We start from the raw sequence: 72,089 nt of genomic DNA, 5'->3' as shown, positions 1-72,089 counted from the left end.
ATTTCTTAAATGTTTCCTCCCCACCACTATCATGATCCCAATTCTATCTTACAAATCTGGCTAGACCGGAGGATGTACACTGGTACAGATAGGAACTGAAAACACAGGGAATCCAGGATAGATGAACCCTTCAGGACCAGTGGTGGGAGTGGCAATACTGGGAGGGTGGAGGGAAGGTGGGGGTAGAAAGAGAGAACCAATTACAATGATCTACATATAACCCCCTCCCTGGGGGATGTACAACTGAAAAGTGGGTGAAGAGAGACGTTGAACAGTGTAAGACATGACTAATAATAATTTATAAATTATTAAGTGTTCATGAGAAAGGGGGGCAGGGAGGGAGGGTAAAAAATGAGCTCATACCAAGGACTCAAGTAGAAAGCAATGTTTTGAGAATGATGAGGGCAACAAATGTACAAATGTGCTGACACAATGGATGTATGAATGGATTGTGATAAAAGTAGTATGAGCCCCCAATAAAATAATTACCCCCAAAAAAGAACTGAACAATAGAATGGAAGAAAATGAAAATTGAATCTATGAACTTGAAGACAACCATGCAGACTTCAGCAAATGAGAGAAACAAACAAAAAAGTTAAATAATCTGAAGTAAACCTGAGGATGATGTGAGAAACCATGAACAGAAGTAATGAATGTCTTGTTTGGAATACTGGAACGGGAAGAAACAAACAAATCTACATATAAATTAGTAAGAGAATTTGTGAGGAAATTTTCCCCAATACTATAAAGGAGGAGATAATATCCATTCAGGAGACAGAGAGAACTCCAAGGGGGTTAGACCCGGGGGGTGGGGGTAGGGGACATGTATAGGAGGGCATCAGGACATATGATAGTCAAAATATTCAACTTCAAGGAAAAGGAGAGAATCTTGAGAGCAACTAGAGAGGGAAAAAGTCACCTTCAGAGGTAATCAGATTGGAATAAGCTCAGAGCTCTCAGCAGAAAATATGCAGGAAATAAGAAAATGGAGCAACATAGATCAAACTTTCAAAGTAAAAACCTGCCAACCAAAATCCTGTATCCAGCAAAGCGATATATCACATATAAAGAAGAAATAAAGGTATTCCCAAACAAGGAAATAGTTAGAGAATTCATAAAAACAAAACCAGCATTGCCGAAAACACTAACCATATCTCTATGGTCAGAAAATCAACAGCACAAAAACATTATGAGATCGCCACAGTCCGTGCTACTATCCAGAAGTCAACACACTAAAACAACACCCAAAACAGTAGATCTAGACGGGAAACAAGGACATGAATAGATTCCTCCCTCCCAAACACAGATAATACAATATGATAGTAACTCACCTGCATTTGGAATTAATACCAATGAAAATCAATGGGCTAAATACCCCAGTCAAAAGACAGAGTAGCAGACTGGATTAGGAAACAAGATCCATCAATCTGCTGCCTTCAAGAAACACACCTCAAACTCACAGACAAAAACAGACTGAGAGTCAAAAGATGGAGAAAAATTTACTAAACCAATGACAATGAAAGGAAGACCTCACACAAATAGAAAACTACAAGCCAATATCTCTCATGAACATAGATTCTCAACAAAATCCTGGCCAGTAGAATTCAACAACATATCAAAATAATAATAATACTTCATGCCCAAATGGGATTCATACCACCATATAAACAAAATATAGAAGAACCAGATGATCATATTGATGGATGTAGAAAAAGCATTTGACAATATCCAACACCCATTCCTAATAAAAACAATAATTAAATATAAGGAAATTCTTCAATATACTAAAGTCCATATCTTAATATCCAACAGCCAGTATCATACTGGATGGAGAAAAGCTGAAATCATTGCAATTGAAAATGGGAACCAGACAAAGATGCCCATTATCCCCACTTTTATTCAGCATTGTGCTAGATCCTAGCCAGAATCAAAAGGCAACAAGAGATTAAGGGAGTGCAATTGGGCAAAGAGAAATTAAGCTCTAGTTATTTGCAGATGGTATGATTTTATAGAGAGAGAAAAACCCAAGGTCTCCACAAAACCCTGTTGGAAATAATTGGAGCTTGTTTCAAATAAGCACCCATCTAAGTGAGATGTCAGTAAACTCACCTGGAAGAAGCACACGATCATCGATGATCCAAGGATTATCAATTATATAAACCAGATCTGAAGAAGGGAGTGCTGTCAGAGCTGAAATTTGTGACATTCTGGTGTTCACAAAGCTATGGCTGACAGTGGGAGCCCAAAATACATGTTCAGGTTCTCCACAGGGAATAAGCCTCCAGTGGCCCCCCTCTGACTATCACTGAGAGATAGGAATAACCTGGTTATCAGGCAGCTGGTATTGGAAAGACGATTATAGTAAATTAAAATGATAAATAGGGCTTGAATGGTTAAAATCTTGTTATTTGAGCTCCCTTTAGATACACTTTGACTTTTATCTAGTTTTTAATATTTTCTGGGTTTTGCTGTTGTTTTCTAGATTAGGTCTTATCTCTGCTGTATTTTGTTATTGTGGTACCTTTCTTGATTCTCTGTTATGTATCTTTCTGTGTTTGGGGGTTTATCAAACCCAGATTGGGTGAATCTGTAGAGGTAATAACTGGAGTAAGAGTTCTTGGGGTGTATTGATGGGGAGGAAAGAGGTAATGGGGAGCTGACATCACGTAGTATGAAAAGGAAGAAATTGATTATATGCAGTAATTGCACAATGCTGCTTGATCTGATAGAGCTATTGGTATGATGTCTGGATTATGCCCTAATAAAAAGATCTGGGAAAAACATAAATTTTAAAAAATCAATTTTCATTTACATCAGGGCTATCACATTTTTAACAAAACTCAAGTGAATATTCCCAAATTAATTAAGTTTTCCCACAAGTTTACAGGAATGCTGCTGCTCCACATAACACAATACTTTTTAGCGTTTTAATGAAGGTCGGGAAGACCTCAAAGATGAATTCAAGGCAAGTCACCTCAGAAGGCTTTGGAGACTCTCTTTCTGGGTTTCAAAGGAATCCTCTTTATATTTTCTCAAGGATGATCACAGAGACTTCTCAGGAAGACATCTGAAGAGAATGGAAAGCTGCGCTGGGGAGGAGGAAGAAGGACAGGAAAATGTACCACGGCGTGTGTTCTGTTACGGCGCCATACCTGCTCCTCCTGGAGGGTAGCAAGGACTGTCTGACGAGCTCCTCATTGGGAAAGACCCATCCACCTGACACAGCCTTATCTGCCTTCCACACTGCTCTGTGTTCCCAAGCTCAGAGGACATTTAAAACGAACATGATTTGCATCCCTTGAACATGACAAAACTCCCATTTGACATGACATAAATTGAAGAGTGAGAATTCTTTGGGAAATGAATAGAAAGATGAAAACACTTCAGAAGCATATAGGCATAGATAAAGATATGACATGAAATAGTAGCTTCATATTTTGATAGTTTTGTTTAATTAAGGTTTCTTTTTTTAATCCTTTTATTGGGGGCTCATACAACTTATCACATTCCATACATACATTCATTGTGTCAAGCACATTCATACATATGTTTCCATAATCATTTTTAACAAGTTTCTATTATACAATGCTTTTATACTTACCCTTGTGTGTGCGTATTAAACCTACAAGATAAAAATGATATGATTCTGCTCATTGCTGAACCATAGGTATTCACACCAACGTGGGAATACCTTGGAACTGTGGTTGATCTCTCCCCTGAAAACTAATTGTTGTGAGAAAAAAAGAAAGGCAATCCAACAAAAATGTAATTTGATTCTTTTAAATTGTAATTTATTGAAAGATGCTCCTGACCAGTGGTTGACAGTAACTGAAATCTCTATGGTGAAAAACTGAGAAATTTTCTAGCAACTGTTGGAACACACGGCCATTTGTGTATACACCAAGAGGACATCTGTCAGACACTCTAATTTCCTGGCCCAGTGGTACTGAGAATATCAACAACTTACTGCCAGATAGATTTGGATATCAGGGACAGGTCAGAGGTCCTTTTGAAGAGATTCATATGCTTTAAGTTTCTTCCTCCCCCCCCCCCCTTAACATGATGTTTTAAATAACTTAGATAAAAGTGGGAGGCCTTCAGAACAGTGGTTTGAATGTTCTTAATGGTCTAGATGTATTCTCACTTCTTCTCAGGAATAAAGCAGAGTTCTCAACTTCAGCATCATTGCTGTGTGAGACTGGATAAGTCTGTATAGGGGCTGTCCTATACACTGTAGGATATTTAGTAGCATTTCTACATGTCAGTAGCCACCCCTACCTACCCCAATTATGACAATGAAAAATGCCTCCAGATGTTGCCACGTCCCACAGTGAGACAAAATTACCCCTCATTAACCACTGAAAGGATCTGCTGGGGCTTCGTTTTTGTTTTCAATCATTGTTTTACCCTTTTTTGCTCTAGAGTCAGAAATACAAGGATCAGTTATCTCAGCTCAACCATAGGATCCTTCACCTGGGTGAGGAGGCCTTTGTCCACAAGGCTCAAAATGAGAAAAATCAAGTACCCGTTCAGTTGCTGACACTGAAGATGGATCGGGCTGGTCACCAGGTGAAAGAGCAGGTGAGTGGGCAGTGCAGAGTGGGAATATGAGAGCAACAACTTAAAGATATGGAGACATACACTGCCCCACACATAGCCAGGAAGCCTGGGGGAAAAGAACATGGAATATCATAGTTTTTTATAAATCTGCTTTATTTAGAAGAGTAGCATAAAGGAATTAAATCTTAAAAAGAGAGTAAATTCCTACAACCTTTCTGAAAAGACAAGTTGAAAATATAGATAGCAAGAGCCTCAAGAATCTCATTATAAGAAGTGAAACTTCACTGTTTGCAAATAATATGATTTTATATATTGAGAATCCTAAAGGGTCCACAAGAGACTAGCTGGAAGTCATAGAGGAGTTTAGTAGAGTAGCAGTATACAAGAGTAACAATTGACTTCTTCTATACCAGGGATGGGGATACAGAAAAAGATACCAAGGAATCAGTACCCTTTGCAAAAGCTGAAATACCTGGGAATAAACTTAACCAAAAACCAAGACTTGTACGAAGAAAACTATAGAACATTACTATAAGAAGCCAACCGGGATCTACACAAATGGAAGCATATTCCGTGTTTGTGGATCAGAAGACTCAGTATTGTGAGAATGTTGATACTATCTAAAACAATCTACAAATAAAATGCATTGCCGATCCAAATTCTAACATCATTCTTCAAAGAAATGGAAACACTGATTATTAACTCCATATAAAAAGGGAAGAAACCCAGGATAAGCAAAGAACTCCCCAAGAAAAAGAACAAAGCAGGTGATCTCACATTACTTGACCCCAAAACCTACTTATACAGCCACAGTTGTCAAAACAGTCTGATACTGGTATACTGATACATGCTCCCTGTCACTAGCCACCCAGGAAATGCGAGTCAAAATGACCATAAGATCCCACCTAATGCCCATAACTAGCCCAATTAAAAAAAACCAGAATGTGAAAGGGAGGATAGGGCGGAGGTAGGGGGAGGAATGAGGAGCTGATGCCAAGGGCTCAAGTAGAAAGAAAATATTTTGAAAATGATGATGGCAACAAATGAACAAATGTGCTTGACACAATGGAAGGATTACAATAAGTTGTACAAGTCCCCAATAAAATGATTTTTCAAAAGAAACAGAACAACAAATGTTGGAGAGTGTGTGGTGAGATAGGAACTCTTATCCCCTGCTGGTGGACTGGTAAATATGTACAGGCACTCTGGAAGGCAGTATGGCGATACCTAAAACAGATGGCAACTGAACTACCATATGATCCAGCAATACCATTGCTGGTATGTACCCCAAAGAAATAAGAAGCAGATCACGGACAGATGTTTCCCTCCCCTATGGTCATCACAGCAGAGTTCATAGTAGCAAAAAGCTGGTGGGTGGGCAGGAAGAAGCTGGAAACAGCCTACATTACCATCAGTACAAGAGTGGATAAAAACTCTGGTACATACAAACAATGGAATACATCCCTAAAAACAGCAATGAAACACCTCAAGTTGTAGAGGCATCTGGAAGATATTATGCTGAGTGAAGCTAGTCAAGCACAGAAGGATAAACACTGTGTGAGTCCACGATAATAGGAACATGCAGCAGAACGGGCACAAGTTCAAGTGTGCAGGCCATCCAGTCGTCTGGCTGGGGACCAGGCAGGCCGCTAAAGAGCCACACATCATCTGCTCAAAGTAAGTATCATGTAGGTCACTTGGCCGAAGGTCACCTCATGAGAGCTGGAATCAGATGGATGGGGTGGGGTTGATGCTGGTCCCTGAGAGGTAGCCATGTGGATTTGGGGTGAGGTCTCCCAGAGAGGGAATCAGCCCTGTCAGAGGAATGGGCTTACTGATGCGAGGGGCAGCACAGGAAAGAAGAAAGGCAATGGTCAAATTTGGGGGAACATAGGTGCATGCCTGTTGAGGGGAGAAGAGGGAGGGCTGACATTGTGGGGGGAGGGGTGTCCAGTGAGGTTGCTCTTGGGAGGACCTGATGCAGAGGGGTTAAGTGGAGAGCAAATGCTTTGAGAGTGATTAGGGCAAAGAATGTATGGATGTGCTTTATACAATTGATGTATGTATATGTATGGATTGTGATAAGAGTTGTATGAGCCCCTAATAAATTGTTTAAAAAATAATAATAAATTTTTTTAAAGTTGTATGAGCCCCTAATAAAATGATTTTTTAAAATACTGTAAAAAAAGAAACCAAACTTGACCAACAGTTACCATGGGTGAAGGGGAAAGATCTGTTGCTTTGGGAGCATTGAGTTTCTGTCACTGTGGTCGATAGTTTGAAAAAGGATAACAATGATAGTTGTACAACATGAAGAATATTATTGAGCCTCTTCTCGCTCTGAATTATACAACTAGAAGTTGTGCAATTGGAAAATATTTCTGTATATTTGTGCCACAGTTAGAAAAAAATAAGTACATGAATTACAATGAGTACAAGGAAGAAGAAAAAGGTTTTGAATTAAATATTGTAACAATTGGACAACTTTTCTTGATCTGATTGAATTGTATGACGTGGGTGAAGTGCTAATACAACTGTTTTAAAAGATGTGATGCAAAACAATAATATGGATTATTCGGGAGAACATGATGCTGAGTGAAATTAGTCAATCACAAGAGACAGATATTGTATGAGACCACTACTGCAAACGGTTTTCATATTGAAAAATAAATAACGAGATAGAAAGAAACTCCATGTGGTTACAGATCAGATCAGGTTTTCTGGGATGTTAGAATTACAGAGTCAGATCATGACCAAGAAAGCCCCATGGAGCACTTCGACTCTGACAAATACATGTGTTGCCGTGAGTTAGAACTAACTCCACAGCATCAGTTTTCGTTATTAACTGCTGTCTCTTGTTCCCATTCAGGATGACGCTTAGGGTTGCCCGTAGGCATGCCCTGTACCCAAGATTAAAGTTTCATGCAGAATAATTTCACTGCCCTTAAAATTCTCTGCTCCACCTGTTTGTTCCTCTATTGTTCCTTGAACTCCTGCTAGTCGCTGACCTTGTTTCTGTCTCTTTAATTTTGCTTTATAATTGGAATCATGCATTATGTAGCTTTTTCAGACTGGTTTCTTGTACTTAATAAGTACTTAAGTTTCCTCCATATTTTTTTCATGGCTTGATGGCTCATTTATTTTTTTTGCTAGATAATATTTCCATGATACAGATATGCTCGTTTGTTTAGCCATTGACCTGTTGAAGGACCTCTTGATTACTTCCAGTTTGGGGCAATAATTAATAAAATTACGATAAATATTTGTATGCAAGCTTTTATGTGGATACAGATTTTCAACTCATTTGAGTAAATACCTAGGAACACAACTGCTAAAACATATGACAGGCCTTTGGAATAGTGGTTACATTACCAGATAAGTATTGGACTGCTGACAGCGAGATTGACAGTTCAAATCCACCAGATGATCCGAGGGAAAAAGATAAGCCTATCTATTCCCATAAAGAAATCCAGTCAGAAACTCTATAGAGGGACGCTGTGAGTCAAATTGGCTTGATGGCATTGTTTTTGTTTTTTTGTAAGCCTATGTAAGAAACTGCCACTGTCGGATTCCTATGCAAAACACTACGCCCTGCGCCACACCTATACTCCTGACAGAGCTTGTTAGCATCCCATGTTCAGACAGAGGCTCGTAGCTAGTAACTTGTAGATGTGTACATTTCGCCCAAATACCATTTTAAATGTCTTGAAGTTAGTTCTTTTAAAACATAATTTTTTGATTGGTAACCTCCTTTTGTCAGGAAATACATGAAAAACAACTTAATACCACAGAAAAGCAAGTGGATAAAGTGGAAATGATCTTAAAGAATATGGAAATGCTTCTACAAGAAAAAGTAGATGAGCAGAAGGACCAGGTGAGTGATAAGTTCTTGTCATTTCCTCACAAACATCTTATATCTGCACACTTCTACCTCCTGGGTATTCACACAGCTGGTGTAGTAAGAGACTGTCTGGTCACAGACTCCGAGAGGCCATGTTCATTAGTTACCCCTCAGACTGAGCCTCTGTCAACACCTTATACTTGAACATAAAGTAATTTTCCACAGGATTCATAATTAATAGCAGTCAATAAAAGATTCTATTATATATATATATATAACTAGCTTGTTTATTGACTTATTTTCTTTTGGGTATCATTTTAAGGTTTCTTTTTTGAGATGGCCACATAACCTCAGGAAGGTTATGGATTTATTCATGCATCCATCATTCAGCACATTGCCTACTGAGCACCTACTGTGTAGGAAAGCATTTTTCTAGGTAGACCTGAGATAAATAAGCCCTCATGGAACTTAAATTCTAGAGCTGATGAGAGCTAATAATAAGATTGTAGTTGGCCAAGGGCTTTGAAGAAAACACATTTTCCTGGACTGTAGAGTCAGGGTGTTAGGGGAGACTATACTGCACAGATAAGGTATCTGAGCAGCCCCTTAATCATGACCTAACATATATGAGTGGGTAAAAAAGAAAAACAGGAAAACTCCACTCTGTGGAGTTTTCATAGGATGCATTGTTCCTACTAGCTGAGCATCGAGCAACTTGTTCTGAGTTAGTGCACCCAGCGGCGTCGCCTGGGAAGGTTCTCTGGTCACAGTGAATTTTTTCATAAAAGCAGTTTTGCTCACACCTTGTTTTTTTGTGATGGCTCATTTAAGAGAACTGCGTGTGGCTGTGAAAGTTTGCTTTCTGCTCCAGAAAAATGTCACAGAAACTGTTGTGATGTTGAATACAACTTACAAGGATAGCACTCTGAAAAAAACTCAAGTGTACCAGTAGTTTTCTTATTTCCAAAAAGGTAAAATGTCGATCGATAACAAACCTTATTCTGGATGTCCATCAACTTTCCAAACAGACAAAAATGTCCAAAAAATTCATCCACTTTTGCTTGAAGACCAATGATGGACCATTAAAAAGATGGGGAAGTTATCTGGACTATCTTGGAGCTTAGATCAGTGAAGTTTAACAGAAGATTTGTGACAGGCCACCAAGAAGGAGTGTCAACTGGAAACAAGTCATTCTTGGAAAGAACAACTCTGAAGTGATCCAGACTTTTCTCAAGGTCATTACTGGTGACAAGCAAACTTCAGTCAAGCCAGGGGAAGACACCATCATCACCTTGCCCAAGAAAAACTCGTCAAGTGAAATTAAAGATCAAGATTATGCTCATTTGATTTTTTTGATGTCCATAATATAGTGCATTTAGAGTTCCTTCCACTAGGTCAGACTGTTAATCAAACTTTCTATTTAGAGGTTTTGAAAATATTGTGTAACAATGTGCAACAAAAAAGACCTGATTTGTGGCAGATGGGGGACTGGTTTTACCATCATGACAATGCAACTGCTCACATGCCATCTCAGTGTGCCAATTTTTGACAAGAAACAGCATGCCTCTCTTGTCCCATGCACCTTACCTGACTTCACTCCATGCAACTTCTTTGTGTTTCCACCAATGCAGAGGAACATGAAAGGACAGCTAGTTGATGATATAGAAGAGATGAAGCAAAAAAATGAGAGAGGTGCTGTCAGCCGTCCAAACAGCTGAATTTGAAAAAAACAACAACAATGTTTCCAAGAATGGAAGCGCAGAATTGACAAATGTATTAGGTGTAATGGAGAGTACTTTGAAGGTGATAAGGTTGTTTTGTAAAAAAATTTAAATACAAAGCTTTGAAACAAAATTCCAGGTTTTGGGGGTACCCCATCGTATACCTCAAGTAGAAAACAGATTAGCATTGGGGGAAGCATGTTGCTCACTGGTGGAATATCACATGTGTTGTACTTGAGAATCCTTCCTGACAGGTGCTAAATACCGGTAACATTTCCTGATCACCAGACAGCCATAAATAGGCACCCACACACTTACACTTCCCTGTTCGTGGTTGTGGGAAAATAGTCTCGGCCCTGTAAAAGGTTTTGCTCTACCGAGTGCCAGGCACCATGCCTGTCACTGTTCTACTGTTCCTTTACTTCCTCCTGTCCCTCCCCTACTCCTCTTAAGTCCCCTTTCTCCTCTTCTTTCCATCCTGCCTTGCTCTTTTTTATTCCCCCACTCACTGGGAGCCCTCCTTGCCATAAGTATGTAAGCCCATTGTAAAGAAGCCTGGCCCTCTGGCCTAGCCCTCAGCCCTCCTCTCTGCTCTTTAAATGCCCTTCAAAGACTCTGTGCTCACAACCCTGCTTCTCTCCCTTCCATGCTCCTCTCATGGCTCAGCCACTGTTCGTCCCCCCTGCCTGGGTCTACACCTAATTCGCAGCTCAGCTTTCAGAATGGATATAGACTCCAAGCACTCGTACCCCACTGATCTCACTCTGGTCCACACCCCCTCACTTTATGCCCTCTCTCTGGCCTTCCTGGTTCTGCCTTGCATACCGGCCTTGATTTCTTCTTAGCACAGGCGCTGCAATACCTCTGAGATCTCAGCTCGCCGCGCCTCACACCTTCCCATCTTCTTCAAAGTAAAAGTCAACCTTGTCACGGTGTCCTTTAAGGCTCTCTTAGATTTAGTGTCCACTCCTGCCCTGACTTCCTGTCTATGTTTCCTCAGGAGCACACACCTTCAGCTATGGTGGCTGCCTGCTGCTACCTAGTCACCCGAGGCCCTGACCAGCTGCAAGGTCTTTGTAATCTCTCTTCTTGCTACCTGGTGTTCACATAGCCCCTAGATTCCTAAACTTACTTGGCCTACCACCCCTTTTTACAGGAAAAAAAAATCACTCATTGTCCACCTGACCATTAAAATCTTTTGTACTATTGCCCCTAATTCAGGATACGGTTTGGGTGTCTGCTTGTGTAGCGACCCTGGATGCTTTGAGGCCCAGACATCGTCACTGGACTGTTTCACTGCGACCCAACGGGCACTACCGCCCCCTTTGGGAAAAACTGGGAGAGTCTCTGGACTCTCATTTTACTCAGAACTCCGTTCACATGTCATCTTACAGGAACAGCCTCGGGGTTTCTGTAGACAAGCAAAACCAGTAAAACATGTATGTAAATATATTGAGAAAATTGTACTTCGTGACTCACACACATGGGGGGGTTAGCACGTCCCATATCCGTGGGTCCAGTGGCAACTTGGAGACCTCTGCTGGTTCATGGGGTAGCAGAGGAACAGATGTCTGCAGGTTTATGAACTAGAACTGCAGGCCAGGCGTTAAGCAAAAACATAACAAAGAATCGAGACGGCTAACCACGATGACAAAATACAACAGAAATAAACCCCCATAGTTTTAACTGTTCGAGATTTTAGCTATTCAAGTCAGAGTTATCATTTTAATTTCCTATAGTCATCTTCAGTACTCTCATCTGGTAACCAGGTTCTTCCCATTCCTCAGTTTCATCGGAAAATCACTGGAGACTTATTCGCTGAGTAGCTCCTGCAAATGTATTTTGGCCTTCCGCTCTCATCCATTCCCTTCTGAAAACCAGAATCTCGCCTGCTAAGCTTTGATACTATTCCCTTCTTCCGATTTGGATTATATAATTTACAATCCATGGATAACAGATGTTGGTGTGCTTCTTCCATGTGGATTAGTTGACATCTCACTTAGATGGCTGCTTGTTTGGAAACAAGCCTTTAAGATCCCAGATGCTGTTATGTCTGATTAGTGGGGCACCATCTAATTTCTTCACCAATGCTACCCTTAAGGGACCTGATCTCATTCAAGAACTTTTTGAAGCCCCCTTGTATTCTTGACCTTGATAGCTAAAGGTACACTGCTTCTGACAGGTATCAAGAAAAAGACATTGATTAAAGCAATAGCTATGTGCTGTCTTCCAGGAAATGTACTAATGTGCTCAAGCAGTGAAACCACATCTGGATTAGCAGTTACAATCAGAGCCACCACTGGTTAAGTTTATATCAATTCACTGTCACTCTCTTAAGATCCTTTTTTTTTTTTTTGCACAAGACAGATAGGTAAGTTGAATGTGATTGTGGTGGAAATCATCCCCCTCCATTCTTCAAGTCTTTATGGTGACATTAATCTCTGCAGGTTCTCCAGCAATGTAATACTGCTTTTGGTCTAATATTTCTTTGAGGAAAGTTCTAATGGCTTCCACTTGGCCTTTCTGACTGTAATAACCCTTTCTCCATGTGTCAGGGATCCAAAATTCTGCCAATTGCATATTCTGGACCTGGAGAGATTATTACAGGATTATTTCAGAGACCACTGTACCCACTGTTGGATAGGCATGAGCTGACATTTGGGCCTCCTAGAATGAGTGTCAGTTTAGTGCCATAGGGATCCTTTGAGAAATATTAACTATCTATATTCTGACAGTGTAGTGGATTTCTACCTCAGAGGATTCATAGGAGTTGTGGGCCTATACACTTGCTCATCTTGGAATTGATAGAGCCCTCTAAGCATCCCCTGCATGTGTGGGTATGTCCATCTTGATAAATCTACTCTAACATTCCAATTTACTTCAGCTTTTAGATCCCTTTTCCAGTATATAAAAGCAATTCAACTTCATTCAGTATAGGCCACTTCATAGTCCTCATTGTCGTCCCACAACAATGTAACTACTAGGTACTTTTCTGACGCCGTGAGCTGAAACATCGAATGAAGACTTGCCACTTGGCAGGCTCATAGCACTACACTCAGACTGACACAGTTCCCACACCTAATCCCGAGGCCTTTGTTTCTCCTTGTGTTCAGTAGGAAAAGCAAGCAGTCTCTGTCTGGAGTATGCCATACCTCCTCCTGGGCCACACTTTATGCCTCAAAGAAGTCGTGTCACGGGACAGTGGACTTCACACTAGTTATTGTTCTAAAAGCAAAAAGTGCATCTTGCAAAGCATTTGCCTCATACAAAGATTCCTGGGACACAGCTGTGGGACTGTGGTCAGATGAGGATAAGAGGGCTGATTTTACTCTCGAAGGTGATTCAGGCAAAGAAGGTGGGTTAATCCCTTCAGATGGGGGCAGGAGGCTGGTCCTTCTGAAAATAAAAAAAGGTAATTCAACAATAAGGGCTCCATGTCCCTAGCTTGATCCTTTTATTGTCCACATTTTCCCATCTCAATTTTCAGGATCTCACATCTTCCCCGTCAAACCTTTCAACATAAGGGATTCAGTTGATGGTGTAATTAGCTATTCTTCAGCTAGGACTCAGGAATGATGGTGGTGTGTGGGTTACAAACTGGACTGTTAGCTAAAGGTCAGCGATTTTAAAAGCACCAGCCACGCCCCAGGTAAAAGATGAAGTTTGTGCTCCGATAAATATTTATAGCCCCCAGAGCCCTCGAGGACATTCCATTTTGGCTTATGCAGTCACTGTGCATTGCAGCCAACTCAGTGGTAGTGAGGATAAGACTCTGGATGGGTTTTCAGCAATCTCAACACTGCTACAAGAAATAAGACTTTATTTCAAGACCCAAATAGCAACTTTCAGGTCCTTTATGTACTGCTTGAGCCAGGACTTTGAAGCTCTGGACTCATCATTTTCTCTTTCCGCGTTGTGTATCTGAAAGCTGAACCAGCCAGCTTCACTATGCTTGTGGGTGTAACAAAAATGTTGAAAGATAATAATGAAATAGTAGTCACTCACAGCATTGTCTCTCACAGATGTTTGATCTAATGGTGGGGATATTATGCTTGTCTTTATTGCCACCTCATGCCATGGATTACTATGCCTCTTTACTATTGGAAGTCGAGCAATTAGTACTTTTAAATCCAGCCAGACTTGAGAATAAGTTCAGAAAGCATACTGTAGTGGAGTTAACAAACCCAGGGACAAGAGAACAACAAGTGCTCCAAAATCAGTGACGAGGATGGTGTAAGAGGCCTAGTAGGGCTTGATCAAGGACAATGTAACTGAGAGGAATTACTGAAACTCAAATGAAGGCTGAGCATGATAGTGGGACAAGAGAAAAGTAAATGGAAATAGAGGAAAGAACTACAAGGCAAAGGGCATTTATAGAGGTCTAAGTACAGGTGTGTACATATGTAAATATATTTATATATGATGATGGGGAAATAGATCTATGTGCATATAGTTATAGATTTAGTATTAAGGTAGCAGATGGACATTGGGCCTCCACTCAAGTACTCCCTCAATGTCAGAACACTTTGTTCTATTAAGCTGGTATTCCATGAAGCTCACCTTCCTGACATGATCGCTGAAGACAAATGGGTACATAAGCAAATGTGGTGAAGAAAGCTGATGGTGCCCAGCTATCAAAAGATATAGCATCTGGGGTCTTAAAGGCTTGAAGGTAAACAATTGGCCATCTAGCCCAGAAGCAACAAAACCCACATAGAGAAAGCACAACAACCTGTGTGATCATGAGGTGTCGAAGGGATCAGATATCAGGCATCAAATAACAAAAAATCCTATCATGGTGAATGAGGGGAAGTGCAGAGTAGGGACACAAAGCCCATCATTAGGCAACTGGAGATCCCCTCACAGAAGGATCATGGGGAGGAGACAAGCCAGTCAGGGTGCAGTGTAGCAATGATGAAACATACAACTTTCCTCTAGTTCTTAAATGCTTCCTCTCCCTCCCCCGCCATCATGATCCCAATGCTACCTTACAAATCTGGCCAGAGGATGTAGACTGATACAGATAGGAAATGGAAACACAGGGAATCCAGGATGGATGAACTCCTCAGGACGAGTGGTGATACCGGGAGTGTCAAGGGAATGTAGAATAGAAAGGGGGAACCAGTCACAAGGATTTACATAAAACCCCCTCCCTGGGGGACAGACAACAGAAAAGTGGGTGAAGGAAGATGTCGGACAGTGTAAGACATGACAAAATAACAATTTATAAATTATCAAAGGTTCATAAGAGAGGGGGACTGGGGAGAGGGGGGAAACAAGGAACTGATGCCAAGGGCTCAAGTAGAAAGCAAATGTTTGAGAATGATGATGGCAACAGATGTACAAATGTGCTTGACACAATGGATGATTGTGTGGATTGTGATAAGAGATGTAAGAGTTCCCAAGGAAAGTATATAACTAAAAAAGAAAGAAAGCATTCTGTGTTGGGCCGGGTTGACTAGAGAAACAAATCCAGAGATACTCATATATGTATAAGAAAAAGTTTTATCTCAAGAAGTAATTATGGATCAATAAAACATTCCATCCCAGTCCAGCTCTTCAGTCTATAAGTCGCTCTTCAGACTCATTAAGTCACATGCAATGATGCAGAATGCAGGACAATCACAGGCCAGTGGGTGTAGTTATGTGGATCCAACTGACCCTATCGTAGTGCTTGCAGCAGCCAGGAAAGTGAAGGCACAGAGAGTGGGGGAGGTGCCCAGGACCCTGCTTATGAGAAAGTCTCGCCCACAGAGAGTCACCATCAGGGTGTGACCTGATTGACAGACTAAACTCTACCCTTACACTTTCATATATCTTCAAGTTGACATGAAATGATGTAACTACCACTTATTCTTTGAGTTTTGTTCTTCTAGAATCACTCTTGGTGCCAAATAGCTAAGTCTGAGTTCTCGAGAGGGGTGCATCAGTGAGATGCACACATACATACATATAAAGAGATTTGCTGCATGGTAGGGGTTTATGCAGTTGTAGAGGTTGGCAAGTCCCAAACCTACCGTATGTGTCCAGTGGAAGCTAAGGATTTCTGATGACTTGTGGGGTTGTAGGACTGGTGAATCCACGACCTGCTGGTTAGGATGGAGACTTCTTCAGGTTTATAACACAGGAACTGCAGATCAGGCAACTAGAGTGCAGGTCAAGAAAGAGAGCAAACTTTGCCACAACTTCCACTTCGATAAAGGAAGCTGGCCACACTCCCGAGGCAATTTCCCTTTCAACTGATTGGCTATTCATATCAGATTACAAAAATGAAAGTTGATTCCATTATGAAAAAGCACCTGTCAGACTGATGAGAATCACAGTCTAGTCAAATTGAGGTTTACATTAGTCGTTACAGTTCCCTCAACCAACTAGCTGCCCCCCTCTTGCTCCTTGCTTGGTTTTCTCAGCACTTCCCCCATATGGCATACTAAGTTTGGTTCTCATTAGCATATGTGGTGCACAGCCCAGAGACTACGTTCACCACTGCTTCGCTAGTGCTAGAGCAAGACCTGGCATGTGTGCGCTTACTGACTATGTTCTACAAGTGAAATTTGGTGTTGACTAAACCCCATGCTGGGATTCTTGTGCCCTTGTATTTTGAATGAGGTCATTGCTAGTGTTTCCTGTCATTCACATCTGTGAAACCGTATGGGTTTGGCAGAAAGCTCAGACCCAGGAAACTGCAGTGGGGGTCAGGGCCACAGTGATTCCTAGGGCAAGGGGCAGTAAAGAACCAAAAATTGTTGTCATTCTTTGCAATTCATTATTGTATCGTACAATAGCCTTTCTGAGAACTGTTGATTTGTGACTCTTGGGTCTTCCGGTTAAACTGATTCCCACAATTTCCCTTAAATTTTCTCCAGTACATAATTCATCACACCCTCAGTTGGAGGTCTCACTTCAGGGTAACAAGAAGTGTCATACACGCAATATTTTTGTTATATCCTTAAGAACCTAAAGTTATCATTTCAACGACCGTGGAATGAACAGGGTCGGGAGCATGTACCCCTTCCCTGCACTCACAGTAATGGGTGGCTCTCTTCCCTCTCTAGTTTGAAAACAGCGTGAAGTCCAATTTGCTGCTCAAGGAGCTTTATGTGGAGAACGCACACCTGCTAAAAGCCCTCCAGGTTACTGAAGAGAAACAAAGAGGAGCTGAGAAAAACAGCCTCATCTTGGAAGAAAAACTCAGAGCTCTCAACAAATTAATCAGTAAGATTTCTCCGGCATCCCTCTGTGTGTAAAAACTGCTTGCTTTCTTGGAATTCATTCTGAAAAGAAAATCTTAAAACCTGAGCCACTGTGATGCCTTAATCACTTGCAGCTTATTGGCCATGGTCCTCAGAAACAGGGCGACTGTGGTGTCTGGCTCGTTCCAGCAGCATCTGCTCTGTGCCAGATCCTGGGAACATACACGTGTTGGACAAGAGCACATTTTTATAAAACTCCCAATTTTACCACTGGGAAAACATGATGGAAACACTTGGTCAGGCCTGACAGAGAAAGTGGGTTAAGATAATGCAGTTCCAATACTGCATTTTCGACTTAAGCTCTCATTGCCATCGAGTCAATTACAATTCGTAGTGACTTTGGCTTCAAAGATTAAAATGTAAAGTAGGGCTCTAGACAGCTTTATCATATTTTTCCTTTTAAATTTCATTTATGTTTTCTTAAGCAGACACACAACAAAACATACATCACTTCAGCAGTTTTTAATGTATACAGTTTGCTGATACGGATTATATTCCTCCGGTCTGTAGCCATTTTCAGCTTTTTTGAGTTGTTGCTCATCTGTTAGCATAAATTCACTCCCCTTAGAGTTCCAGGGGAGTCCAAGTGGCATGGTGATGACAGCGCTGGGCTGCTAGCCACAAAAGCAGCACTTTAAATCCAACAGACTTGGGAGAAAGACATGGCTGTCTGCTCCCATGAAGAGTTGCGGTCTCAGAAACGCACAGGGGCAGGTCTACTCGGTCCTGTAAGGTCATTGTGAATCAGAATTGATTTCATGGCAGTGTGGTTGGCTTTGTTTTTTTGTTTAAAGTCCCAGGCAAATACTTCAAGTTGTTTTCCATTTTATTCCACATACATAGTTGTTAAAAGATCATCAAGCTCAAAGCAGACTTTTTTTTTACTAGTTAAGCCAAACTATTACTTGGTTTCAAGAAGACATTATGATACATTTCTGGTTTAAGGCAATAGTTTTAGGAGTTCAGCCACCCTCCATGGCTCCAGAAAGTTGGGAATTGTGAGAATTTTATATTCTTGTCTGTATTTTTGCCCCATTTTGTTCAGGATCCTTCTCTGAACTCTTTGATCAAAATGCTCAGCAGTGGTAGCCAGGCACCATGCAGTTCATTTGGACTCGTGACAAAGGAGGGCATTGTTTATGGAGGCAGCTAATTAGCCATGCATTCCAGAATCCTACTCTATTCGATTCTGTTGTTCCACATGAATCGACACCAACTGTGCCTGACAACTGAAGGAGGTAGAACAGAAGCACCAAACATGTTAATAAGCCAAATAATGGTATGTCCCATGAAACCATTACCCTGAACCTAAGAGCTTTACTGTCTGGTTATTCAGCTCTGTCCTCTGTTACACTTCCCAATGGCTGCTGAGTGCAGACTTTCCAGAAGGGCTTCCCTCTGTAAGCAGAGTGTCCTCTAGACAATAAAGGAGAGGACTCTTGTTCGTTTGGAACCACTTTACCACATGTAAATATTGGTACTGTGGTTACACCTGTAGGCTTGTATTTATTGTACATTAATCTTTTTTTCATTGGAGTGTTTTTGCACTGGGAATTGAACTATATGTTAAAAAAAGATAAAAATATAGTTTTATACCAAAATTGATGGTCATTTGTTTATCTGAATGTACTACTGTAATGTGAAATGAGTCACTGTATTTGCAGTTTTTCAATTAAAAAATATCTATATTTCAATGTTGTCCTTTGTTCTTCAATTATAAAATATCTCAAATAATTAGAAAATACAGTTTTAAGAGAAAACCCATATACCCATCAACTAGATACATTTAATATAATATTTTGAAATTTTTCTTTTTAAAAGATATAAAATATTTTAGATAGAGGTGAAGGTGGTATTCTATTGATTGCAACCTTTTACTCGTCCTAAAGGCACGCACTATCCCAAAGATGGTAAGTAAGTGTCCTGGTCTCTTTGTACATTTATTATATATGCATTATATAGTCTTGATTAGTGTCCACTCTTTTACTTTTGCATGTATCCATTGGAACGGCTACACAGAAACTCACAGACAAAATGCGTGATGAAAGAATTTAATAACTCAATAAGTTATAGTGCCAAGAGAAATGCTCAGGGTAGGTGTTTAACAGGACACATTACAGAGTTTCAGGTATGCTAATAAACACCCGAAGTGGCATACAACTCTGCTATGAGCCTCAACCCAAAGACATTCAGCTCAGGCTCTGGTCAAACCCAGGTCAGCAAACCCAGGTCTCCGAATTAAGTGCCCAGACTGAAGGACCAGGAAAACGTCAGTCTTCACAACCTAGAAATTGAAAACATTGTTCGGCACCCAGCTACCATGACCAAGTGTTATGAAAAGGATCACAACAGAAGGTTCTGTCTAGAGTGGGGGAGAAGTTAAGAACATAACCCTAAAGGATGCCAGGTTTACTGATCGAACAGAGATAGGCAGGACCTCCAAGATTTGCACTCTTCCCCTGCAGATCGGGAACTGAACTCAAATGGTACATTGACGGTATTGCTGCAATTATTGGGTTGAATCAGAATGCATATGAATTGTGGTAAATGATGTAAAAATATCACCTGATCTTTTGAGGGCAGGCCAGGTATGAGTGATAGGCTTTTTCACTGGGGTCAAGGAGGGGAGCCAAGCCCTTCTTTCAAAAGATATTTTTAATTAAAAGTTTCTTTTTTCATATAACACTGTTTAGGAATGAATAAAATGTAGCACAAAACCTGTCTCTTTCAGCCCTGCCATGTTCCCAAACATGCTCCGCAGTGTTCCCCTTGCTCATATGATAAATATGATTATATCTATCCATACTTGTTTTATGAAAAATGCTTACACTGTACAAGTTGTAAAGCGGTCCTTCAAAAATTAAGGACTGTAAAAATTGTCCTTCAAAAAAAAGTTAAGTATTCCAAGATAAAAGCTGAGCGTTCATAGCTATTATACTCCCATACAAGAAAACTTAAATCCAGTCCTCCAACGTGAGAAATGTGAAGGAATGATACTAGAAAGTCACTCAAAGTTGAACACAAAAGGGAAAATGATGAGAACAAATGTGCTTGAAAATTGATATATTTATGGATTGTGATAAGAGTTATACAAGCCCCCAATAAAACTATTTTTTAAGTTGTACGAGCCCCCCCAAAACTGATTTAATAAAAAAGAAAGAGCTAGATCTGGAAATGGTGGAATGTCACCTGGCTTATATTCTTTTCTTATTTTTTGTACAATGACTATATTCCTTTCTCTCTTTTTTAATCATTTTACCACAATCCATATCTACACCCATTGTGTCAAGCACATGTGTACATTTACTTCCATCATCATTCTCAAAATACTTTCTTTCTACTTGAGGCCTTGGTATCAGCTCCTCATTTTTCCCCTCCCTCCCCACCCCCTTCCCTCATGAACCCTTGACAATTTATAAATTACCATTATTTTGTTATGTCTTACACTGTCCAACATCTCCTTTCACCCACTTTTCTGTTGCCTGTTCCTCAGGAAGGGGCTTATATTGTAGATCCTTGTAATCGGTTCCTCCATTCTATCCCACCTTTCCTCCACCCTTGAATTATCGCCACTCTCACCACTAGTCCTGAGGGGTTCATCTGTCCTGGATCCCCTGTGTTTCTTTCTGTACCCGTGTACATCCTCTGGTCTAGCCAGATTTTAAGATAGAATTGGGATCATGATAGTGGTGGGGAGGAAATATTTAAGAACTAGAGGAAAGTTGACTCATCCTTCCCTGTGGTCCCTCTGTGGGGAGATTGTTCCACTATCTACAGATGAGCTTTGGATCTCTGCTCCAGCCCTCTCGTTTTTATTTGTTATGTGTCTGCTGATGCCCAGTTCCTGTGACTCCTCATGATCGCACCAGCGATGTGCTTCTTCCATGTGGACTTGTTGCTTCACTGCTGAATGGCAGCTTGTGTGACATCAAGCCTTTTAGACCCCAGACACTATATCTTTTAATAACCGGGCACCATTTGCCCTCTTCACCACATTTGTTTATGCACCTATTTTGTCTTCAGCGATGGTGTCAGGAGGGTAAACATCTCATGCTGCTGACTGGTTAGAACAAAACTTTCTCTTTTTTAAAAAATTTATGTATTGGGGCTCATGCAATTCTTATCACAATCCACACATACATCAATTGTGTAAAGCACACTTATACATTCATTGCCCTCATCATTCTCAAACTTCGCATTCCGCTTTGGTTCCTGGAATAAGCTCCTCATTTTCCTTTTTTCTCTCCCTCTCCCTCCCCGCTCCCCTCTCCCTCATGAACCCTTGATAATTTATAAATTATTATTTTATCTTATCTTACACTGCCAGGCGTCTCCCTTCACCCACTTTCCTGTTGCCCATTCCCCAGAGAGGAGGTTATATATAGATCCCCGTGATTGGTTTCCCCTTTCTACCCCTTCTTCCCTCCCGGTATCACCACTCTCACTGTTGGTCCTGAGGGGGTTCATCTGTCCTAGATTCCCTGTTTCCAAATCCCAACTGTACCGCTGTGCATCCTCTGGTCTAACCAGGTTGGCAAGGTAGAAGTGGGATCATGATAGTTGGGGGGAGGAAGTGTTTAAGAACTAGAGGAAAGTTGTGAGTTTCGTTATTGCTACACTGAAGCCTGAGTGACTCATCTCCCCACTACCGCTCTGCAATGGATGTCCAGTTGTCTACAGATGGGCATTGGGTCCCCATAGAACAAAGTGTTCTTGAATGGAAGGAGGATATGAGTGGATGCCCAAAGTCCATCCCCTACCTCAGGGTATTGCCATATAAATATATGTACATGGGCCAATACCTCTATTTTTGTAGATTAATGTATTTACATATGCACACCACTATGTTTATACCTCTATCCATTGCTTTGCTTCCTTGGTCCTTCCTCTGTTGCCTTTTACCTTCCTCATGTCCCACTGCCACTTTCCCCTTATTTCTGCCTCTTGGTAACCACCTTAGCTAGTCTGCTGTTGCTCCAACATTACCACCACCCCCACCTTGGATCCCTATATCCTCATTACTGGCTCTGACACCCCAGTTGTTCCCCTGTCCATGGCGCAGCCTGCTCAGCACCCCCTTCCTCCACCACTCTGACCTCCCAGGTCTCCCTGGAACCGTTGGTCCCAATGCTCTCACCTCAAGCATGCCTCCCATACCTATCCTATATAGGTAGGTACACCGACTATGACATAGCCCAAAATGATTTTAAAATAAAAATAGTAAATCAATAAGAAAAATTTTTTAAAAAGAGAAAAGAACTATACAAAAATCCTGGGTCTCTTCGCTGGCCTTCAAGACTGTCCAGGAGCTGCCTCTCCCAGCCTGGAGTGCATGTAGACCCTACTATGAAGCACCAAACCATGAGGACAGCATGGTCACATGGAAGGATGCATGAAGAGAGAGAGCTACAGGCTAGGGAGAGGAGCCAGCATGCCACACCCACACAGAGGCAGGCCAGGAGAGAGGAAGAGAAAGAGAGCGGGACTAGACCCCACGCTGGCACGCCAGGCTCGGAGGATGACGTCCCTGGGGGAAGCTAATGGGACACAGAGGGAACTGGACAACTGACAACAGCTGGTGGCATGCTGACCCCTTGCTGGAGCAGACTGCGACAAAGTATATTTCTTGATCACAATTGAATGTAAACAGAATTTGGTAACACAATGAAACTGAAATACACAATTATATGGAAATTAAACCATTATACAAACAACCAGTGAATATTTAGAGTCAAATGAAAATGAAGATACAACACACGAAAACATTTGAGACTCTGAAACTGTTAGGGTGGGGGAAGGGAAGTATACTTATTGCCAATTAAGTGAAGGTTTACAGAGAAGTTCATCAGTTTTACATCGAAAAATTCATACACATTGATTTTGCACATCCACTCCAATACCTTCCATGTGCCATCCTACTTCCCCACTGGGCTTTCTCTTACCATCACTCCTTCTTTAGTAACCCTCTGGACTTTGTCATTGGGTAAATGCTGCCCTTTGGGTTTTAAGCTGTTGATGGTTTTAAAAAAGGTCATTTCAGTTCCACGCCTAGAGGACATTGGCTATATTCTTGGGGTATGTTACTAGACTCCATTCAACCAGTAAACCCAGTCTGTTTTATGATCATGAGTTCTGTTCCACATTTTACCCCCATTCCATTGTGATTGTGTTCAGAGTAATAGGTAGCGGTAGTCAGGCACCATTTAGGTTTTCCAAGCTCAAGATTATAGAGACTAATGTTTGGGTTGTTCATCATTCTATTGTAATAATTGTATTCAACATGTCTTTTGACTTCACTCTTGTTTCCTCCGAGTGCAGAGAGACCAATAGTTACTACTGGCTGCTCATGCACAGTTTTTCTTATTTAAGTCACATTTTAAAAAAACAAAAATTTCAAAAGAGGACCTGATGCAAGGGGCTTAAGTGGAGAGCAAATGCCTTGAGAATGATTGGGGCAGGGAATGTATGGATGTGCTTTATACAATTGATGTATGTATATGTGTATATGTATGGATTGTGGTAAGAGTTGTTTGAGTCCCTAATAAAATGTAAAAGAAGAAAAGAGAAAAAAATGATTAGGGCAAAGATTGTACAGATGTGCTTTATACAATTGATGTATGTATATGTATGAACTGTGAAAAGAATTGTATCAGCCCCAATAAATTGTTAAAAAAATAAATTTAAAAAAATTCCTTTTATTTTTTTTGTACTGTCCGACGTCTCCCTTCACCAACTTTTCTGTTCTGTTTTAATGTAATTTTTATCATTAAACTGTGAGTCTAATGGTAACAAAATAGAACGTGTGTGTGTCTGTGTTAAAATAGTCATTAAAGAATAGAATTCAGAGACAGAGAATTTTTTTAAGTTTTTAAAAATATTTTCTATTGTTACTTAGGTGAAGGTTTATAGAGCAGACATCAGTTTTACATTAAATAACTCGTTAAATCTACCATTGTCTTTTCATTTCCAATAATTTTTGCCAATCTCTTGTTTTATATTGTCTTCCCTTCACAAAAATAACACCTGTCTACCCTCTAGCTTCCACAGACAGAGAACTTATTGTTGACAAAGGCCTAAAAAACATTAAATGGGAAGCAGACACCTCTTCAATAAATGCTATTGGAAATACTGGCTATCCACTTGCAGAAGAACAAAAAAAAGACGACTGCCTCACCCATGCACAGAAACAAACTCAAGATGGATCAAATTCCTAAATGTAAAACCCAAAACTCTCAGGATCAGAAAACTGGGACAAAAGTAGGAAACCTAGTGCAGTAGATGGGCTATCAGAAATAACAAAGCTGACACAATCCATAGAAAACAAAATAGTGGGACATATTAAAAAATAAAAAACTTGCATACATTAAAAGACTTCATTGAAAGAGTAAAAAGACCCATAGACTGGGAAAAGATATTTAGTAATGACATAACAAAGGACTAATTACTAAAATCTACAGAATTTACAAGGTGGCAAGAAAAACAAACTAGTAGCCCTATGAAAAAGTGGGCAAAGGACCGGAGCAGATGATTCACAAAGGATGATACGCGAATAACTAATAAACATATGAGTAGGTTCTCTCAGTCATTAGCTATCCAGGAAATGCAAGTCAAAGCAACCATGAGATACCACCTAACACCCATAACTGTAGCCCAGTTAAAGTAAAAAAGCTGAGAACAGCAAATGTTGGAGAGTGTGTGGTGAGATAGGAACTCTTATCCTCTGCTGGTGGACTTGTAAATATGTACAGACACTCAGGAAGGCAGTATGGCGATACCTAGAACAGATGGCAACTGAACTACCATATGATCCAGCAATACCATTACTGAACATATACCCCAAAGAAATAAAAAACATCATAAGCAGACATTTGCTCCCCCATGTTCATCACAGCACAGCTCACAATTGCTAGAAGCGGCCTCCATTCCCAACAATGGATAAAAAACCTCTGGTACATAAACATGATGAGTACTGCGCATGCCTGAAGAACAGCAATGAGACCCCTCACGTCGTGGAGGGCTCTGGAAGACATGCTGAGGGAAGCGAGTGAAGCACGAAAGGACAAGCACTGTGTGAGTCCAGAGCAGCAGGAACAAGCAGCAGAAGGGGCGCAAGCTCAAGCGTGCAGGCCATGCAGTCGTCTGGCTGGGGTCAGACAGGCCGCTAACGAGCTGGACCAGTGCCAATGACCTACACATCATCTGCTCCTGGTGAGTATAGTGTAGGTCACTTGGCCGGAGGTCACCTCATGACAGCTGGGATCAAATGGAGGGTGCGAGGGGGTAGTGGCTGTTCGCTGAATAGTAGCCATTTAGATCTGTGGTGAGGTCTCCCAGAGAGGGAGGTAGCCCCGTCGGAGGAATGGGGTTTCCTGATGAGAGGTGCCGCACAGGAGATGAAAGGGAATGGTCAAATTTGGGGGTACATAGGTGCATGCCTGTTGAAGGGAGGGGAGGGAGAGCTAACCTCCAGGTGGGGGACAAAAGACTGAGGATGCTCTTGGCAACAATAAATGGGAGGTGTCTTCAGTGGCATGCAATGGGTGGGCAGAACTGGTGTAGGGCATCTGGGGGGGGGTATCCCAGGAAAGCAGACCAGGTGCCATAAAATGCTGGGACACCAAATCCTGGATCTTTGGGGTGCATGCATGCTCCAGAGGCTACATCAGTGAGCCCCATATGGGAATCCCACTGGGTGAACTAGACTCTACCTCAGACACACTTGTAACATGAGGACTTAAGCGGGAAATACATGGTGCCTGAGGAAGCAGAAAACAGCTGTACCAAGAGTGGTGTACTGATGGTTGGTGGACAAATAAAGTCATGTTACATCAACCCCCTTTATGCTGGGTTAAGATATCTATTATTCTGGAAATCTTGTGACAGCCCCTCTACTGTGTGTTGCATGTGCTTGGGTATATTAAGGTGTGTCTCAGGGGTGCAGCACCATGGGGGTCACTTTCTTGAAGCTGTTATTTGTTTCTGTTTTTTAGTAAATGAGACCCAGAGACTTTGAGAAAGAAAATATAACAATAGTTTGGGGGAGGCGAGGATAAAGAGGGTCGGGGGAAGTAAGAGGGAGATGATGTCAAGTAGTCTAGGAGGGAAATGTATGTGTGGATACTGATTGTGGCAGCAATTTTACAATTCTGTTTGATGTGATTGAACTATGGAATAATATGACATTTGTATTAACTCCTAAGTTAGCAAATTTTTTAAAAAGCATAGATTCAGGAATGGTTTGGGGGCTCACACTTAAAAAGAATTATCATGGCCCTGCTCAGTACTCACCTTCATGAAATGATCACTGAAGATAAAGGTACTACAGCGAAGTGTCGCAAAAAAGTAGATAGTAGCACTCCCTCAATGTATGAATACTTTCTTTTATGAAATTGGCACTCTGTGATGCTCACCCTCCCGACACAACTGCTGAAGCCAAAGCGGGTGAACAAGTAAATGTGAAGAAAGCTGATGGTGCCCGGCTATCAAAAGAGATAGTGTCTGGGGTCTTAAAGGCTTAAAGATATACAAGCGGCCATCTAGCTCAGAAGCAACAAAGCCCACATGGAAGAACACACCAGCCTGTGTGATTGCATGGTCCCGAAGGGAACAGATATCAAAGAACAAAAAATCAAATCATTGGCTGCACACCTCCATGATACAATCACCGAAGACAAACAGGTGCATAAGCAAATGTGGCGAAGAAAGCTGATGGTGCCCGACTATCGAAAGAGATAGTGTCTGGGGTCTTAAAGGCTTGAAGGTGAACAAGCGGCCATCTAGCTCAGAAGCAATAAAGGCCACATGGAAGAAGCACACCAGCCTGTGCAATCACGAGGTGCCAAAGGGACCAGGTATAAGGCATCATGCAATATATATATATATATATAGATATATATATAGATATACACACACACACACCATAGTGAATGAAGGGGGAAGTGCAGAGTGGAGACCCAAAGCCCATTTGTCGGCCACTGGAGATCCCCTCATAGAGGGGTTTAGGAGAGAAGATGGGTCAGTCAGGGTGCGATGTAGTACCGATGAAGAACACAGCTTTCCCCCAGATCCTGGATGCTTCCTCCCGCCACCTACCATGATCCGAATTCTACCTTGCAGGACTGGATAGGGCAGAGGTTGTACACTGGTGCATATGGGCGCTGGAGGCACAGGGAATCCAGGGTGGATGATACCTTCAGGACCAGGGGTGTGAGGGCCGATGCTGGGAGAGTGGAGGGTGAGTGGGTTGGAAAGGGGGAACTGATTACAAGGATCCACATGTGACCTCCTCCCTGGGAGATGGACGGCAGAGAAGGGGGGGGGGGCGGTAGACTCTGGATAGGGCAAGATGTGACAAAATAACAATCTATAAATTATCAAGGGCTCATGAGGGAGGGAGGAGCGGGGATGGAGGGGGGAAAAAAAGAGGACCTGATGCAGAGGGCTTAAGTAGAGAGCAAATGCTTTGAAAATGATTAGGGCAAATAATGTATAGATGTGCTTTATACAATTGATGTATGTATATGTATGGGTTGTGATAAGAGTTGTATGAACCCCTAATAAAATGTTTTTTTAAAAAGTACTAAATCTAAAAAAAAAAAAGAGTGGCTGAATTACAACACTAACTGAACCCTCTACTTAGAATGATTTCTGATGTTAATAGGAGAGCATGGATTGGGACTAAATGGGAACCTGAAAGTTACGGTGGAGAGGACTGTGCTACGCTGAGTTTTCTAGAGAAATAAATCAAACTACACTCAAATAACTTTATAGCAAAAATAAATTTACATCAGGAAGCCCAGCCCAGTTCAACTCAAGTCCATGGGTCAGATGCTAGATGAAGTCCCCTTTAGACTCACCCAGCTTCCAGCCAATGAAGCAAAGGCAAAGCAGGAATCGGGAAAATCACAGGCCAGTAGGGGCAAGAGCATCTGGATGTAAGGTCAGCAGGAAGAGGGCAGGGCACTGCAGCTCCTATGATCAGCAGGCCGGCTCGGCCATGAATCCTAGAGATGCAGAATCAAGGTAAGCAGGATGGAGGGAGAGGGAAGGAAAGTTGTCCATGGCATCTCTCTAAATTGGGCACCTCCTCCAAGGAAAGGGCCTTATTGAGATTGAACTCTACCCATACTTTCACACAGATGCATCAAACTGATATAAAATCGAACCATCATAGGGACACACGGAAAGATTATTCTCAGAAATATCAGAACATGGATCCTTGACATGCCATTGAGTTACTTCAGCCAACAACACTACCACTCACATCTGAAGAGTTTAATCCATCATTAGTAAAGCCATTGTCCCCTCCACCTGCACTTGAGCTTAGCCCAACTTTCCCTGCTGATAGGGAACCTCGAGTTGTATCTGGAGCATTCCCTGCCGCAGATGCCTTGCAAGATAATGCTGACACTTGCTGGGAAACACCTTCGACACTCATGCCTGCTTCGACACTGCCTCTAAACTTGTCTCAGTAATCCCAAAGGTGACCTCCAAATATTGATCCAGAAAGAGCTGTGCTATCCTCTTAAAGGACTGCTAGCATTTTCTAGTATGTACAGGCAGAGACCCGAGGAATGTGTGCGGGAGTGAGATGATGATGCAAGGAGCGAACGGTTGCATCAGTCTGAATGTGTTGACGTGGACCAACTAAGCACTGATCCTTCAGTCAGTGTTTCAGCACCAGACGTTAGGACAGAATCTAATAGTTTATCTGTTTGGTTTACTGAAGCAAAGCTTCTGCAGTGGCTTAGAGCAAGTTAAGTTGAAGTACCAGACCTAGCTTGGTATACTTTAGAGGATTAAGGGAATGGGCGTGTTTCAGGGCAGACCCATAGACTCACAAATGGAATGCACTGAGGACACACCTTTTCTCTCAGTGGGAAACAAATTTCTGAAGGGATCATAAGTATCTCTAAAGACTGCTGTGATTGATATTTTATTTTGAGCCAGTTTTGACAGTGGAAAATACCCTAATTAAGACGTTTGCACATAACATGGCTGATTGGGTCCCATGGTAGTAGGCGGTAAGCAGTAGCATTTAACAGAGACAAGGTGGGTGTGGTTGCCAAATGGTTAGCAGAGTCAAAGTAGTAACAGAATAGCCTGATTTGTATGGCATTGGATACCTAAGCAGAGTGTCCCTAGGAGTGAAATAAATGAGAAACCTACCAAATCTATCATTGATCTGTACAAGTTGAAAAATTCTAGGCCAGTTGAATAGCAGTCTAATTCAAATAGCCAGATATAGAGTCGCAAATGCTCGATCAATTCCCAAAAATTGAGCCAGTTCACAAACCCTTCATTTACGGGGAAGCCAGGTCCCTTTGAGGAAGGCACCCACTACACTAATAAAAAAAATGCATAGTTAGCCTTTCTCCCAGGCCTGCCCAGTGGAAACTGCGCCTTTTATAAGTGACAATTCATTGGAGAAAGGAAATAATCAGACTTTGGGGATGGTTACTGGACATTGGCTCCAAACTGACATTAATCTAAGTGACCCTAAATTTTAAGGTCCCACAATCAGACTAGGAGCATATAAAGGTCAAGTTATAATGGAGTCTTAGCTCAGGTTGATCTCACAGGGGATCCAGTATGAGCCCAAACCTATCCTATAGTAATTTCCCTGTTCTAGAACACATAAATGGAATAGACAGACTCACTGACTGCCAGTACCCCATATGGCTACCTGACTCTAGAACATGGACTACTATGGCAGGGGCAGGAGTGGAAGCTAGTAAAGCTACCTCTACTTAGGAAAATGGTAAAGCCAACGCAATTATGTTTCCCTGGAGGGATTGCAAAGATCAGGGTGCAAAGATTGCACCATCAAGGAATTGAAGAATATAGGGCTGGAGACCATTACTTCCGAACTGAGCTGTTGTCTATGGGGGGACTAGCAAACTCTAGACCTATGTGGTTTGTAAGGGTCCAGGTATAAGCTGTGCTTACACACACACAAGCACCAGCAGCGGTTAAGCCAGTTTTTAGTGTGGGGTTTTTTAATCACTTTATTAGGGGCTCTTACATCTCTTTTATAACAATCCATACATCAGTGGAGTCAAGCATATTTGTACATATGTTGCCATCATCATTTTCAAAACATTTTCTTTCTACTTGAGCCCTTGATATCAGCTCCTTTTTTCCCTCCCTCACCCACCCTCCCACCCTCAAGACCCTTGATAAATTATTATCGTTTTCCTATCTTACACCATCTTCTGTCTCCCTTCACCCACATTGCTGTTGTTTGTCCCCCTCAGGGTGTGGGGGTTATGTCTACATCATCATTGTAATCAATTCTCTGTTTCTCCCCCTTCTCCCCCTACATTCCCCCTAAGTGGCCTACGCTGATAGTATTGCTACTCCCATTACTGTTCCTGATGTGTTTATCTGTCCTGGATCCCGTGTGACAAGAGCTCTTATCTGTACCATCTGGTCTAGCTAGATTTGTAAGCTAGAACTGGGATTTGTAAAGTAGAAGTGGGGTCATGATAGGTGGGTGGGGTGGGGTGCGGGAAGCACTAAAGAACTAAAGAAATGTGTGTCTCGTTGGTGCTGTACTGCACTCTGGCTGACTTGTCCCTCCTGTGAGGGATGTCCAATTGTCTACAGATGGGCTTTGAGTCTCCATCCGACTCCCTTCATTCACATCATATGATGGTTTGGGGTCTCCTGATGTCTGATACTGTTAGATTCCTCAGGTGGAAATACCTGGGTCATTGGCTTCCCATGAGAATGAATTCACACCGAAGCCTGGTTTGTGATCCAAGTGAATTTTTATGAAGGATAGAAGTGTAAAGGTGAAACTGAGGTACAGGGAGGAAGACAGACATAACTGACAGGACAAGGAAAGCAGAAACAGAAATAGCTTTATTAGGTGGGGCAGTAGGGCGGCTCCTGCGGCTCCCTGCCGAGGTTTCGTGACCTAGGCGGACAGGTCAGGGAAGTCCCATTCAGCAGCTGGGGGCGAGGGTTTTTACAGGGGTAGTGAGGAATGTATGGCAATTAGCATATGGGGTCTGGAGACCTGGAGAATTGCTTGTCATCTCCTTGCAATTCTGACTTTTCAGGGCCCTCCACTGGGAGGCGTGGTTGACAGTACTGGTTGACTCCATTGACTCAATTAAGCTCACCTGGCCTAGATTGAGGTCCTCCCAAGAGTACTGGCTTCGTCTCAACTGCCTGAATTTATTCATGCCATCCAGCCTGGAGCAGCTTCCCACAGTCTGTAAGGGTGGAGGGAGGCCTTGGCAGGTAGAGGTAGAGGTTTCTGCCTCTAGCTCCCTAACACTTTCTGATCCCATCTACACCTTGTGATCACACAGGCTGGGCAACAATTTTATTAAAGCATAGATAGAATCATTTCCAAAGAAAGTATGTGAGTCCTTCTGGCATGGTGAAAAGGATACCTTAAGCATAGATAAAATATGCTTTGCTCCCGGAATGTAGTGGGGGCCCCTTTCACAAATTAAGAAGGGTCATTCATTGTCTAGGGGAAGACTCCTAGTTTCTAAAAGACAGTTTTAAAGGGGAGGAGTTTGCCACTCCACAGATGTACAATTAGCTTTCTAATTAGTTATTTAGACCACCCTTGAGGCTCTTTAAATTGCAATCTCAGCTTTTGTCTCTGGATCAGTGTGCTGTCAGATTTATCTCCAGCAGCACTGCTGTGTGAGGACATTCATTAGGGCCTAGCTTCAAGGTTGACCTGCTTACTAACCTGTTCTCACAAGGTCTTCTGTTAATTCCCATATTGCAGGCAGAAAATGCCTCTTCTGTCCCTGTCAATTTGGTCAGTGCAAAAAACAGATGGATCTTTGAGAATGGCAGGGGGTGCCTGGAAACTTATCCAGGTGGTGACTCCAATTGCAGCTGCTGTCCCAGAAATGGTTTTATTGCTTGAGTAGATTAATATCTCTTCTAGTATCTGATAGCAGCTACTAATTGGGCAAATGTGTTTTTCTCAATTCCAGTTTTAAAGGAGCAGCACAAGCAGTTTGCCTTTAGCTGTTGTGGCAGTTAGATGTTATGTCAACGTGACCCTGTGGGAAACTGTAGCACTAGTCCCACCTATCAAACAGGTTACAGCCTGATGACTCCTCCTAGGGGATATGAACTTTCAAATAAGAAAGACAATGAGAGCAGCAAGAGGAGATAAGCAGCACCTGAGAGGGGATTGAGGGGCAGCTGGGAGGAGGAGGATGACCAAGCAGCACACACTGCAGAGAACAGCGCAAAAGAGTTACTGAAAGGGATAGCACTTCCAGACCACAGGATTGTCACCATAAAGATAGGTAGACACAAATAGACTACAACGAGAGAGCAGAAACACCAGCCAATTAGAACCGCTTAGGGCATCTCCTCGGCCGCCTGAGGGGAGATTCCCGGGTCTTTGAATTGGGAAGCTAGCTGAGGGGGTGGGGGGTACGTGCCAGTGGGGTGTGATGGAGCAAAAGGATCATAATTCGAAGTGACCAGACTGGGACCAGGGAAAATAAAAATATAAATTTCTTTGGCTTCCTGCCAAGACCAGAAGACTGCCAGTGGAGATCCCCCATCTAGGACTCACTCCTAGTAGTGGGTACTTCACAGCTTACTGAGCCTCACAGGGCTGAGAACAGGGCAGCTGAAAGCAGGTGTTAAGTGATTAACACCAAGAGCTCCAGCCCCCTCCTGAGGTACCACTCAGCACAACCCCTGATCGGAAGACACCCCAAAGGCCTGGTACCTTAAATAATTGGGCCACTCTGAGGATTTATTTTCATATTACTTGTTACACATACCTGGATTGCATACACCTGACTCATTGACTAAGTATTTGCATCACAAAACAAGAAGCTGGAGCAGGTTTGGCAGGCAGAACAGGTTTTACAAGCCCAGGCAAGGAATTTATATAAGGGAGTTTATATATATCATTTGTATGATATGTTACTTTACGTTTTTTCCTTCCGATCTCATTGGTTTATTTCCTAGACCCCTAACACCCCATCTACCTACTAGTTCGCACCCACAACAGAGACTAAGCTCTGTGTGAAGCTTAGTGTCCCGGACAAACATACATTAACAGCTCTCCTGCATCTTATGCTAGTATGATTTTTCCTATTACTATTATTAAAACTTTCATCTCTTACCCCTTTTCTTTCATTTTCCTTTCTTTAGTCTAAATATCCAAAGTTTTACTTCATAACATCATTAACCTGTCTTTTAGTTTCACTGTACTGATCATCAAAATTTTTCTTACATTTTCAGACTCATAAAACCAAAGACTAATACTACTATCACAATATTTAAAATTGTTTTTGCTCTCAAATACTAGTACCCATTGATCCATCGTTGCAAATGAGGCATTTCAGGGCCAAATACCCCTTCCTTTAACCTACTATATAACACTACCTGATCCTCCACCCTCTTTTTTAACCTACTGCTTCCTTCACTCTCCCAACACTCATAACATTTCCTCCCCAAATTTCATGTGACTCCCTTAACACATAAATTAGCAACCTCCCTCAGACACTTAATACAAACTATCCATTAGCCCTCTACTGCACCACCTAATAGAGTTAACCAGTTCCAAATAACATCGCCTACATAACACTCCCAATAGACTCCAAGATGACAAGGAAACAACAGAAGATATTAGTCACACACACACACACACACACACACACAAAACAAGAGAAACATAAACAAATAACCAAATAGCAATCAGACTTAAATGTAATACCTGAAACTGTACAAGTTATGGATTTCCCAGAAAAAGAATGTAAAGAATGATGTTTGTGCTCATGCAACAGCTGAAAGAAGTCTGAAAGGAAAAATAAAACAATAGAAAAGCTATAACCTCATTAGAGAAACAAACAGAAACACAAAAATCAAACACTACAATAAATAGCAGAATTACAAATCAGGGGTGTCAAACTCAATTAAAAAGCGGGCCATTTGGTGCAACAGGCAAGATTCACATGGGCCACATCACATTTACAAATTTTGTTCAATTTCTATTTTGAAGTGAGGATTCAGGAATATGGATAGGATAATTAAAATACTATAATAGCTTTTATTTAAATATTTATTTTATTTAATGTATTTATAAAACTAAAATTATTGTTTTACCCTTAACTTGACAGTGCTTTCCTTCTACTAGTTTTCACTACGTCTTATGTTGTGACCGGAAAATATAACAAGGTAACTAATAAAAAACACCAAGATTTGGGCAGCTGACAAACGTGATGCACAATTGTAATGGCTTCCCTCTAAAAATGTTCACTAGCACTGCTGCTAGGTATGATCATAACAGCACAACCCAGAGTGCTATTTTTCACCTTTTCACTATTGGGATCTCTTTACATTATGTGACACTGAGAGTGGCAGACAGATCGCTTCCAATCATCACTGGAACTAGGTCAGTGCATTTATACACATCCACAGGCCCCCAAAAATGAAATGGGCCACATGTATACTCATCTTCAGATAAAGGGTTAACGAGGGAATTGTGTGTACGGTATTGCCTCGATCTCCCCTAAGTGCTATTTTCTACATAACAATTTTTTTCTATTTTCATTTTATTTCAGAGCATCGCAGGCCACAAAAAAAAAGCTCCTCAGGGGCTACATGCGGCCGACAGGGCCAGTTTGACACCCCTGCTATAAAGGAAAAGCGGGAGGCTGTAAAAAAAATAGAGATACAGAATTGAAGAGATAGAAACCCAAATTAGTGAACTGAAAGACAAATCTATAGATTCCAATCTAAAGGAAGGACAAATAACCAAAAAATGCAAAAGAGACTGAGAAAAGCTTGATAATAATGTGGGACACCATTAAGAGGAACAACCTGCATCTTGTAGGAATTCCAGAAGAGGAAGAAACAAACAAAGTTACATCCACACAGAGAATAGTCCAAGAGCGCCAGCCAAAGAACTTTGCTCAATGTCTAAAAGAGAAAAAGATGATTATTTAGGAAGCCAAAAGAACCCCAGCCAGGAGTGATTCTAAAAGGCAAACTGCACGGCATATTGTAGTCAAGATGTCAAACATCAGAACGGAAACAACAAACAATCTAAAAGCACCTAGAGAAAAAGATCAATTACACACAAAGGTTCAGCAACTAAATATGGTGGTATAATACAATTATTTCAAGACAAGAAAAGCCAAAAGCAAGACCACCATTACAAAAAATACTCAATGAAGTACTGTGGCCAAAAAAACCAACAGCAACAACACACAAACCTGAAACCAACATTCAAGACAATTCCTCACAAAAACCAGCACACACGGAACAACACCCAGAGCAAGGGAACGACAAGGAAGAACAAAGAAACTGAACATAATACACATCCAAACACACAACACACGCATATATAAACCAAAATGGTGGAAACAAATACACATACATGTCAATAATTTCACTGAATGTTAATGTACTAAATACACCAGTACAGAGACAGAGAGAAGCTGAATGGATAAGAAAGCAAGCCCCATCAATATGCTGCCTACAAGAAAAACACCTCACAAACAGAGACTTGAAGACATTAAAAATCAGAGGTGGAACAAAAGCATACCCAGCAAACAGCAACAAAACTCAGCAGGGGTAACAATATTAATCTCCAAGAAGATAAACTTCAAGGTAAACAACATAACGAGAAAAGATTGAATACTACATAATGATAAAGGGAAAAATAGCTCAGAAAACCATAACTTTAATAGTCATCTATGCACTCAATGAAACACCTTTGAAATACATCAGATCCTCATAGAATTGAAAAAGGACCAAGACACATCGACAGTAAGAACAGAAGACTTCAATACACCACTCTCAAAGAAAAAAAAATGTCAAGAAAAAAGGCAATGAAGACCAAAAAAAGTTTAATAACACAATCAATAAAAACTATCTTGGATGTATGAGCCCCTAATAAAATGTTTTTTAAAAAAACTATCTTGGAGGGAAGATGGTGACTGAGTAACACATACCAGAGGGACTCCACAGAAATCAACCCAGGAGAGCTACTAAGAGGGAAATTCAACACTGCTGGGTCGCAGGAGGCGCATCATAAAGATAAGTAGGCACAGATCCACAAGGTTTGAAGGGACTGGCGGGCCCTCAAAGTTTAGTATTAAGGTAGTAGATAGACATTGGGCCTCCATTCAAGTACTGCCTCAATGCAACACTGTGTTCTATTAAACTGGCATTCCATGATGCTCACCTTCCCAACACAATCGATGAAGACAAATGAGTGCATAAGCAAATGTGGTGAAGAAAACTGATGGTGGCAAAAGATATAGTGTCTAAGGTCTTAAAGGCTCAAGGTAAACAAGCGACCCCTCTAGCTGAGGAGCAACAAAGCCCACATGGAAGAAGCACACCAGCCTGTGGGATTATGAGGTGTCAAAGGGATGAGGTAGGAGCCATCAAAGAACAAAAAATATTATCATTGTGAACGAGGGGGGTGCAGATTAGGGAACCAAGAGAGACTCATCTGTAGACAACTGGACATCCCCTTACAGAAGGGTTGGGGGGTGGGGCGAGACAGCCAATCAGGGTGCATTGTAGCAACAATGAAACTTACAACTTTCTTCTAGTTCTTTAATGCTTCCTTCCCCACCACTATCATGATCCCAATTCTAATTTACAAATCTGGCTAGATGAGAGGATGTACACTGGTACAGATAGGAACTGGAAAAACAGGGAATCCAGGACAGATGATCCCTTCAGGACCAGTGGTGAGAGTGGGGATACCAGGAGGGTGGAAGAAGGGGGGGGGAGGGGAAACCGATTACAAGGATGTACATATAACCTCATCCCTGGGGAATGGACAACAGAAAAGTTGGTGGAGGGCGATGTTGGACAGTGCAAGATATTACAAAATAATACATTGCCAAGGGTTAATGAGAGAGAGGGCAGCGACGGGTGGGGGGGGGGAATGAGGAGCTGATGCCAAGGGCTTAAGTGGAGAGCAAATGTTTTGAGAATGATGTGGGCAACGAATGTACAAATGTGCTTGACACAATTGATGTGCTATGGATTGTGATAAGAGTTGTATGAGCCCCCAATAAAATGATTTAAAAAAATAAAGATTTATTTGAACATAAAAAATAGATATAACTGATGGCATATATTCAATCTTGTTTTGTTAGGTGCCACCCAGTCAGTTCAGACTCGGTGACCCTATCGACAACATAAGGAAACAGTGCTTGTTTCTTGTGTCATCCTTACACACGTTTTCTCTTTGAGCCTATGATTTCAGTCATGTCAATCCATCTTTTTTGCTGTGCCTTTTCTGTAACAAGCATTCTTTCAGGGACTGGTCTCTCCTGAAAACCTGTCCAATGTCCAACATCTTGCCATCCTTGTATCTAAGGAGCATTCCGGCTGTACTTCTTCCAAGACAGATTTGTTGTTGTTTTTTGGCAGTCCAATTACTTCCAATATTTTTCACAAGCACCATAATTCAAATACATCGATTCTACATTGATCTTCCTTAATCAATGTCCAATTTTTACATGTGAATGAGATGATTAAAAATGCCATGGCCCCCAAAAGACTGGACTGGAAAACGGTCCTAAGGGCCAGCAAACGATCCCTGAACTAACTACAAGCTTTTCTCTTGTGAACTGTTTTGTTCTGTTCTTTGTCAGTGGTTTGTTTTTGTTGTTTTGTTGCCTGGTTGTATACTGTTGCTTTGTTTTCCTCTGTCTTGTTTTCGTGCATGTTAGTGTCTCCACAGGTCTGTCTGAATAGGACAGGCTGGATGAACTATCTGGAGGAAAAACAACGGGACCGACAGTTCCGGGGGGACTTGGGGTGGGGGGGTAGAGGGGTATAAGGAAGTGGTGTTAACAAACCCAGGGACAAGGGAAAAACATGGGACCCCAAATGGTAGAGAAGGGGGAGTGGCAGGCCTGGTGGGAAATGATCAAGGGTAAGGTTGCTTAGAGAAGAGGTATACTCTAGCCCAGGTGGCGACGAAGCATGGTAGTAGGGCAGGAGGAAAGTCAAGGGAGATGGAGGAAAGAGCTAGGAGTCAAAGGGCATTCATGGAGGTCTAGATAAATACATGTACATGCAAATATATATAGGAGGATGGGGAAATAGATCTATGTGTCTATATTTATAAGTCAAGTATTAAGGTGGCGGAAGGACCTTGGACCTCTACTCAAACACTCCCTCAATGCATGAATACCTCTTTTATTAAATTGGAACTCTATGATGCTCACTCTCCTGACACAACGGCTGAAGTCAAAGTGGGTGAACAAGTAAATGTGGTGAAGAAAGCTGATGGTGCCCGGCTATCAAAAGAGGTAGTGACTGGGGTCTTAAAGGCTTGAAGATAAAAAAGCGGCCATCTAGCTCAGAAGCAACAAAGTCCACATGGAAGAACACACCAGCCTGTGTGATCGAGGGGTCCCAAAGGGGTCAGTTACCAGGCATCAAAGAACAAAAAATCATATCATTGATTGCACACCTCCATGATAGAATCGCTGAAGACAAATGGGTGCATAAGTAAATGTGGTGAAGAAAGCTGATGGTGCCCAGCTATCAAAAGAGATAGTGTCTGGGGTCTTAAAGGCTTGGTGAACAAGCGGCCATCTAGCTCAGAAGCAAAAAAGCCCACATGGAAGAAGCACACCGGCCAGTGCGATCACGAGGTGCCAAGGGACCAGGTATAAGGCATCATGCAAAAAAAAGATGTAAGTGTGTGTATGTATGTGTATATATGTGTATATGTATGTGTATATATGTATATATATACCATATTAAATGAAGGGGGAAGTGACGAGTGGAGACCCAAGGCCCAAGTGTCGGCCAATGGAGATCCCCTCATAGAGGCGTTTAGGCGAGGAGATGGGTTAATTAGGGTGTGAGGTAGTACCGATGAAGAACACAGCTTTCCCCCAGATCCTGGATGCTTCCTCACCCCAACTACCATGATCCGAATTCTACCTTGCAGGCCTGGATAGGACAGAGGCTGTACACTGGTACATATGAGGGCTGGAGGCACAGGGAATCCAGGGTGGATGATACCTTCAGGACCAAGGGTGTGAGGGACGACGCTGGGAGAGTGGAGGGTGAGTGGGTTGGAAAGGGGGAACTGATTACAAGGATCCACATGTGACCTCTTCCCTGGGAGAGGGACAGCAGAGAAGGGGGGAAAAGAGACTCCGGATAGGGCAAGATATGACAACATAACGATGTATAAATTACCAAGGGCACATGAGGGAGGGGAGAAAGGGGAGGGAGTGGGGGAAAAAAAAGAGGACCTGATGCAAGGGGCTTAAGTGGAGAGCAAATGCCTTGAGAATGATTGGGGCAGGGAATGTATGGATGTGCTTTATACAATTGATGTATGTATATGTATGGATGGAGATAAGAGTTGTATGAGTCCCTAATAAAATGTAAAAAAAGAAAAAAAATGCCACGGCATGGTCAGGCGCAACTTGGTACTCAAAATATTCAGTTACCCAAATACATGTCCTCTGATTTCTTTGACTGCTGCATCCATGAGCATTGATTGTGGATCCAATCAAGACAAAATCCTTGACAACTTCAACCTTTTCTCCATTTATCATGCTGTTACCTACTGGTCCAGTTGTATTTTGGTTTACCTTATAGAGTAGTAACCCATACTGAAGGCTGCAATCCTTGACCTTCATCAGCAAGTGCTTCCATTTCTCTTCATTTTCAGCAAGCAAGGTTGTGTCATCCGCATATTGCAGTTTGTTAACATGCCTTCCTCCAATTCTGGTGTCACATTCTTCATATAATCGAGCTAATCATACAGATTGAGTAAGTATGGTAAGACAATATAAACCTGACTAACACCTTTCATGATTTTAAACTATGCAGTATTCCCATGTTTGATAAATTACAGAATGGAGACATAGGTACATAGGTAGAAATTTTCAATTTCTGTATCACTAGCTTGAATGGTTGGTATGTAAATTTAAATAATCACAATTGTTTGGATTTCCTTATATGAGGATAGATTTTGCATCACAGACAGCATTATACTCTAGATCTTGAAATGTCCTTTTTGACAATGCATGAAACACTATTCCTCTTGAATCTATCATTCTCAGCAAGCTACATTTAGATTCAGAATGGCCAATGCTAGTCCATTTTGGTTCACTAACACCACGAATATCTATTTCTGTCTTCCATTTCATTTTTTACAACTCTCAATTTTCCTAAATCCCTACATTCTAAGTTCCATTACTGTATATACTCAAGTATATGACCTGAATATCTGCCGAAGCACCTAATTTTACCACAAAAATTACATTAAAATGTGCTGAAAAACGTGGCTTACCCACATGGAAGAAGCACACCGGCCAGTGCGATCACGAGGTGCCAAGGGACCAGGTATAAGGCATCATGCAAAAAAAAAACAAACAACGATATAAGTGTGTGTATGTATGTGTATATATGTGTATATGTATATGTATATATATACCATATTAAATGAAGGGGGAAGTGCAGAGTGGAGACCCAAGGCCCAAGTGTCGGCCAATTGAGATCCCCTCATAGAGGCGTTTAGGAGAGGAGATGGGTTAATTAGGGTGCGAGGTAGTACCGATGAAGAACACAGCTTTCCCCCAGATCCTGGATGCTTCCCCCCCCCCAACTACCATGATCCAAATTCTAACTTGCAGGCCTGGATACGACAGAGGCTGTACACTGGTACATATGAGGGTTGGAGGTACAGGGAATCCAGGGTGGATGATACCTTCAGGACCAAGGGTGTGAGGGACGATGCTGGGAGAGTGGAGGGTGAGTGGGTTGGAAAGGGGGAACTGATTACAAGCATCCACATGTGACCTCCTCCCTGGGAGAGGGACAGCAGAGAAGGGGGGAAGGGAGACTCCGGATAGGGCAAGATATGACAAAATAACGATGTATAAATTACCAAGGGCACATGAGGGAGGGGAGAAAGGGGAGGAAGGGGGAAAAAAAAAAGGACCTGATGCAAGGGGCTTAAGTGGAGAGCAAATGCCTTGAGAATGATTGGGGCAGGGAATGTATGGATGTGCTTTATACAATTGATGTATGTATATGTATGGATGGTGATAAGAGTTGTATGAGTCCCTAATAAAATGGAAAAAAAGAAAAGAGGAGAAAAAATGATTAGGGCAAAGACTGTACAGATGTGCTTTATACAATTGATTTATGTATATGTATGAACTCTGATAAGAATTGTATGAGCCCCTAGTAAATTGTTAAAATTAAAAAACAGAAAACGTGGCTTACACTCAAGCATATATGGTAACTGGTGTTTTCAGCTATCTCTTCTCCTTTTGAGTCATGTCCCATCAGTAAATGAAGGTCCTGAAGGCTTTACTCATGTAGGGTGTATTCCACCCACATCACAATAGACTCTACTTTGTGAAGGCAGTTCTCCTGGAGTCATACTGAGTGTCTTCTGGACTGAAGGCTCATCTTCTGGCACCATCTCTGACAATGTTGTTTCTACTCTTAAGGTTTTCTGTATCTGATTCACTCTGTTTGTCTCCCTGTGAGACATTCCTGTTGACAAGCCACTGGGAGCTACACTGATGGAGCCAGGGCCCTGGAGATGGAGGAGTCATATGGAGACCCATGACATCGCTCAGATGCTTCCACCACCACTGGATCCGGATTTTTCACCCACTGGCCTGTGATTTTCCTCATTCAACATCATTGCATGTGTTGCTTGAGTCTGAAGAGGAATTTATAGACTGGTATTGGACATATGGACTAATATCAGACTTATGGACTTGATCTGGACTGGGCAGGGATGTTTTCTCAATATACAGTTGCTCTTTTATATAAAGTTCTTTTTTATACACGAGTGTCTCCCTGGATCTCTCTACCTGGACTAACACACACAACCACCACAGTAAACCTGAGTCATGAATATCCCCGGGAGAAGCAGCTAGATTATGGGCCCCAAATGAACTCTAGCTCCAGCCCAAGAATAGTCAGTTCTGAAAACATGGCCCTGCTCAATACTCACTCACATGAAAAGATCACTGAAGAGTGTCCTACGCATTGTGGTGAGAAAGCAGATGGTGCCTGGCTCTCAAGTGGAATCGTGTTTGTGGTTTTAAGGTGTGTATTCAAATAAAAAGCCATCTAAGTAAGGAGTCCACTAAGCCAACCTGGAAGAAAACCAGCTCGTATGAGTCAAAGATGACAATAAACTCAAATATGATGAAAGAAGTAATATCAGACCTAAAATTATGAACACCCAATTTGTGGAAGGCTATGGAGGACAGTGGGAGCCCAAAATCCATCTGCAGAATATCAAGACAAATTAAGCCACTGGCAGATCTCTAGTTACAGGCAAAGGTCTGAAACACTTACTACCAAACAAAAATCATTGTCATCCTAATTATGCTGGATCAAACTTGGGATTTGATCAGTTGACCTTCTAGATCCATCCTGAATTTGTTCTAGGTGTAAGGATCTCTTGCTTACTCCATGATAAAAACTTCTTCCCTGGCCTTTAAAATATTGATGGTGGTGGGTTAGGAAAAAAAAAATGATGTTGGTGCTTTTTATTTGTCTTTATATATTATTGTCTTATCCATATCATTTTATTTTTTGTTATTATTTCTGTTGGATTTACCAGTTGAAACACAGGAGTGGATAAATATAGTTAACTGATGAAAGGGTTTCTAGGAGATATAGGGGTGGGTGAGCAGGGATTGGGGAGGGTGAGGCTATTTCGGGAGTAAACAATGAAGGTGGGAGGGGGAGTGGGTACTAGGACTCAAGGTGATTACACAACTCAATTTAAAGATGATTTAACCATGGGAGTGGGGGGTATAGAGAAAATATTCTGAAATTGTGGTAATGATTGTACAATTCTTCTTGATATGACTGAACTATTGAATTGTGTGAATGTGGATTAAAGAGAATTTCAAAACTTAAAGTACAATGCTTTCTGTAATATGAAAATATCTATATACCTACAAGGAAGCCCAATTAGTATGACTATTATTCTAATTTAAGAATAAAGAAATTGAATTCTACCAAGTTCAGTCTGAACTGATCACAAATATAATCAAGATGCATTATTGATAATTGGAATGAGAGCTGGAACAAAGAGGGACAATAGTTTGAAACTATGGCTTCAGAGAAACAAAAGTTGCTGATTGCATGATAGAATTTTCTGAGATGGACTTAAATGCAATACCTTTTTCAACAACATAATGTGTACTTGGATAGACAGCATACAGAATGTATAGCTAGGTCTCATACTGACTACCTCCATGGGAAGAGATGACAGAGAAGCTCAGTAATAGCAGCCAAAAGGCTGACTGTGAAACAGAACATCAATTGCTCACATAAAAGTTCAGGTTGATGTTGAAAATTAAAACATGCCCACAAAAGCCCCAATATGACCTTGCATATATCCCACCTCAATTTTATAGACACATCAAGAACAGCATTAAATATTAACAACACTGATGACAACTGATATGCTGTGGGATGAAATAAATGACAAGGTTATATAATAAGAAAGCAATATGCCAATAAAAAGAAAATAAAGCAGATATCAGAAGAGACCCTAAAACTTGCAGTTGATCATAGATCAACTGTAATAAATTTAAGAAATGAAGTTCACAGAAAATCACAAAGGGCAGATTAATGAGACAAAGTATCAAATATGCAGACTTGAAGTTAGAAAACCAAAAAGGAAGAACACACTCAACATATCTCATGCTGAAGGACTGAAAAAAAAAATCCAAGCCTTGAGTTAAACATTAAGGATTCCTATGGGCAAAATATTGAACAAAGCAGGAAGTACCCAAAGATGATGGGAAGAACACTCACTGTACTGAAAAGTACATTCAGCTATTTTAAGAGGTAACTTCTGATCACAAACCAATGGTATTGAAGGAAGAAGTCCAAGCCCTATCAAAGGCATTCGCAAAAAATAAAGTTCCTGCAATTGGTCAATGGAAATGTTTCTTCAGCAAAGTAATATACAGGCTCGTCTATGCCTAAGAAATTTGGCACAAGGTTACAAGGCCAACTGAAAATCTGTGCCTACGTCAAAGAAAGGTGACACAACAGACTGCAGAAGTTATCAAACTTCTTATATTAATATCTGTTAAATCAACTTTTGCTGAAAAAAATTCATCAATGGTCACAATCAACAGAGTGCTGCCAGAAATTCAAGTCAGATTCAGGAGAGGATGTGGAACAAAGGATTTATCATTGATTATATGAGATGGATCTTGGCTGAACAAAGATAACAACTGTTGCTACTTGCGTTGTAAAGGTAACAGGGTACATAGATCATAACTATTGATCACATTTGGACAAATGGGAATTCCTCAACCCTTGATCATCCCTGTACAAACCAAGTGGTATTTGAGGCATTCATTGCAATAGAACAATATGGGGCTGTTTAAAAGCAGCTAATATTCATGTCAGAGCTGCTTTCTTTCGCCATATTTAATCAAAATATATGGTGAAGTAATAATCTAAGAACATATGAAGACAGGCCCAGGATTGGAGAGAGTGTTTATTAACAACTTACAATATACAGATGACACCTCAACTGCTACAGGTGAGGACCTGAAACACTTGCTGATGAAGATCAAGGGTTGCAATCTTCAGTATGGAATACAACTCAATGCAAAGGAAACCAAAACCCTTATAATCAGTAGTCAACATTATGGTAAAGACTAATATTATCTAAAATGTCATTCTGCTTGGATTGACAAGCAATGCCCATGGAAGGAGCAGTCAAGAAAACAAACAGTATTGCACTGGACAAATCTGCTGCACAAGACATTTTAGTGTTGAAGAGCAAGGGAGTCACTTTGAGACTGAGACCTGTCTGACCCAAGAGAGTGTGGCATTTGGGCATTAAGACCAGAGAAGAATGGATACATTTGAATCATGGTATTGATGAAGAACAGTGAGAAGACCAGGGACAGGCAGAACAAGTATTCTAGAACAAATACAGCTAGAATGATCCTTAATGGTAAAGATGACAAGATTTCATTTCACATACTTTGAGCATATTGTCTCAAGATGTTGGACATCAGACTTGTTAAAATAGGGTAGTAAAAAAGATTCTCACAATGGACTGATAAAATGGTTACAAGTTCAAACCTAATTGTGAAGAGGCACAGGACGGTAGTATTTTGCTCTTTTGTACACTGGGTTGCTATGAGGAACCAACTAAATAGCACCTAAAAATGATCAGCTTAATGAGCTTTGTCTTCTCTTGATGAATGTTTCTTCTTGATTACATTTCATTGACTTACCTTCAATGTTACCTACTTCTGTAATCTTTTGGATTTTAATTTGCTGTGTTGGTATAATTTCTAATGTTTCATTTATTTTGTTATTGTAGTCGTCCCTGAATTTTCCCAAAGTTTTGTTTGCCTTGCAATATTCTCTATGTAAAATGCCCAATTATTAACTATTAGGAAGTTCCCATGACATTTCTTCCTTAGAAAGGGTTTCTAGATCTTTATTTTGGTGAATTGTTTCTTTGGGTGAAATGAAATTGAATTCTTCAGTGTACTGTAATGGTACTATTTGTACTTAATTGGTGATTATATGTTGTTAGGTGCTAAGCACCTGTCTCCTTATGGGTGTGACACAGAACGGGAATGACTATAATTCTCTGTTCACTGCGGAGTGCAGTTGAGAATAGATTTAGAAGATGTTGGCCACTATCATTAGTCAAAAAGTGGCCCCCACCTGTAGGTAGAACTCCTATGGTAAATGGGTGGGGGGAAGGGGAGGGCTGGGCACCTGGGTTGCCAGCTATTGATATGGGGCAGTTGTCAGCTCATTGTTCTGATCAAACCCTGTTCACAAAACTTCATAATGTTCACCAGCAATGGGTACAAGAAGAAAATCTTCTAATGTTGATTATAGTGATGATTTCACATTAAACACAAATTTCATAATGGATGTGCTGTAATGTCAGTTGAGAATTTACTAGTCTCGTGTCTTCATATTTAGATTTTATTCAGCTTCTTGTAGTCAGCATTCAAATAATCTCTCTATCCTCTCCTCTAAAACTGAGGGTCCCTGGATTTTCATTCGTGTTTTATTTGGTCTTTCACATATTTCTTGTACAGGATCTTGGTAGTGTGTCTGTTTGGGCCAGGTCCGGACCAGGCAGCCCCTTGCACCAGCCTCTCAAGAAGACAAATGTCCTGCGGAACTTCAAAGCAGCTGCCTCCAGCATGTCACAAAGCTTACCCCCGGGCAGAACACAGACTCCCCCCCAGCGTGCCAGGAAGCAAGTTTGCTGAGAACAAGATGATTTATGGACAGGTCATCTCCTGCTCCGAAACTTGCAGCCGCAGTACAAAGAACCTCCCTTCCCCTTACCGGCCCATATGCCTTTAAGCTCATATAATATGTATATATCCTGCCACCCTAGCACCATGCGCGACTTCCTTAACCTATTCTTGTTGGGTTGCGGAATCCATCTGGGAGTTCTTTTCCCTCAATAAAATCTTTCTCTTTCACTCATTTTTGTCTGAACCCTGCCTCTGTTCTGTGACTCTGTCTCAATCTCTCGGTGTCTATTTAATCTTGGCAGAAGTCCTTCTTGATTATCTTTTAGTTCTATTTCCACATGACTTTTTGGAAAAGCTTTACTCACTTAACATTTCATCATTTCATAATTTAAAATATAGTAGAGATGACCAAAACTACAGCCCCAACAAACACTTATGGGGTTGCTGAGTTGAAAATCTTAAACAGCACCCAACATGCACAGCAACAACAATCTAATACTAAGTTTTTATTTAATTAAAGAACACTTCATCATTGTACCTGTTTACAGAATTAGTTTCGCATTCAACAATTCTTAATTTGTTTCTTTTGTGACATTAGTTGTAATCCCTTAAACATCCTTTTTGGGTTCCCATTTCACCCTCTTCCTGCCTTCTGAACTTGGCTTGTAGCAACATTTCTTCTCATATGATTGTCAGTATACTTTGTTCTCATGAGTCCTCACAAGTGTTACTCTTTTACAGGTCTGTCCAGTATGGCATAAAAATGATCTCTGGGAATAGGTTCATTTTCAGGTTTGACGGATGTTTAAGGGTTATAGTCTTAGGGGGAGAGGGGATTCTCTACCTGTCTTTATCAGACCAGTGAAGCTGGTCTTTTCTCTCCTACTCTGTTCAGGATCTTCGATTTTTACTAGAGTGGTAGCCAGGAACCTTCCAGTTCTCCTCGTCTTAAGGTTAGAGAGGTTGTGGGATACAGAAAGGTTTTCCCCAGGTTGTCACAACCTTATTATGACACATGGTAAATGACTGTACACTTGGAGGTCAGCTGCTTAGAGGGTATCTTGTCACAGGTGTATCCCCAGTGTTTCCCCCTTCCTATTGTGTGTGTATTCCTAGCTCGTCCCCTTCCTGTCACGCATAAACCTATTGTACAGCCCCTTCCTGTTACGCATATGTTTACCTGTCACTAGGGGGCTTGAATGTCCTCAAAATGTATATACAGCATGATTAGAAATATGATACATTTTCTCTCTGTGTGTGGACCTGGCTGTTGAGATCATGGCCGTCCTGAAGGTGAGCAATTGTATACTTTATTTTGTCTGTTGTCTCTTTAATTTTACCCCTCAATTACACAACTGGACCCGTTTGATTGTGGGAGTTGGTACCCCTCAGGAGGTAGGAGTTCATGTGGTCCAATAGTTCTTTAACCTAATTGTTTGGGTCTTTGATTTCAACTCTTTTCCAAATGGAAAGAGACTAACAGTTGGAACTTAACTGGTCACCACGCAAGCTTATAAGACTCCCTGTAACTGCTACTCATCCAAATAAAATGCAAAACATTCGGTTTAAAGACTGTTACACCAATTGACCTAGACAGTCTCCAAACTATGGTCTTTACCCTTCCAGTCCAGTGCCTCAGAACTTGAAGGTGTTTTTGGATATGAATAAGTTTTCATAACTTTGTACCCTGTATGCTCTATCACATACGTGGACATATTGACATATTTACAGTACAAATAAGTATATCAAAATAGTCCCTGCCACACAGGTATACTCCCACAGACCACCGGTTCAACTCATATCTACCTATATATATACATACACTTATAAATTATTATTTGCTTTCACTGTTATTTCAAAATCGTGATTGGTATCTTTAAAAGGCATTTGAATCCAAAAACACAAGTAAATAGATAATGAATGATTGACTACAAGCTAAGCAACTCTAAGAATTGCTGGCAGTTCCCAAAAGCTGAGAAAAACGATATACGGACCTCCCTTATTTCAGAGAGAGAACAAGGTGCTGTCAACACTTGCCTTCAGATTTCTGGCCTCCAGAACCGAGAATAAACTTCCCTTTGTTTTAAGCTACCTTGCTTATGGCATTTAGTTGTTGCTGATGCACAAGTTTATTGATAGTCATGTGCCAGGCTAGCCATTACTGTCTGCCTTCGCAAATCAGATGATAAACAATTGTGGTTACACATTAAATATAGCAAGAGGTCTTACACATCATCGTAACTTGCTTGTGTGAAACATTAATAAATATTCAAGACTCTTGGGCTTCTTGGCTTCACCAGGAATGCTACAGCATCCCTGCCGAATGTAAGACCCATGAGGGTCTGCCTTCTTCTTGTACAGCCAAATGCAACTGTGTTTGGGGGGAAAAGAGGAAAAAGACTCAAAGGTAATTAACAAACCACTAATATAAAATGTTATATATATGGATAGAGATTACTGCAAGGATGAGAATTCTTAGGATTCTAATAAATTCTTAGAAATGAGCACTAAAACTATGTAGTCAAGTAATTCTGGTTTTACATAAAGAATGCCTGTAATTTTAACAATTAAACAGTGGTGTCAGGTAGATGGAAAGATGTACAGATGTCTCCAAGAGCTGGACTCTGTCTAAATGTGAAGCTATGACAGCACATGTTCCAGAATTCCTTGTCTGATTAACTGTTCACACTTCCAACGAGGTAAAAAATGCTGAGGGAAAAAAGGGACACAGAAAAGAAATTATTGGAAAATAACCTCTTGGATTATATTTTACATCAATAAAAAACAAACTAATAGCTTATTTTAAAATTCCAACAGTGATAGATCATAATCAACTCAACAGCAACAAGTAGTTAATAAGGAATTAAGTTAACTTTACTATATTTATTGCTTTATTCAAATTTTGTTAAAGCTATTGGTATTTTAATCAGAATTACTTAAATGAATTGTATAGTTTAAATTAAATTCAATAAGAAACTTGTAAACACAGAAGTGGTTTTTTGCCCAACTTTAATTATCTCTGAATTTTCTAGGAGTGTAACTAGTATATATTTTTTTTTTAAAAAGAAGAACTTATGAATTAAGGACATCAGGTGTAATGAATAACTATACAGACAACTTACAACAAAGATACAAGAGATCTAGTAAAACTAGGTAATTTTGGAACCTTGAGCTTCAGAAGAAATTATAGAAAAGTGGACTGAAAACTAACTAGAAGATGAAGGGAAACAAAAGTGGTGCAAGAACAGACAGGTGAATTGTCAGCTAGCCTGACGCATTCCATCCAGACAGAAGCCTGGCACATTGGTAGCTGGCACTAAGAAAGGATCCTCACTTGTTTCCCACACCCTCCTGATATCACAATTGCCAGCCCCTACCTTCACCCATACACCAGACAGAGATATCCTTGTAAGTCCATTTCTGCTTGAAGACAAAGCTATGCCCTCATGGTTTAACATCCCCATGCCTAGAGATGGATTATCACCCCCATGCCCAGAAATGCTTGAGATTCTCCTCATAGCACTAGCAAAAAATACAATGCTGGATCCCTCGCTGCTCTTGGACACGTGGAAAGTTCCCCCATGATTAGCCATTCTGACCCAGCTGCTTCTCTACCAGAAAGAATCCCCTCAGCTATCACCTAAGCTGTAAAAACACCCTACTGGATCAGGTGCGTGGACCACAGAAAACAGATAGGCCTGCCAAGCTCCATCTGGAATCAATATTCAACCCCCTAGAGGCTGTGACCTATACAAAAAGGTCCTCACCCCAAGTTTTCTCTTTGTTTTTCCTTTTCCTTCACTTCCTTTTATTTATTTTAATCACTTCTGCACTCTGCTTTCTTCTTTATTTCTGCTTCTACTTCTATTCTTTCCATTTTAATTTACTTTTCCAGTTCCCTTCCTTTCCTTTTTTATGTTTTGATTAGCTTCTCTTTTATTTTTCTCTACCTTGGTTTTTGACACACACACACACACACACACACACACACACTTCTAGTTATTAAATTCCTTTCACTTGCTCTTGTTTGTCCGCTGTCTCTTGCTGGTTTCTTTTTCAAAAATTACTTCTTCGTTGGCAATTTTTTTTGTCCCTTCCTGTTCTACCTGACAGTGGACAGCAATCGCAGGCCTAGCCACCTCTATGACTGTAGTCATACCTATACAGTGACTGACAGACACTACATACTCCTGTACCACCTGATCATCTTTACGTAAGTGAGACCACCAAACAAACCATTGCTAACTGTGCTATAATAACAACAAACAGTACCACACACATTCTCAAATTATCCTTTACAACAACCAGTAGATAGGTGGAGTGTCTGCAGTCTCAAGATACTAAGATCAATTAAACACAAAAACACTAATACTACAACATCTCAGTGGCAAAGGCAATTTAAGTTTATACGAAGAAACAAGACAGAACAGCTGAAGCACATGACCAATATAGAGCTAGAAGACCTTTTTTCAGGAAGAAAAGGCATTGAAATTACCTGATAAACTATTAAAAATTATACTTTTATACTATCAATGAACCGGGAGAAAGGAAAGATTGCGAAGCTAAAGAAAAACTGAACACACACACACACACACACACACACTAGAGTAATTCAGGAAAGCACTAAAATAACACATCAATTGAAACTAGAAACCGTACACCACAGCAAAGAGAAATTCAGAAGATTAATACTAAGATGAGAGAAACAGATAACGCATTAGAAGAGCAAAGGACTTTGCGAGTAGAAGGAGGCAGGGGAAGGGAGTGGTAAGCAAACAACGCCAAAGACAGGGGAACAACTAAGGAATTAAAATCAACAATGAGGAGGACATAGAGATCCTGGTGGTGTTGGGGTAACAGCAATTTAGCTGAGAAGAACTACTAAGGTGGAAGAAGGGTGAGTGTGATGGTGAGGTAGAAGAAAGGTAAAAAGAAACAGGAAAGATCTAGGAAGCAAAGCTATAGATAGAGGTATAAGCATAAGTGTGTACCTATGTAAATACATTAATTCATAAAAATAGAGGTATTGGTCTATGTACATCATATATGGCAAGACATTGATGTAGTAGATGGACTTTAGGTCTCTGCTCAGGGCCTGCCTTCAATACAAGAATACTTTGTTCTAAGAACCTGGCATGTTGTGATGCTCACCCTCCTGGCATGATCGGTGAAGACAAAATGGGTGCACAAGCAAATGTGGTAAAGAAAGCTGATGGATTGCCTGCAACAATGATGCAAAAATAGAGCGATACTGGGGATGGTTCAGGACTGGATGGGGTGTGCTCTCTTGTCTAGAGGGTCACTGTGAGGTGGAGCTGGTTCGACAGCACCCGACCACAACAACAACAGAAAACTAAGACTGGCTCTGACAAGTGTCAGATGCTGCTCACCCAGGCTTGGACATTAACTTTCCATCGCATTAAATGTAATCGCTTGGTGTCAGAGTTGGAGAAGCTGCTATTCATACTCTAGTGATCAAGTGTTATGTGAGAAAATTACTTGTACATTTACTAGTTTGCTATTCATACCTTATTTCAGTTTAGCTTAATAACCCATTCCCTTGTTTTCTTTATCTCTGGGGAAAATAAGTATCACTAATTGGAGCAGGATATGTGAAAGTACTGCAAAAATAAAACACACCATGCTAATATTAAAAAAAAAAAAAGAAAGCTGATGGTACCTCTTCTATCAAAAGATATAGCATCTGGGATCTGAAAGGCTTGAGGTTAAACAAGCAGCTGTCTAGCTGATAAACAAACCCACATGGAAGAAGCACACCAGCCTGTGTGATCATGAGATGGGATCAGGTAACAGGCATCAGAAGACCCAAAACACACACACACACACCCCACACACCCCCCTCCCCAAATCCATCTGTAGATAATGGAACATCTCCTTGCAAAAGGGTCACAAGGGATGAGTCAACTAGGATGCAGTATAACACCAATGAAATATACAATATTCCTCTGGTTCCTTGAGGTTCCTCACCCCCCACTACCATGACTCCAGTCCTGCCTTTCACTGCAGGCTAGACCAGAACATGTACACAGATACAGATAAGAGCTCGAGACACACACTGAATCAAGGAATAACAATGGAAGTAGTGATACCAGGAGGGCAGGAGAAAGGTGACTCCAATGATTGACACATAACCACACCCTCACCCCAGGGGGACGATCAACAGAAACCAAGGGTGACGGGAGAGAGTGGTTGGTTAAGATATGAAAATAATAATAATTTATAATTTATCAAGGGGTCAAGGTGGGGTGGGGAGGGAGGGGAAAAAGAGGGACTGATATTTTGACCCTGGCCTCTAAACCCCTGATAAGGCCTGACCGTGGCAGCCTGCTCTCTGCTGGCTCCTCTAAGCCCCATATCCATCACATGGCTGGTTCATTTTCTGTCAGTGCCCATGTAACTGACATATCTCCCCCACTTGCCTGAAAAGAGAGCCAGGAGATCACCTCGCTAGGGTTTGGGATCAACGGTGGCCCTCTCTCCTTTGGGGACTGCCTACACCAGCGGAGCTCTTAACACTGGTCTCACTTCATGCCCTGCCTTGCCCTAGGGGCTAACTGACCCTGGGGCACAGCAAGGCCAGTATCATCACAAGGGCATAAGGACTGCACCTCTTGGCCTCCTAGTACAATCCTGCCCCTTGAGAGTCCCTGGCGTCTAATAGTAAGGGCTCAAATAGAAAGTAAATGTTTAGAAAATAATCTTGGCAACATATGTACAAATATGCTTGATACAATTGATGTATTGATTGTTATAAGAGCTCTAAGAGCCCCTTTATTAGTCTAGGTACTTTGGAGAAGTAAATCTACAGCAACTTGTGTATAAGAGAGAGTTGTATGTAAAGGTTAAGTGCGCATCAAGAAAATATCCCAACCCAGTGCTGCCCAAGCCCACAAGTCCAACATTAACCCATTAGTCCAATAACAGTCCACAAAGTCCTGCTCCATCTCACAAAACAGACACAATGATGTCGACTGCAGAGGAAAGCTGAGTCAATGAATATGTAAGCATCTCAGCGCTGGCAGGGGTCTCCACGTGGGTGCTCCAGCACCCAGGGCTGCATCGGGGTACGTTCATGTGGCTTCTCCCTGGGGATGTCTTGCAGGAAGTCTGTCTTGCAAGCTGAAGCAGGGAACTGCGAAAGCAGTTGCACCCTGGTGTGACCACAAAGCAAGAGACCCGAGAACTAGAAAGGTGAGGCTCACTGAGCCATTTATCCCTCTGCCCTTCAATTAACCCCACATGTGTTTATCGGCCAGGTTGGCACAATAAACTAACTGAGTCCCCAGTAGTATGATCTTTTAATTTTAAAAAAGAGCAAATGGACTAGAATTGAATCAGAGAGAGTTCATCAGTGAGATTAAAGAAAATCTCTCAACCTAATTTGGTAAAGGAATAATTTTTAAAATAGACAAGAAAACCTAGAGAAAATCACAGAATTCTGTGGGACAACATCAAGTACATTATGTGTGATTGGACAAAAAAACAGGAAGAAACAAACAAAACAATCAAAAGAGCAGAGAGAAGGAAACTTCCTTAATATATCATGACCTGGTAAAAAATGTACTCATGAAGCTAAACAAACCAAAAGCAGGGCTGACTGAAACAAAATAATCATGACATATCATGATGAAAGTTACAAATGACAGGAATCCTGACAGCAATTGAGGAAAAATAAGTTACTTAAAAAGAGGAACTGAAAACAAAAATTGTCTTAGAAAAAGTGCATCCAGAAGGCTCTGTAGCAGAAAATGACGAGACTTGGTTTAATGTACTTTGGACATGTTGTCCAGGGAGACAGACCTTGGAGACGTGTCCCACGCATGATAAAAGTACCGGGTTTTAGAACCGAGGAAAACCTTCAACAAGATGGATTGACACAGTAGCTGCATCACTGGGCTCAAAGATAAGAACAATAGTGAGGACTGCACAGTATGGGGCAGGGTTTTGCTCTATTGTCCATAGGAACACTGAGTTGGAATAACTCCACAGCACCTTCCAATAACAGCAACAACACCACCATCTATCATACACGAACACACTGAAGCAGGAAAAGTAAACATACATATTGAAAAGAAAAGAGAAACGAGTCATGCAATTAAAAACTCCCAATACATTCAAAGAAGAGTTGACACCAATTTTATTCAAACCATTGTAGGACATAATAAAAATGGAAAGTCCCCAAATTCATTTTATGAAACTTGTAAAATCATTATACCCAAATCAGACAGAAACATAGCCAGGAAAGAAAATAATACAGCAATATCCCTTATGAACATAAATGTAAAAATATCTCAACAAAACCCTACCTAATAAAGCCAACAATAAATATCTCAGTAAAGTAAATCATGATGACCAACATGAATTCATAACAAGGGTGCAATGATGGTTACATATTAGAAAAACAATCAATGTTATCCACTATATAAACAAAACAACAGGAAAGAACTTTATAACCATATTAGAAAAATTCAAATCCTACAATCCTGAGAAGAAAATGGGACCAACGGTTCCAGGGGATAAGAGAAAGGGAGAGCTAGGGAAGGGGGAGGGGAGCCAACAGACCCACGGACAGGGAACAACAAGAGATCTAAAATTGATGGAGAGGAAGGTGTAGAATGCCTGGTGGGGTTAGATCAAGTGCAATGTAGCTGAAAGAGGAATTACTGAGAGCCAAATGAAGGTCAAACATGATAGTGGGGCAGGAGGAAAGTAAAGGGAAATAGAGGAGGAAAGGAGGCAAAAGACTTTTTTTTTTACATTTTATTAGGGGCTCATACAACTCTTATCACAATCCATACAAATACATACATAAATTGTATAAAGCACACCCCTACATTCTTTGCCCTAATCATTTTCAAACCATTTGCTCTCCACTTAAGCCCTTTGCATCAGGTCCTCTTTTTCCCCCCTCCCTCCCCGGCCCCCCCCCTCATGAGCCTTTGATAATTTATAGATTGTTATTTTGTCATATCTTTCCCTATCCGGAGTCTCCCTTCCTCCCTTTCTCTGCCGTCCATCTCCCAGGGAGGAGGTCACATGTGGATCCTTGTAATCGGTTCCCCCTTTCCAACCCACTCACCCTCACTCTCCCAGTATCACCCCTCAGACCCCTGGTCCTGAAGGTATCATCCATCCTGGATTCCCTGTGTCTCCAGCTCCCATATGCACCGGTGTACATACAACCTCTGCCCTATCGAGTCCTGCAAGGTAGAATTCGGATCATGGTAGTTGGGGGAAGGAAGTATCCAGGATCTGGGGGAAAGCTGTGTTCTTCATCGGTACTACATCGCACCCTGACTGACCCATCTCCTCTCCTAAACCCCTCTATGAGGGGATCTCCAGTGGTTGACAAATGGGCTTTGGGTCTCCACTCTGCACTTCCCCCTTCATTCACTATGGTATATATATATATATATATATATATATATATATATATATATATATATATATATATATATATATATATATATATATATATATATTTTGCATGATGCCTTTGGCACCTCGTGATTGCACAGGCTGGTGTGCTTCTTCCACGTGGGCTTTATTGCTTCTGAGCTAGATGGCCGCTTGTTCACCTTCAAGCCTTTAAGACCCCAGACACTATCTCTTTTGATGGCCGGGTACCATCAGCTTTCTTCGCCACATTTGCTTATGCACCCGTTTGTCATTGGTGATCGTATCATGGAGGTGTGCACCCAATGATATGATTTTTTTTGTTCTTTGATACCTGATAACTGATCCCTTCAGGACCACGCGATCACACAGGCTGGTGTGTTCTTCCATGTGGGCTTTGTGCCTTCTGAGTTAGATGGCCGCTTGTTTATCTTCAAGCCTTTAAGACCCCAGACACTATCTCGTTTGATAGCCGGGCACCATCAGCTTTCTTAACTACATTTACTTGTTCACGCACTTTGGCTTCAGCAGTTGTGTAGGGAGGGTGAGCATCGTAGAGTGCCAACTTAATAAAAGAAAGTATTCATGCATTGAGGGAGTGCTTGAGTAGAGGTCCAAGGTCCTTCTGCCACCTTAAAACTAAACCTATAAATACAGAAACATAGATCTATTTCCCCATCCTCATATATATATTTGCATGTACATGTCTTTGTCTAGACCTCTATAAATGCCCTTTGACTCCTAGCTCTTTCCTCCATCTCCCTTGACTTTCCTCCTGCCCTACTACCAAGCTCCATCCCCACCTGGGTTACAGCTATACCTCTTCTTTATGTAACCTTACCCTTGATCATTCCCTACCAGGCCTGCCACTCCCTCCTCACTACCATTTTGGGTCCCATGTTGTTCCCTTGTCCCTGGGTTTGTTAACACCACTTCCTTACCCCTCCACTTCCCCTATCCCAAGCCCCCCCCGGAACTGTCGGTCCATTGTTTTTCCTCCAGATAGTTCATCCAGCCTGTCTTATTTAGACAGACCTGTGGAGACAATAACATGCACCAAAATAAGACAGAGGAAAACAAAGCAACAGTATACAACCAGACAACAAAACAACAACAAATCACTGACAAAGAACAAAACAAAACACATCAAGAAAGAAAACTTGTAGTTAGTTCAAGGATCGTTTGTTGGAGGCAAAAGACATTTATAGAGGTGTAAATATACACACATATATAAAAATATACTTATATAATGATAGGGATATGGGTCTATGTTCATATATTTATGTTTAATATCAAGGTTGCAGATGAATATTGGTTCTCTATTCAAGTCCTCCCGCAACGCAAGAACACTTCCTTCTAATAACCTGGCATTCTGTGATGCTCACCTTCCTGACATGATAGCTAAAGTCAAATGGGTGCATTAGCAAATGTGGTGAAGAAAGCTGATGGTGCCTAGCTATGAAAAGATACAGTGTTTGGGGTCTTAAAGGCTTGAAGTTAAACAAGCGGCCATCTAGCAGGGAAGCAATAAAACCCACATGAAAGAAGCACACAGCCTGTGTGATCACAAGGTGTCAACAGGATCAGGTATCAGATGACCCAAAACAAACCATCATATAGATATGAATTGGGGGGGGGTTGGAGTGGAGACCCAAGGCCCATTTGTAAACAATTGGACATCTCCTCACAGAAGGGTCAAGTCAGTCAGGGTGAAGTTTAGCACCAACAAAATACACACTACTCTAGCTCTTTAATTGACCTTGGCACCCCACTATCCTGACCCCAGTTCTAGCTTACAAATCTGGCTTGACAGGAACATGTACCCTAGTACATATCAGAGCTCTTGGTACACGGAATCCAGGACAGATAAATCCCTCAGGAACAGTAATGGGAGTAGCAATACCATGAGGGGAAGGGGAAGATGGGAGAGGAAGGGGAGAAAAGGAAAACCAGTCACAATGATCGACATATAAGCCACTCCCCACCTGCAGGGGACAAGCAACAGAGCAAAGGGAGACTGCAGACAGTGTAAAATATGAAAATAATAATAATTTATAATTTAACAAGGAGTCATGAGGGTGAGGGAGGGAGGGAGGGAGGGAAATAAAACAGGAGCTGATACCAAGGCCTCAATTAGAAAATGTTTTGAAAATAATGGTGACAACATATGTACAAATGTGCTTGATACAATTGATATATGGATTGCTATAAGAGGTGTAAGAGCCCCTAGTAAAATGATATTAAAAAATACATCTACCTCTCCGTCTCTCTGCCACCCCGAGTGTGGTGGTGCTCCGACTTCACCATGTCATCTCATAAGACTTTCAGGATCAAGAGATTCCTGGCCAAGAAACAGAAGCAGAATCTGCCCATTCCCCAATGGATTCGAATGAAAACCGGTAATAAAATCAGGTACAACTCCAAGAGAAGACATTGGAGAAGAACCAAGCTGGGTCTGTAAGGAGCCCCCTGAAGGATGGCACGCATGGCCGCATTTTCCCAGGCTCAAATCATGAATTAAGATTTTTGTCCCCATCTGAGGAATTGAACTTCAATCGGCAAATAATCTGGTTTATTCCTTGTTTTTTTGCTTCCTAATCAAGTTTAACAATAAATAATGTAAGGTTGTTGTTGTGAGAAAAAATACATCTATACTACTATAATACCTCAAGTAGAAAAAGACAGAAAATGGGGTAAGATGGCCACCATATAACAAGCCCGGGAAGATGTGCTCAGCAACTACCAAAGAGTTTCCACTATGAGAGAGATTCTGCACTTCCTGGTAGCAAGAAATTCAACTTAAAAGCCAAGTTGACCCAAGTTTCTCAAAGTGGAAAGCAGCAAGGCCTGCTGACAGACTCCCCTTTACGGATGAGCAGCAACATGAGTTGCTTCTACAAGCATCATGATTCTTCGTGGCCCCTGAGAAAAGACAGTCAGCCAGCCAACCCTCTACCTCCCTGGCCTCTAGGGACACAGATAGCTAGCAGATCACTTGGGCAGCTTGGTACACACATGCTCAGTACCCAAGGTACGCTTTGTACCATTTCCCCATCTTCCTCCTCTTTTCCTGCTTTGTTCTACAAGGCATTCCATCCCGTGTGCCAGCGCCGTGATACCGCATACATGTACACACAGACTACTAAAAGAGCAGGAATCCCCACCCACAAGGTAGCTTTATTATATATATTTTTGGATTTTGTACTTTTGTTCTATTTTAATACTCTCTCTCTCTCTCTCTCTTTTTTGATCTCCTACTTCCTCTTCTGGAGTGACTCCACCCTCCTGAGAATCCACATTCCTCCCAGGAAGAGACAGGTCTGTGTATCCCAGCATACCCACTCTAGCATGGGCTTTCCAGGACCTCCTAAGTGCACAGATATGCTCACATTCATTCACATTGCCACAATAGCAGAATCTGGTACCCACAACCATACGCAAGTCTTTTTTTTTTTGATCCTTGTACTTCTATCAATTATCTTTCTATTTTCTTGCTGTTCTCTCATTAAATATCTTTCCATGAAACCTATTAATTGAGATTAACTCTCTGCCCGCAAGTGTCAACTCACAGTGATCCTATAGGACAGGGTAAAACTGTCCGGTGAGTTTCTGAGACTGTAACTGTTTATGGGAATAGAAAGTCTCCTTTTTTTGGCGGAGCAGCTGGTGGTTTTAAAATGTTGACCTTTCGGATTACAACTCAATACATAACCATTATATGACCAGAGCTCCTTATTGTGATTACCCCTCTGAAAATATTTTCCCATTATTTTTGCAAGTCTGTTGGCTTATTCACAGTCACTTATTACTATCATTACTTTATTCTTATCATTACTTTTATTTTATTCTATTTTTCCCAGCCACTATCCCCACTTAGGCACCTTTCCCCTTCTTTTCATTTCACCACTGTATGTTTTCCAGCTCCTATTAGAACTCTGTATGACCAGCAGCTCACACACCACAATGCTGAAGAAACAGCAGTCAAGCACAGAAAGCTTCCAAATTCAAGAAAAACAAACATGAACAACCAAGTAGCACTCAAACCAATGGAATAGTCTGAAGATGTGATTGTGAACCACCAGTAACAGAATTCAGAAGAATGATGCTTAGGTCAAGAGATCTGGGTAATGTTCATGAGAAAAACAGAAGAAATTGAGAAATTAAAATCCTTAAACCAAAGGATTCTAGAAGACAAGCAATGAGATAACTGAATTAGGCAACATAGTAAAAGGCTAGAGGAATAAAATGGAAAAGGAAAATAAAATAAATGAGCTTGAAGACAATTACCCTCACGACAGTAGACAACAGAAGCAATCAACAAAAAAACCCGGAAGCATCCAAATAAATCCTGTAGGACACTATCATAAGAACCCATCTAAGAAAAGAAAAAAGAAAAGAAATGCTGGGAAAAGAACACCACCAAAAAAAATCTACAGAGAATAGTACAAGAAACCATGGAAGAAAATTTCAACACACTATTCAACAAGCTGAGAAGAATGGACAACCAAAGAGAAAACATCAAGACATAAAGAAAAGGAGAGAATCTGAGGGCAGCTAGAGAAAAAGGAAAAGTCATCTACAAAGGAAAGTTGATAAGGATAAATTCAGACTTCTCAGCAAAAGACCTGCAGGCAAGAAGACAATGGAATGACATATATACAATTGTGACGGGTGGAAGGGGGGGTGGGGCGGAAGGAAGCCAGCCAAGAATATTATACTGAACAAAAATATCCCTCAAATACAAGGGAGAAATAAAGGTTATTTCCTGAGGAGGAAAAAATAAAGGAATTTTGAATTCAACAATTCATTTTCTCAGATCACAATGTTATAAAACTGGAAATCTACAACAGAAAGAAAAGGAACAAAAAGACAAACACATGGAGACTGAACAACATACCATTTCAAAATGACTGGACACTAGAGTAAACGAAAACGAGAAATTAAGAAACTCCTTAAAACAAGCAAACCTATAACACATCATACCAAAAACTCGGATACAACAAATGCAGTTATCTGAAGTCAATTTATAGCAATCAATACACACACGAAATATGAGAGAAATCCAAAACCAATACTAATAAAACACTTCCAAGAAGTAGAAAGAGGGAAACCACATAAGTCCTTCAACAATAAAGGGAAAGAACTAATAAAAATTGAAGCAGAAATAAATGAACTGAAAAATGGGGGGGAAATCAACAAGACAAAAAGTTGGTTATGAAAAGATTAACAAAATCGACAAACTGATAGAAAACTTAACAAAGGAAAAGAAAGATGCAAATATCTAGAATTTGAGATGAAAAGGGTGCCATCACAAAAGATCCAAATGAAATAAAAAGATACATGTAGAGCAAAAGAAGAATTAGTGGTCACCAAGAGACTTCCAACCAAGAAAGATTCTAAAGAAGTATGTATGTTGGCTTCACAGGAGAATGCTAGCAAGTATTCAGGGAAGAGCCATAACTAATTTGTGCAGACTATTCCAAAATATAGAAACTGACAGCAAACTCCCACACGCATTCTATGAAATGAGCATAATCCTCAAAACCTGATCACGATCATTTAGAAAAAATGAAAACAGGAAGTAGATAAGAGTGTCCCTCATCAATATTCTTATTCAACATTGTACTACAATAAACATCTTAGCCAGACAGACAGCAAAAAAATTTTAAAATAAAAGGAATATAAATGGGCAAAAAATAGGTCAAGCTGTCACTATTTGCAGATAGTATGATTTTACATAGTGAGAGCCCCAAGGACTCCACAGAAAGATTGTTGGAAAGTACTAACGAATCTGTTAAAGTAATGGCATACAAGATTAATAAGCAGAAATCAATTTTAATATGCTATTGAAGAGCTCCAAAATAAAAACATCAAGAAAAAAAATAAAAAAAGAGAAAACAATATCATTTATAATATCCATACAAAAGATGAATACCTGGGAATAAACTTAACCAAAGAAACAAAAGACCTGTACAAAGGAAACTACAGAAAAATCAAAATGTGAATATTACTGAAAGCAATAAATCTATAGATAGAACACAATTCTGATCAAAATCATTTTCTTGGGGGCTCATACAGCTCTTATCACAATCTATGCATCCATCCATTGTGTCTAGCACATTTGTTCATTGTTGCCATCATCATTTTCAAAACAATTTCATTCTACTTGAGCCCTTGGCATGGGCTCCTCATTTTTCCCTCTTCCCTTCTTCACGAACTCTTAATAATTCATAAATTGTTATTAATTTTTCATGTCTTACACTGTCCGAGGTCTCTCTTTACCCTCTTTTCTACTGCCCATGCCCAAGGAGGGGTTACATTGTGATCAGTGCCCCCTCTTGGTACCACTACTCTCACAGCTGTCTACAAATGGGTTTGGGGTCTCCAGTCCACCCTCCCCGTCAATCACATCAATAAGGCTTTTTGTTCTGGGTCTTTGATGCCAGATACCTGATCCCTTCGACACCTCTTTATCACACAAGCTGGTGTGCTTCTTCCATGTGGGCTTTGTTGCTTCTTAGAGAGAGTCACTTGTTCATCTTCAAGCCTGTAAGACCCCAGATGCTGTATCTTTGCATTGCTGGACACCATCACCTTTCTTCATTACATTTGCTTATGCACCCATTTGTCTTCAGCAATTCTGGCGGGAAGGTTATCACAGAATGCCAGGTGACTAGAACAAAGTGTTCTTGCGTTGAGGGAGTACTTGAGTAGAGGCCCACTTAATTGGACCTTTTGGACCTACTTTCTATCCAGCTCTTGGTAATCCAGGGTGTGTGCTACAGACTAGTGGACTTAATATTGTTCTTTTGAGGCACACAATATCTTTCATAGGCCACACCAGAAAGAATCCATGTGGAAGCTACATTCACTGGAGTTTGTAAACTGGGCTTTCATTCAAACTCATCAGGAGCCCTTTGATTTAAGACTGAAATTCATCAGTGTGAGAAGATGATGACTGCTATCCCAAGTTATGGAATTGGCAGTTATTGGACTTTGGTTTGACTCTCTGGCCTTCAGGGTGCCTAATGAATGGTGATCCAGGAATACCAAATATTTACTACTTTAATGCTCTTCTTATTTTGTTATGACATGTACTAGTCAGGTATGCATGTTGCTACCTTTTGGAATGAATTTTGTTGAAAGTTTTGTTCCAACATCAACCCTAATTATTTGTGTAAATAGTGTCCAGCCCAGCCTGTGTGATCACGAGGTGTCAATGGGATCAGGTATCAGGCATCAAAAAACAAAAAGTCCTATCACTGTGATGAGTGGGAGTGCGAAATGGGGACACAAAACCCATCTATAGGCAACTGGACATACCCTTACAGAAGGGCCTTGGGGAGGAGACAAACCAGTCAGGGTATAGTATAGTAAAGATAAAACATACAGCTTTCCTCTAGTTCTTTAATGCTTCCTCCCTCCCATTATCATGATCCCAATTCTACCTTACAAATACGGGTAGACCAGAGGATGTACACTGGTACAGACAGGAACTAGAAACAGAGGCAATCCAGGACAGATGACCCTCTGAGGACTAGTAGTGAGAGTGGCGATACCGGGAGGGTGGAGGGAAGGTAGGGTAGAAAGGGGCAAGGGATTATAAAGATCTACATATAAACTCCTCCATGGGGGACAGACAACAGAAAAGTGGGTGAAGGGAGACGTTGGACAGTGTGAGATATGCCAAAATACTAATAATTTATAAATAATCAAGGGTTCGTGAGGGAGGGTGGGGGAAGGAGGGTGAAAATGAGGAGCTGATACCAAGGGCTCAAGTAGAAAGAAAATGTTTTGAAAATTATATGGCAACAAATGTACAAATGTGCTTGACACAATGTATGTATGGATGAATTGTAATAAGAGCTGTATGAGTCCCCCCAGAAAAGATTTTTTAATAAATTGTTCAGAAACTTGAATTTAATCTATATAAGTCAACAATTCGAGCATGAATTGATGTCTGAAACCAGCGTACACTTCTATATGCTTTTCTCAACCGTGTTTTAAATTCTGTATCATTAGCTAAATGAATAACACTATCGTTACCTTATGTCCCAGGAAGATGGTTTGAAAAGTTTTCGTTATCATAAAATGATAATGTTGTTTCTAAAGTGAACCAGAGACATATATAAACCACAGATATGTGAATGGATTTTGTGCTCCCATTTAAATCTAGCCCCAATCTAAGAACTATGAGTTCTTAGGATGTGGCCCTCTTTAATGCTTAAAGAAGTCACTAAAGATATAGGTGCTATAGAAAAAACAAAACAAAAGAGAATGAAAAAACAACAAACAAAGCCCAAGTAATATACTCATAAAAATTATATCTGTTTGTAATTAATAGATAAAAATTTTACTAGTACATTGCTTAGAACACATGGTAGATAAATGGAATCACAGAATGGAATTTTCCCACTTTTTGCAGTCCATTGTATATTCAATATTTGTAAGTCTTAACATTTACAAAAAGTACAAAACAAGGTGATCTATATTAAACATAATGCTTGTGCTATAAATTGTCATCACAAGGTAATTATTTTACTATTGATTCGAACATTTTCTTCATTCAATACTTTTATTGAAGTTCAAAGTATACATTCTTAAGACAATAAATACCTGGCTGTTTTGTCTTAGTATCATAGAGGTACCATCATCAACTTCAAATTCTCCATAGTCTCTCAGACACCGTACCTGAAAAGAAAATCAGATATATTATCCAAATTACCTTTTAAAATATGCAGTGATCATAACATGAAGTGGGATTATATAAATGCCCGAACAGTAAAAGTACTGTATTTTATGTGTCTGTTTCCTCCTCTGTGTACTTAGGACCCTTACTATTCCCAGATATTTACTGTGGTCCTAAACCTAAAGATCTCAATTTCCTACGTCACCGGGAAGGGAAAAATAAGCTTTGCAAATGTATACATGGATGGTATTACCAATAAGGAAACCAGGGATTTAGATAAAAGGAGACTACATAGTTGGACGTTTTCCTCTCAAACAATGCACTATATTAATCAGAAGGAATAAAAATGAGGGACATAACAGTGGCAAACAAGAAAGAAAAGAGCATTTTACCTCAACTAGATTGACCAGATCCTTCCCATAATCCATCAGGATTAAAGAACATACATCTAAAAACAAACTGTTTTTCTTTTTAACAATTTATTGGGGCTCATACAATTCTTATCACAGTTCATACATATACATACATCAATTGTATAAAGTACATCTGTACAGTCTTTGCCCTAATCATATTTTTCTCTTTTCCTTTTTTACATTTTATTAGGGACTCATACAACTCTTATCACAATCCATACATATACATACATCAATTGTATAAAGCACATCCATACATTCCCTGCCCCAATCATTCTCAAGGCATTTGCTCTCCACTTAAGCCCCTTGCATCAGGTCCTCTTTTTTATTTTTTCCCCCTCCCTCCCCTTTCCCCCCTCCTCGTGTGCACTTGGTAATTTATACATCGTTATTTTGTCATATCTTGCCCTATCCGGAGTCTCCCTTACCCCCCTTCTCTGCTGTCCCTCTCCCAGGGAAGAGGTCACATGTGGATCCTTGTAATCAGTACCCCCTTTCCAACCCACTCACCCTCCACTCTCCCAGCATCGTCCCTCACACCCCTGGTCCTGAAGGTATCATCCACCTTAGATTCCCTGTACCTCCAGCCCTCATATGTACCAGTGTACAGCCTCTTCCCTATCCAGCCCTGCAAGGTAGAATTCGGATCATGGTAGTTGGGGGGAGGAAGCATCCAGGATCTGGAGGAAAGTTGTGTTCTTCATCGGTACTACCTCGCACCCTAATTAACCCATCTCCTCTCCTAAACCCCTCTATGAGGGGATCTCCATTGGCCGACACTTGGGCCTTGGGTCTCCACTCTGCACTTCCCCCTTCATTTAATATGGTATATATATATACATATATACATATACATATATACATATACACACATGTACACATACATACACACATATCTTTTTTTTTTTGCATGATGCCTTATACCTGGTCCCTTGGCACCTCGTGATCGCACTGGCCGGTGTGCTTCTTCCATGTGGGCTTTTTTGCTTCTGAGCTAGATGGCCGCTTTTTCACCTTCAAGCCTTTAAGACCCCAGACACTATCTCTTTTGATAGCCAGGCACCATCAGCTTTCTTCACCACATTTGCTTATGCACCCATTTGTCTTCAGCGATCCTATCATGGAGGTGTGCAGTCAATGATATGATTTTTTTGTTCTTTGATGCCTGGTAACTGATCCCTTCAGGACCACTCGATCACACAGGCTGGTGTGTTCTTCCATGTGGACTTTGTTGCTTCTGAGCTAGATGGCCGCTTTTTTATCTTCAAGCCTTTAAGACCCCAGTCACTATCTCTTTCGAAAGCCGGGCACCATCAGCTTTCTTCACCACATTTACTTGTTCACCCACTTTGGCTCCAGCCGTTGTGTCGGGAGAGTGAGCATCATAGAGTTCCAATTTAATAAAAGGAGATATTCATGCATTGAGGGAGTGAACAAACTGTTTTTCAAAGGAAATCAAGTCTTCCAATCTCTTGTTTCTCAGGAATACTTAAAAATACATTTAAAAGATTCAGTTTCATGCTCTTTCATTTTGCTTACACAGTAACTTAGCAATCAATTAATTTTCATTTAGTATTTTAAAAATAAAACAAAATTTATGGAAGATGGAATGTTAGATTACATTAAGATGCTTGAAATTAAAGTGCCAACATCCAATCATTTTTGACCTATAAAATGTAAGCTTAATATAGTTCAGCTCACACATCACTATTACCTTAAAACTGTGAATCAAAGTTTGTTGCAGAGAGGGCACTATAAGCATTTCCATACTCCTGTCCCTCTATACCAGTGTTTCCCAAAGTGGGGATACTGCAATGATCCAGGAGGAGTATAAAGCAGATAGCTACAATTTATCCTGGAGTATAGGCTATTGTATAAAAGTTTTTAATTTTACACACACACACACACACACACACACAAACACACACACACACACACACCATAGTGAATGAAGGGGTAAGTGCAGCGTGGAGACTCAAAGCCCATTTGTCGGCCACCGGAGATCCCCTCATAGAGGGGTTTAGGAGAGGAGATGGGTCAGTCAGGATGCGATGCAGTACCGATGAAGAACACAGCTTTCTCCCAGATCCTGGATGCTTCCTCCCCCAACTACCATGATCCAAATTCTACCTTGCAGGACTGGATAGGGCAGAGGTTGTACACTGGTGCATATGGGAGCTGGAGGCACAGGGAATCCAGGGTGGATGATAACTTCAGGACCAATGGTATGAGGGGCAATGCTGGGAGAGTGGAGGGTGAGTGGGTTGGAAAGGGGGAACTGATTACAAGGATCCACATGTGACCTCCTCTCTGGGAGACGGACGGCAGAGAAGGGTGGGGGGGGGGTAAGGGAGACTCCGGATAGGGAAAGATATGACAAAATAACAATGTATAAATTACCAAGGGCACATGAGGGAGAGGAGAAAAAAAAGAGGACCTGATGCAAAGGTAAAGTGAAGAGCAAATGCTTTGAGAGTGATTAGGGCAAAGAATGTAGGGATGTGCTTTATACAATTGATGTATGTATATGTGTGGATTGTGATAAGAGTTGTATGAGCCACTAATGAAATGTAAAAAAAGAAAGAAAAAAAAAAAGAACACAGCTTTCCCCCGGATCCTGGATGCTTCCTCCCCCCAACTACCATGATCCTAATTCTACACTGGTGCATATGGGAGCTGAAAGCACAGGGAATCCAGGGTGGATGATAACTTCAGGACCAATGGTATGAGGGGCAATGCTGGGAGAGTGGAGGGTGAGTGGGTTGGAAAGGGGGAACTGATTTGAAGGATCCACATGTGACCTCCTCTCTGGTTGACGGACGGCAGAGAAGGGTGGGGGGGGGGGTAAGGGAGACTCCGGATAGGGAAAGATATGACAAAATAACAATCTATAAATTATCCAGGGCTCATGAGGGAGGACAGGCAAGGGAGGGAGGGGGAAAAAAAGAGGACCTAATGCAAAGGGCTTAAGTGGAGAGCAAATGCTTTCAAAATGATTAGGGCAAAGAATGTAGGAATGTGCTTTACACAATTGATGTATGTATATGTGTGGATTGTGATAAGAATTGTATGAGCCCCTAATAAAATGTAAAAAAAATGATTAGGGCAAAGAATGTACAGATGTGCTTTATACAATTGATGTATGTATATATATGGATTGTGATAAGAGTTCTATGAGCCCCTAATAAAACAATTAGGAAAAAAAACAGGCCCAAAGAACAAAAGAAAACTGGGTTAGCAATATATATACATAAATTAAAATATCTATAAAGAGATCTATCACCGCCCTCTAGTTGATTCTAACTCACAATGACCCTATATTGGTTTTCCAAGGCTGTAAATCCTTACAGAAACTAATAGTCTCATCTTTCTCCTGAGCAACAGTTGGTAAATTTGAACCTTAAGAACCTCAGAACCCTGGTGGTACAGCAGTTAATCACTGGGTTGCAATCTGCATGGTCGACAGTTCAAAACTACCAGTACCAGTAGGAGAAAGCCTGGGCTTTCTACTCAGAAACCCATAGGGGATCCCTAGGAATCAGCATTGACTCAATACCAGAGAGTTTGGTTCTGGAACCTTATGGTTAGCAGTCCAATCAATGCCTATCCTACAATGTCAGCAGGGATCCTAAGAAAGAGATGAAGAGATGTAGTCAATGAATAAGGCCCATCTAGCCATAATCTCTTATGCATTGTATTATCAATTCTAGCCTATATGGCTATGGTTAAAATCCCATTTTGGAGGGATGGTTATGTGGAAAAGCCATCTCAGAAGCAGGAACACAGAGAAATGCTGGACCATCAAGGTGTAAGAGGCCCTAGTGGGACATACTTGAGATCTTTGTCTGAAGTGGTAGAGACTGAGATGGAGGCATCAAAGGCTGCAGCACAGAGACCATGGGACAGAACAGAGGAACCAGGCCAAGACCAGAGGCTGAGGCAAGGCGTCCATGACATAAAACAGAGGAGCAATACTGAGACTATGATACTTTGAGGCAGAGCAGTGGGCTGCCTTTCTGGCCCAAAGAGGCAAAGGGACTATGTGACTGAGAGGCTAAGGACTAAAGACTGACATGACTGCTGGATGACAGGAGAGGTACACTTACTGTTTCCTGATGCTGACTTGTGGTAACTAGTTACCTTCCTTAATAAGCCCACTAAATTGTGAATATTGTCTGTGAGTTCTGTGAGGCCAACTGGGACCGATAATTGAACCCGACAGAAAGGCAGTGTGTGAGGGAGGAGTGGGTGGTGTCAGAATAGATATTGAAGGATGAAGGATGGAGGCATGTCTGAACTCTGCCTCATGGAAACAGTGAAGCCAGAGAAAGTCAAATACGGCCCTCTGATATGTCTTCCTACATTTAAAGAAGCCAATCCAATTACTAGCACTAACAAATAAGAGAAACAACGTTACTGGATAACTCAACAGGATATTTGAGTTGGCAGAAGAACAGAACAGCTTATTGAGTCTGAGGAACAAAAGTAAAGAAACATGATCCCAAGGAACACCATCAAGCAAATCAATGCAAATATTATGGAAGTCCCAGAAGAGGGCAAAGGGTAACTAAATAAAACTTAATAGACAACAGCAGAACATTACCAAAACTTGACAAAGGACAAGAATGTACATATCAATGACACTTAAGAATTTCCAAATCAGAAGAAAGCCTGAGAGATCCACACCAAAATATCTTATCATCAAACTCCTTAAAAAAAAGATAAAATCTTGACAATATCAAATAAAATGAAGTACCAATTTACATATATAGAAACCCTGGAAACCAGGAGGTAATAGAGTCACATATTTAAAATAATGAAAGAAATGAACAGCCATCCAAGATTCCTATAGCCAGCAAAACTTTCCTTTATAAATGAGGATAAAATTCAAGAAAACAAATAAAACCTGAGGGAATGTTGAGACATTCCTTTAGATTGAAATACAAGGATAGTAGATTGCAAGCAATCTAGAGCAATATAGAGAAAAAGGTGTTAGGTTCCTGGATTCAGGTACCTGAAAGAATTCACACAGCAGAAGCAGGTTTGTAATCCAAGTGATTTTATGGGGAAAAGGGAAGTTTCAGGTATTACAGCCTCAAAAAATACACATTGTTTTAAGAAAGCATACAAGGATCCGCAGAACTGCACATGGGTTCACTGCTGAATGGGGAAAAAACACATAGAAAGAACAGGAACACATAACCCAGCACGTGGAACCAGGAAATCCCAGGGGCCAAAAGGGCTCCCACCCCCCACTTGTGGAGAATGCTGGAATGGAAGGAAGTCAAGGCAGGGTCTTTATTCCCTCCTCTCCACAACGGCTGGGGGAAGCATGGTTGAAGGTATTGGTTGGTTCCACTGGCTTGAGTTTAGGCCCACCTGTGTGAGGTAATGTAACTGAGCCTAATCTGTGTGCCCTGGTGGACCTCCCCTCGGGGCGGAGGGAGCTCTTGTCTGAGCATGCTCAGTTTGATTGTTCTAAAATTTAACGGATGCCTGATTTCTTCCAATCCTTTTGCTTTAGCCTTATGCAGTTACTGCGGAGACAACCCCCTTGTGGTGCTTATGTAATCTGATGTCAATTTGGGACTTGAGAGGATTAAGAGTGAAGTGGTGGAGTCTAGTTGGTCAATCAGGATAGCCAGTGAGGCCTCTGTGTGGGCATTGCCTTCGCCTGAGAATTCTGGGAACTCCAGTATTTCCTCCTTAAACAGGAGACGCTTCTCTCTCTCAGCTCACTTCCTTGGAGATGCTCTACTGGCAAGACACATGGCACTACGTCCTGGTAGCTGGGAAAGCCACACGGACCTACCCTGATGCAACAGACCTCTGGAGCCAGAGAAGCTACATAGAGAACCCTGCCAGCGCTGAGATGTTTACAATGCTACTGGATCCAAAAACTTTCTACTCGCTGGTTCAAGATCGTCCTGCAATCGGAGCCATTGCATGTTTCATGAGTCTGACGAGGCCTTTACAGATTGGTATCAGACATATGGGCTAATATTGGGCTCACGGACTTGACCTGGACTGGGCTGGGACGTTTTCACAATATTCAGTTGTTCTTCTATATAAACCTCTTTCTTATAAACATGAGTTTCTATGAATTTGTTTCTCTTGTCTACCCAGACTAACACTCCCCCTTTATGGCCCCTATTCTGGCTACCTAACATATTTAGCCAACACCTAAGTTGAATGCAAACATTTTTCTTTGGTCTTCTTTATTCAATATTCAAAAGTATACAAAAGAGGATAATAAAGATGGTTCAAAATCCAAAAATTAACTAAGCGCCAAAGTACGTGGTACTACTGGAAGAAATGAGGAGCAAAGAGAGGATAACCCACTTAACAAGTAACAAAATGACAACTATATGACAGGGACTTCAAGTGTGTGCAAATATGGAATTTAAAAACTGAAAAAAGTCCCAGAAACATTTGAAGCTCCTTGGTAAGTACTTCCTTAGTGGTAGTAACTTTCAATATGAAAGTATTAAAATGTCCAGTGTAAAAGCAGAGACCTTGTGATATGCATATGATACAACTTTGCTTATGGAAAGCTAAGAGGATTCAACACATTAATGAAGAACTGAGACTAAAGCTTTCTGTAGGGATTATGGCTCGATGGAAAAAAAAAGCCTCATGCTCGGGCCAATAAACACAATGATAAAAAGAGAAAAAAATAAATTGACACGGATTTCATTTATTTCAATGCATAATCAACATTCATGGAATTAGTGAAGAAATCAAGCCATGAGATAAATGCTGCCAAAGACTTCTTTAAAGTGTTAAAGAGCAGCAGAGTCAGCAAAATGACTGTCAGACAACAAACTCGGACAACTCTCAGCAATTATAGAGAAGGTCCACTAGGAGCGATATCCTAAACTTCATGGAAGAGAATCTCAATATGAAGTACATCCAAGCTTCTTAAACTGAGAGAGCAGTAGCA

This window comes from Tenrec ecaudatus (assembly GCF_050624435.1).
Source record: "Tenrec ecaudatus isolate mTenEca1 chromosome 18 unlocalized genomic scaffold, mTenEca1.hap1 SUPER_18_unloc_4, whole genome shotgun sequence".
NCBI lineage: Eukaryota > Metazoa > Chordata > Mammalia > Afrosoricida > Tenrecidae > Tenrec > Tenrec ecaudatus.
The sequence above is the reverse complement of the archived record's forward strand: the minus strand, read 5'-3'. Positions refer to the sequence as shown.